Source organism: Camellia sinensis, chromosome 6 (assembly GCF_055761805.1).
Source record: "Camellia sinensis isolate YWXY chromosome 6, ASM5576180v1, whole genome shotgun sequence".
NCBI classification, from domain to species: Eukaryota; Viridiplantae; Streptophyta; class Magnoliopsida; order Ericales; family Theaceae; genus Camellia; species Camellia sinensis.
The window spans coordinates 11954859-12026947 of NC_138966.1; the positions used below are offsets into that span (position 1 = coordinate 11954859).

General features: G+C 37.4%; 1 protein-coding gene across 3 annotated transcripts; it reads left to right on the forward strand.

Moving 5' to 3' along the window:
- Positions 1-21446: 21446 nt before the first annotated feature.
- On the forward strand, positions 21447-40675 carry SWI3B (switch subunit 3). 3 transcript variants are annotated; one of them, XM_028256317.2, is made up of 7 exons: positions 21447-21584; positions 21985-22406; positions 22555-22982; positions 36013-36423; positions 38823-38961; positions 40028-40158; positions 40241-40675. In XM_028256317.2, the coding sequence occupies exons 2-7, from the start codon at positions 22136-22138 to the stop codon at positions 40421-40423; spliced, it is 1563 nt and encodes a 520-aa protein (XP_028112118.2). In that variant the 5' UTR covers positions 21447-21584; positions 21985-22135; the 3' UTR covers positions 40424-40675. The 3 variants fall into 3 exon arrangements, with proteins under 3 accessions (XP_028112118.2, XP_028112120.2, XP_028112119.2); XM_028256319.2 differs by having other exon boundaries at positions 21448-21588; XM_028256318.2 differs by having other exon boundaries at positions 21520-21794.
- The last annotated feature ends 31414 nt before the right edge of the window (positions 40676-72089 follow it).

Sequence of the window (72089 nt, forward strand, 5' to 3'; positions counted from 1 at the left end):
AATAACCAACTCAGAGGTTGGCTGGAAAAACCAACACCCCTCCTAAGCCCAAGATAAGGATCCAGGCTGCAGGACGTTTGGTCGGAATAACCAAGCACTTTACTCTAGGTTGGCAAGAATAACCAACTTAGAGGTTGACTGGAAAAACCAACACCCCTCCTAAGCCCAAGATAAGGATCCAGGCTGCAGGACGTTTGGTCAGAACAACCAAACACTTATTGTTCTTCAGCCGAGATAAGAATCTAGGCTGAAGAGGCTGACTGGAAAAATCAACACTTATTATTCTTCAACCAAGATAAGGATCTAAGTTGAAAGAAGTTGGCTGGAAAAACCAACACTTACTGTTCTTCAGCCGAGATAAGGATCTAGGCTGAAGAGGTTGGCAGATGTGGCTAGTTAGATAGCAAAGTTAAGACCGGGCTAAAATATCTCGGCCAAAGAATTTACTTCATTCAGATTATATCATACAAGTAAGCCGAACAGTTAGTTGAAGAAAACAAGAAACGATTTCATTGAGAATGCAAATCAAGAGTTACAAAAGGGTGGGATTTCAGCCCGGTTACAGTTTTCTTTCCAAAAGTAAAAAGAAGAAAATACAAAGTCAAGCAAACAGGTCATCAAGATCAGCATCCAGTTCAACTCGGAGCCCGGTTTCAGTTGGTAGCTCGATTGTTAGATCTTCCATAGGTGGGTCAACCCGACCTGACTGGATGGTAGGATCATTGATGACCGGGGCATTGTTAGGCACGGTCTCTTCTTCATCATCCTCAGATTCAAGGAATTTTTGTTGAATGGCGGCTGCATACTCCGCCATACAGCTCGGTATGAAGTGCGCTGGAGGGTTCAGGAAAACCTCAGTCTCTAGACCGTGACCGAGCTGTTCCACCGCCGCTTTCCACCCGCACTTGAAGAATAAGTCCTTCCCAGCTTCGCACTGCAGGATATAGGTAATAGTCCTTCAGCTCGGTCAAAGCTTTTTGTTTCTCCACTTCGGCTGAGTCAACTACACCAGTGAGGCGGGCGACCTCAGATTGAAGCTCGGCCATTTTTTGTTTGGCCACTTTTAGCTCGGCCGTCTTTTTGTCAGCGTCAACCATAGCCTGCCTTGTTGTCTTCTGCAGCTCCAGCACACGCTTATGTGCAATTTGGTTCTTTTGCATGGCCTACATAAGGGAGGTAAGCAATATTTTTAGTAAGAACCGAGCTAACAGATGCATAAAATGGGAAGATAAAGGAAAGAATACTCACTAGCACCATTGATTTGGTGGCTGAATGGATAGCTTTTAGCTTAGTAAGGTGGGCATGATGATCCATATCAGGGGGGAGACACACGCTCTTAGCCACGTTGAAGGCCAATATGTGATGTTTATCTGCCACCACTGAATCTGTTGGTCTGATGGCTCGGTTCTGATATGTTAATCTCGGTGCCCAATCAGAAGAGTTAGCTCGGTCTGGGCTCTCAGGTTGTGGGCTCGGTACTTCGGTTGGGGGAAGCACAGTTTCATCCTCATCAACAAGGCATGGTTCGGTAGTGGAAGACCGAACGCGTTTGCGAGTCCGAGACGATTTAGGTTGATGAGATGGTAAGGCTACCACGGTCTCCTGGGTTTGACCGGCTTGTGGTACCTCGGGCCGGTTTGTCTCGGTGAGGAGTGCTCTTACGGCTCTCTTCTTGGCCATTTCTTGTTCGGCAGTTAGTGGGATGAGATTGATCTGAGGCATGGTTAGATCCGGTTCAGGAGAGGCTTCCAACAAAAAGTCAGTTACCCTGGTCTTTCATCTGCTGCTATATCTATACGTCGATTCAAAATTCAGTAGCTCGGCCCAACTTCTATTAGGGTATCGAAGTGTGGCGCGAAGTGTGTTTAAGTTGGGGTAGCTGTACTGGGACTTAAGAAAGTTCAAATCTGCATGAAGAAAGCTGACAACAGTCAGTGCGGTTCAACATAAGAAAACCGAGGTAAAAGAAAGCATGGAATTTAGCTGAGGTAATCCTACCGGCTTCACCCTTGTTCTAATTTATTCTGTCGCCCGGGATCGGGGCTTATTAGTCCTCAAAGTTCCCAAATACCTAGAGGAAATCATCATCATTCACATCTTTATCCGGGGTATTTTTTGTTATCTTTTCACGACGACGTCTTACTCTTAAATAGTAAACCAGCCATCTTCTGCCGATCCTATGGAGTATTGATGGAAGAGCTCGGCTAGACCAAGATTAAGGCCAGCCCGGCGGTTTAGCTCGGCAATGTCGTTTATTATGCGGTAAGAATTGGTGGAAAGCTGGGTAGGGCAAAGGTTTGTTTGTCTGAGGAATTCACAAAGAAGGGATTGTATAGGGAATCTTAGGCCAGTTTCTACAATAGAAAGGAGGGTGAAAGGAACGAAGCCTGGATTTCCCCAGGGTATGGTATCTAGGTTGGCCAAGATAAGATGGACGTTATCAAGGATATGGCAGGCCCTTCGGAACTCGGCCATGGCCCCTGGTGAGTTTACTAAAAACCTATATTTATCCATTTGCTATTAAATTATGAATGAATTACCCTAAGTGTTAGCTCGGCGCTGAGAAGATGTTGCATATCTCGGTCAAACGTTCAAAGGGAGTGCCTGGGCAACCTAGTCAGAGTCTGCAAAGTAAAAAATAAAGATGTTAAGTACAAATCGTGGGACCGTGCTACAAGAAATATAGGCAAGATAAATGAAGTCCTAGCTCGGTTACATGGGATGCTATCCAGTCTTAGCTCGGTTTAAGCAAGGTACTTTAGCCCGGTCGAGCCATTGGGGCAGCATTCTTTGTTTGGTTTGAACTAAGGGAGCTGGCTTAGCCCCAAGATTTAGCTCAGTCGGTGGTTGAGGCTTTCTAGCGTGGTATTGCGCAAACCAAGTACGGTGCGATAGCTTGGTTAAAAGAAACAAAAGGTCCCTAACTTATGGAAACCACGAGTATGGCATAAGGTTTAGTGCGGTTGTTGGTTGTGGCTAGGCTTGCATCTAATACAAACAGTATCCTAGTTCGATTGATGTGTGATTTTGGATCAAATACATCGTTCTTCAGATTATTCGAGAGTACAAGTGGTTATGTTACATGGTTTTTCACAGAAAAATGGAAGCAAACATGGCATATATTTTGAAAAACATACAAACGAGCATGCTGTATATTGCAAAGCAGGTGCAAAATCAACAAAAAGGAAACAGATTTGAGCAAACATACTAGTCAAAAATGGAGGAACTGGAGATGAAAATGGCACCAGGAGCAAAACATGAGTTTTTGCAGAAGCAGTATTGAGGAAATTTCAGAAAGTAGAGAGAGAAGAAGATGAATAGTGGTGGTTTTTTGTGAAAAGAACGAATTTGGGCGGGATCGTTCAAATTTTGTGAAGTACGAAGATGGCGTGACAGCTACGCCAGACGAATGACAGCTCGCCATGTGTCCTCAGAATGGGAAGCGACTCAGTTTTAGTACGATTGAAGAGACGTTTTGTAACCGTACCAATCGGTAGCCTGGCGACATACTAGCTCGGTTGAAAGACTAAAGTTTTTTAGCTCGGCTGGAAAAAGATAACCCCTATCATGCTGCGCAGATGGAATTAATGGGCAATTGAAAGGGTAATTTATATGTAAATTGGGCCGAGCTGGGTGATGGGCCATTCTGTGGGCCACAGTAAAAAGGGCTGAGTAAAAGAGCTTTGTAGTTAGCTCAGTCCAAAAAAGCCTTGTAGTTAGCCCGGTCCAAAAGAGCCTTGTAGTTAGCTCGGTCCAGAGGAGCCTTGTAGATAGCCCGGTCCGAAAGAGCTTGGCGGTTAGCTCGGTCACCACGGTCGGTGCGATGATAGTTAGCTCGGTCAAACCATCTTGAGCTGAGGTATTTTTGGCTTCTACTCAGGACCTTGCTATTGAGTAGCTCGGTCCAAGTACGCTATGGTTAGCACGGTCTACAGGCGAAGCCGAGGTACATGTTACACATAAAGTGCCGGGATAAATGTAACATGAGTATTGTTAGCTTGGTTACATTGTCATTGTGCCATGGCAATGCTAGCTCGGTCGTTTGGACATATCACGGAGCTAGGACCATCTCACTTGGTTTAAGTAGTGAGGGGAGTGTTGAAGGATAAGCATTATTTTTCAGGAGTGTGATTCCTAGGAGGACTCTACATGGAGAAATAAGAGTCCTACTAAGATTGTGCCACACGGAACCTATAAAAGCTCGCAACATCACCTACGGAGAGGTAACACAACTTTGATTCTCAAATACACAGAGCTTTTGTCTATTTTGCTGACTTAGGCGTCGGAGAGGTATTCGGCACACACCCGTCGGCTAGCTCACGTTTGTGTTTTGAGGGAGTAAAGCGACGACGTTTGGAGGAGCGCGGACTTGATCAACAAGATTATACGAGAAGATTATTTCTTGCTCGTACAGAAGATAATGGCAAAGTTGACTAAAATAAAAATATATATATGTTTTTTTATGTACATAATCTATAATAAATAAATTTTAAAGGACTTTATGTATTAGAAAATATATATTTATCCTTTTAACACTACATAATTTTGTTAAGGGACTTTAGACTAAATTTTTCTTTAAAATAGAGACAAAAATATGACAAAAATGATTTATTTCATTAATAAATAAATCATACTTGCATAACGAATGATTCTTTTTTCTGAAAAAATAAATCATTAAGTCAATTAAAACAATTTAAGGATATAAAAAATATCTTTCAATTAACAACTTTGATAATTTTATTATTACATAAGAGAGTAGTTACAAATTTCATTTTTCCGTTTATTCGTTAAAATTCTAACAAGTGATAGTGTAATTTATAGAACTATAGGAGGCAATTCATATTTTAAATAAATTAAAGGAATGTATTTATGATTTACCAAAAAAATAAAAGATTCATATTTTATAACTGACCAAAACTCTTTGCATAATTACAAAAAAAAAAAAAAAAAGACCTTAATCCATGTCAATCCCACCAGCTAAAGTGATAAGGAAAAATATGAAAGAAAAATACAAGCTTTGAAAGATGGATTTTTCAAAATAGCGCTCAAAACAATCTCATTTTTTTGAGTAAAATTGATGATAAATTCAATTTAAAGAGGGTATAAGGCATTAGGTTTAATAAATATTTTTTATTGGTGAAAGATTCACCATTTGTGAAATAATTTGATTTTATTTTCAAGGATATTTTGTTTCTAATTTTAGCTCTTAATTTGTCTGTTTGACTTTTTTTTACATGTTTGAACTTTTTGACTAATTGTTCAAATTTATATCTATCTGTTCAAAATTTTGGACTATCTGTTCAAATTTTTCATCTATCTGTTCAATTTTTTTTAACCTATCTGTTCAATTTTTTTTATTTGTTGAATTTTCATAATCTATTTTTTCTATCTGTTCACATTCACACCATTTTCAAACTTTCTGTTTCTATCTGTTTATCTCTCCATCTCTCTTTTCTCTCTCTATTTGTTGAAAAATTTTCACTTTGTTTGTTTTATCTATTGAAATAACTCTATTTTCCTTCTCTCACTACCACCTATATGTATCTGTTCAAATATTTTATTTGTTTAAAGTTTTAACTTATCTGTTTAAAAGTTCAACATTAATGTAACGCCCAGAAATTATACAACAAACATAACCTGTAAGCAAAAAAATAATAAGAATAATATGCTTTCATTCATCGAGTTTGTATACAAAAGATAACACATGCGATATAGATTCACAAATATTCATCATGCATCTACAACATATGTTACAACGATAAGAGAATTAAAAACTAAACAAGTAATCATATGCCCTATAAGTTTATATCTTCCCAAGTCATCGCTTGGTTACAACAAAATGAGTTTAGCTTAGTATAGTTAAAGCTCTTGGCTATATAAAATAAATACACAAAAAAAAGAAGCCCTTGCTCCCAAATGTCCCTCCAATCTACTGCCTTGGCGGAGGCATATCATTAACACCTGAAAATGTTTTCCCCAAATAAGGTGAGTCAAAGCCCAGTCAGAATAATCTAGCACAATATATGAAATTTAACGAAGATATAAGTACAATGTGCATATACAATACCCATAACAAAACATTCACATTTTATATAATCATAAAATACCGAGTTCACATATAGCGATCCCGGTTTTCCCTCCATTGCTTATTGTATTCCGGACTTGGGATTCCGTCATGGTTGTTCTTGTCCTTATCTTGTTACCGTCTTTAAATTCTTTGTATTTGAGTTTTGGGATATATTGGACAGGTTTGAAACAGGTTGGATGTGATTTGAAATAAATAGTTGCTGCCCAGATTTTGGTTCCTTCATTCGAGCCAAGGTTCCTTCGCTCGAGCGAGCGTTGAGTAGAGTGTCTCTTGGCTCGAGCGAGCACTCTTGCGCTCGAGCGTGCGTCTGCGTCTCTTTTTGACCTGAAGGTTGTGTTTCTTCGCTCGAGCGAGCTTTCCTTCACTCGAGCGAGCGAGGTCTATGTTTTGAGTTTCTTCGCTCGACCGAGCACTCTTGCGCTCGAGCGTGCTTTTGGGTTGTAGACCTGAAGCTTCGCATTGTTCACTCGAGCGACGCTTCTTGCACTCGAGCAAGGTTTTGTTGTGTTTGGTCGCTCGAGCAACCACTCATTCGCTCGAGCGAGCCTCGAGTATATCAGTTCGCAGCTGCGTGTTTTTGCACACTTTTTCACTCTCTTCTTCCTTCAAACCCTAGATCCGGCACACTCTCTCTTTATATACGTCTTCTATCTACAATACACTTGGTTCTTGGGTGTCTCTACCCTAGTCTCTTTGAAGAAAAAGGTAGAGTTTGGTGTGGGCTTCGTATTGACCCGAAAAAGTTGGGCTTTGGAGCACTTCGAGTTTCTTCTCATCTTCTTCTTTGAGCTTCTATTTTGAGGTAAGGATATTCTTGAGTTATATATACTAGTTTTGCCCTATTTATGATGATTTAAGAGTTCTTTCTAGTTTTTGATGATATTAACTTTGTGATTTCAAAATGTAGAGGTTTTCCTCAAAAGAGGGTTTCTCTTTAAACTTTAAATTTGTGGTCAATCCTTGAGGGTTCACCTTGTTGACCTAAGAAAAGAAATGTTTTGGATAAGAGTTTTCACCATGAAATGGGAAGTGATTGTTTTGAGAAAAACCCTAGAAATTGGGGATTTTGGTAATATGGCAAATGTCTTTGAAATGTTTTATTTCCTTGTTTTAAAAGGATGAAGAGAGTGAGTTGCATCAATGTTTGGCAAAATGGAAAATTACTTGTTATATGAAAAGTAAGGTGTTAATGTTAAATTGTTGACAATACATGCATGAGCAAGGTTGTGGCGAGACTAATTTGTTATGTCTTATGATATAAAAATTGTGACTATGTGTTGATGAAACATATTAATTTTGTGGTTGAACATTGAAAGGAGAATATGAGAATGAGAATGTTGACATTGTAGTAGAGATAGTCATAAGTGCAGAAACGTCTTAAGATATGGAAATGATCATTTGCATTGCATGTTATTTCATTTATTATGGTGCATTGTGAATCTAAATCATGGAGATTTCCATCATGAAGAAAAGAAATAGTTATTGTATTGAGAACTATGAAAATTGTGTAAGGGGTAAATACGTTGGTAAGTCAAGATAGGAGGTGTAGATGAATTTGTTAAGTTGGCCTGAGTGTCCTTGGTGAAAGACTAGAAAACCGCGCGAATAGGTGTCGAGCCTTCCGATTAATACCGGTAAAAATGACAGTTTGGTAGTACTCGTAGAATCTACTTGCAGACATCGGCCTAGGGATTACCGGTGTCGTATTTACCGGCCCTATTGAATTAATAATAGAAGTTTGAAATTGATGAGATCACATGATGATATTGAGAACATGGTGATTTTGAAACAATGCATTGAAATGAATATTTTTCCTTATTGGTTAACCTTGGCATAGCTTTGCACTTCATTTACTTTTGTGTTGAGGAAAAAGCATAACTGTATATACTTTGTGAGAATTTCTCTACTGGGCTTTGTGCTCACCCCTATGGGTTTTAGTGCCGGTAAAGATGTGGTGATCCCGCTGAACTGAGGGAGTGGATATTTTTTGTGAAGAGTAGATGACTCTCCTTTTTGTTGCAATTTTTGTAAAGCCAAGGGCTAACATGTATGGGTCCGAAAGACCATCTTGGTGTAACCAGGCTATTGCCATGGAAGATGTAAGCCCTTAAGGGCATTTTGTTGCTTTGAGAATAGATGCTTCACATGCTGTAAATTCATGTGTTTTCTTATCATTGAATGTATATCCGCATGTGGAACTTTTGTAAAGACTCTTTTATTAATTATGCAACGATGGAAGAATTATTGTAATTGATGTGGGATTGCTAATTAGCGTGGGTAGTTCATGTTGAATTATTTCGAGGCATTACATCATATCTCATTCCATTTTCCTTCAATTCATTTCAATTCATGAACTAATTTCATTATCTTTCAAAAACCCAACTGAAACTACAACTCAGTGGTTATCTAATTAACACATTAACCACACAAACACTTCAATATGCCATTTTATAGAAATTTCGTCTGCGAGATCAGCACCCATGTATACGTGCGATTTTGGGACTTTCACCCGACACTTCGGCCAACTTAATTTCAATGGAGTCCATCCCCTATCTCCTCTCAAACATGGAGTACATCATTTTTCTCCTCGCAAACATCATGCATATACAATGTATTTAAGAGCATATTCATATTCAATGACAATCAACAAGAGATTAGTTTTAATTCACCTAATCCTCATGTAATTGTTACAACAATCATAGCTATCCTCTACCGATAGCCCAATACAGATATTTCTAAACAGATATTCAATCTCAAGACAGATAATTTATTCAAATTTTTCCAAATGTGAGAGGTATTACATATCCAACTCCACCATTTAGTTCAATATTCGCCCAATTTCATATTTACAACACCAATCTCATTTATTTATACAAAATAAATAATTAAATCATTTTAGGGCAAACTCCAATTTTCTAAGTATCAACCCAAGGCCAAAATCAACTATTTTGTAACCATATCATCTTATATTTAACTCTATAACCATTTCCATAACCTACACTTAGAAACCCCTCATTTGATTTTACAACCCAAACCCTAGGTTTGTCCATAATACACCCCGAAACCCACCATTGTTACACAATCGTTAAATATCTAAGTTAAAGGCCATATTAAGGTGTAGAAAATCCCTACCTTAAAAGAGAGAAGATGAGCAAGGCAAGGATAAAACTCCAAAGATGCTCAAACCCAACTTTGTGCGGATCAAAATGAAGATCTTGAGATGCACTACCTTTTTCTCAAAGGCACTAGGGTGAAGATCCCAATGGATCTAGGTGAAAAAGTAGAGAGAATGTGAATTTTAGAAAGAGAAACTCAAGATCAAGGTTTATGGAAAGTTTTAGAGAGAGAGGGGAATGAAAAAGTGATATAAAATGTCGTCTTCACGAACTGTTATACACGCAGTCCACTCGAGCATGAAAAGTGATGCTCGAGCGTCAGACACAATCTTCTGCTCGAGCGCAAGAAGTGACGCTCGAGCATAGAATACACACATCTAGAAGTTTTGCAGATGAAGGACATCGCTCAAGCTCAAGATTGGACGCTCGAGCGTCTGTGCCGCTCGAACATAGATTACACTCTTCTAGTATTTGCAGGTCTACAAAAATACTGAGAGTTTGCAAATCCCGCTGCTCGAGCGGAGGAGCAAAAATCTGGGCAACAAAGGTTTGAAAAAATAAGCAACCAACTTGTTCCAAACATACAACTACACTCCAGATAGCCAATCCAAGGAACAACAAAGGAAAAAAATAAATAAACAACATTAAATCATGAAATTCAAGTCCAGAATACAATAAGAGTCGGGTCAAAACCAGATTCGCTATAACCTCCCCCCCTTAAGGAATTTCATCCCTGAAATTTCAAATCAAGTTCAAAATCATTTTTAAACCATTCATAACAATGTTAATCCCACAAGTTCAACACCATGACCCACTCTCCGGTCATTCATTATCATCAGCTTGATACACAAGTCCCATATTGAAAGTGCAATTCACAATTTCCAAAAACATTCACAATGTTCAAAATTTACGCAACATATACAACGTTTTCAAAAGTGATACAACACACACGATATTCTATATTCTCAAAACATATACAATGCTTATATTGAATCCATGTTTTCAAGCACCCCATAACATATACAATGTTCCCGTGTTTTAAAACATATACAATGCTTATATATTTCATTAGCATAATTAAAATCTCAGTATATAATCAAACACCAACAAATAAGTCTAGATATTTCTCTCGGACTTCCAATTCACGCTCTCGAGTCGTTTCCTCAACTCCATGATATTTCCATAATACCTTAACCAAGGGAATCGTCTTGCCTCACAAAACTTGATCCCGAGTATCCAAGACTCTCACGGGTCTCTCCTCATACGAGACATCATCATCTACCTCTAAGTCGGTCCAATTCATACTTCTAAAGCATGCTAATATGAAACACATCATTGACCTCGAAAAGTTGTGGCGGTAACGCCAAACGGTAAGCAACCTTTCATACCCCTCCACCAAAACTAGCAATTAAGGTCGTGATACATCTTTGTGCCTCCCGGATGCACCGCAAGGCGTGAATGGTGAAACTCTCGGAGGACTTCCTCTCAGCAAGACTCCGGCACGAATAAACGGTCACGGTATCTCACACTCTGATTGGGATACATAGTCAAGCCTCTTTCTACCTTCTCACTGGAGATCTTCTCTCGGAGAGATTATACCTCAAGGTCACCCCTCTGTGCTTCTAATACTCGATTCACAAGTGTAGGTTGTGCAACTACTAAAAATAGGGCTACAAACTCAACAGACTCGCGCCAGGTGCAAGTCAAACTCACCAAGAGTACCCAACATCTCCCATTCCCAAATAACTATACAAGTCACACTGCTAATTGATTTCCTACTCAAGGCATCAGCCATGACATTGGCCTTTCCCGGATGATAATACAACTCGAAGTCATAATCCTTTATGAATTCCATCCACCTTCTTTGTCTCAAATTCAAGTCCTTCTGTGTAAACAGATACTTCAGACACTTATGATCAGAAAACACACAAATTTCTCCCTATACAAATAATGTCTCCAAATCTTCAAGGCAAAAATCACTGCTGCTAACTCTAGGTCATGGGTAGGATAATTTCTCTCATGTGTCTTTAACTGCCATGAGCCATAGGCTACTACATTATCCTCTTGCATCAATACATAACCCAAACCTTCCCGTGAGGCATCATAATATACCGAATAGCCCAAATCCCTCTCTGAAATAATCAGTACTTGAGCAGTGGTAAGTTTAACCGTAAGCTCTTAGAACAACTTCTCATAGGACTCACTCCATACAAACTTAACCCCCTTCCTCGTCAGCCTAGTTAACGGTGAAGCTAATCTAGAGAAATCTTTTACAAACCGACAGTAATACTTGGCCAACCCCAAGAAACTACGGATCTCGGAAGCATTCTTAGGTTATTGCCAATCTTGCATTGCCTCTATTTTGGATGAATCTACAGTCACCCTCTCCTCGGATACCACATGGCCTAAGAACTTAAATTCTCTTAGCCAGAATTCACACTTTCCAAACTTAACATATAGCTTATGGGTTTTAAGCAACTCAAGCACCACTCGTAAATGTTCCTCGTACTCCTCTTCAGAGGGTGAGTAAATCAAGATGTTGTCTACAAAGCCGACCACAAAATGGTCTAGGAACTCATGGAAGATCCGGTTCATCAAATCTATAAACATAGTTAGGGCATTGGTCAGTCCAAAAGGCATTACTAGAAACTCGTAATGGCCATACCGCGTACGGAATGCCGTTTTCGGGATATCCTCCTCTGTTATCCTCAACTGATGATAACTCGATCTCAGGTCTATTTTAGAGAAACAACAAGACCCCTTTCAACTGATCAAATAGATCATCTATACGAGGCATTGGGTACTTGTTCTTTACCGTTATCCAGTTTAACTTCTGGTAATTTATACAAAGTCACAACGCTCCATCTTTCTTTTTAGCAAAGAGAGCCGGTGCTCTCCAAAATGAAGTACTAAGGCGGATGAAACCCTTATCTAACAATTCCTGGAGTTGAATCTTCAACTCACTCAATTCAGCAGGTGCAAATCTATACAGTGCCATAGAAACCGGTGCCGTGCCAGGCACTAAATTAATAAAGAACTCGATCTCTCGGTGAGGTAGTAAACTAGTAAGATCCTCGGGAAAGACATCGGGGTATTCACAAACCACCCTTGGCAACTCAACCTAAACACCATCACATTCACCACCTAAAAAGGTTGCAAGAAGGCAACTATGTTCACTCTGCCCATGTGGATCATATACCGGTGATAAAACTCTATCTACCTGGTCCCCCAAGAAATAAAAGTGATCACCACTTAGGGAACATACAGTAACCCTCTGACGGTAACAATCTATAACAGGCCGGTATGACGATAGCCAGTCCATACCCCAAACAACATCAAAACTAGACATATCAAGCAATACGAATACAAAAGGTAATCAGCGACCGACAACCTCGACGTCACAACCCTGACATCCCTATTTCCAAATAACCTCACCCCCGATAGATGACTCTACACAGATAGGAGATGCTAACTGAGCCAACTCTAATCCCAAAATCGATGCAAATCCAGATGAGATAAAAGAATGGGATACATTTGTATGAATCAATACATTAGCCACTGAATTGTAAAACAAGAAGGTACCTCTCACTACAGAAGGACCAGGTACAAGATCTGGCATTGTAATAGTATACACACGCCCCGTAGGTCTCTGCCCTCTCTCCTGACCATGGCCTTAAGAACGAGCCGAAGACGATGCAGACCGTTGCCCTCCTCCCCTTTGCGGGCAAGCTGGAGACTTGTGGCCCAACTAACCACACTTAAAACAAGTAATGTCAACCTGACCACCCCTCCCAGAACCCAAACTCGGTACTGGAAAAGTGGACCTCGAATGAGCTCTCTGGGACGTTTAGGGGTTAGAACTCCTCTACTTCTTACTGTCTCCCTAATTATCTTGACTCATTCTAGAGCCCCTTATCCTCTCTTCTTCTGCCTGCATAATAGTTTCAAGATGGGCCGCCTCCTCCACAAGGCGCCCATAATCTGTAATCATGGACCCGGCCACTCGAAACATGAGCCCGGTTCTTAACCGCTTATTGAACTCCAAATAACGACGTTCTTTAGTTGCCACTAACTCAGGTGTAAATCTAGAGAGGCTAGGGAATGTGGCCTCAAACTCAGCCACTGGGGTGTTCAACTGCACCAGCTTGGAAAACTGATCTCTTAACTTCTCCCTAACCGTGGAAGGTAGAAACTTGTCCTGGAAGGCGCTGACAAAAGCCTCCCAAGTCACCCCAATGTGCCCATGCGCATACTTCCACCAATGACCCGCATCCCCCTTCAACTGGAAAGACGCCAAGGTCATCCTCAACTGGTCGTCCTCGATGCCAAGTATCTCGAACATCTTCATTATTTGCTCTAGTCACTCGTCCACCTTCAATGGCTCATTGGGATCATCCACAAACTCGTCCAGATTTGACCGGAAAAACTCTCTCTTCAGAAAAGATGGCCCTGCCTCAAATACTTGGGCCTGGACTTGATTATCAACCCTGAGAATGTCTATAGATTCTCGTAAAGCTCTAGCCATTTCGGGGGCTAAGCCGCCCATGGCCTGTTGACCCACTGGTTTAGCCACATTGGCTTGGCCAACCCTTTCTTCCTGTGTCGGAATATCATCCGGTATGGGCACCTTGTGCCTTCTAGGTTTACCACACCTACCACCTCCATGTCCTGACATCCAAATGAAGGTAATAAAGAGATTAGCATATTTACAAATGTGCCGAAGTTAACTCACTTGCGTCCTAATGTGTTAGACAATAGTAATTCACTCCATATAAGCACATAGTCACATAAACACATACGAATTTCATTTTCGGATAATGATTGTCCTGCGGCGTTGCTAGAGTTCCAATTAGAAACAGCAGTGATCAAGTGCCTTTCCAACAAGACTCTCAGAAACCCGTGGACCCAATCAATATCTTGGAAATTAAATCTCATACCCATATAATCACATAAGCATGTTATCACATAAGGATACAATACATACTAACATCTCAACTAAGCGAGACAAACCCATTGTGGTAATAATCATTTCCTACGTACCCAAAGTATTCAAACTTGGTACGCTTTGATACTAAGTTATAACACCTTGAAATTATACAATAAACATATCCCGTAAGTGGAAAAATAATAAGAAGAATATGCTTTCATTCATTAAGTTTTTATACAAAAGATAACACATGCGATTTAGATTCACAAATGTTCATCTTGAATCTACAGCATGTGTTACAATAATAAGAGAATTAAAAACTAAACAAGTAATCATATGCCCTATAGGCTTACATTTTTCCAAGTCATCGCTTGGTTACAACAAAATGAGCCTAGCTCAGTACAGTTAAAGCCCTTGGTTATACAAAATAAATATACAAAAGAAAAAGTGTTTGCTCCCAAATGTCCCTCCAATCTACTGCCTTGTCGGAGACATATCATCAACACTTGAAAATATTTTTCCTAAATAGGGTGAGTTAGAGCCCAATAGGAAAAATCTAACACAATATATGAGATTTAACGAAACTATAAGTACAATGTGCATATACAATGCCCATGACAAAACATTCACATTTTATTTAATCATAAAAAACCAAGTTCACATCTCATTTCATTTTCCTTCAATTCATTTCAATTCATAAACTAATTTCATTATCTTTCAACAGCCTAATTGAGACTACAACTCAGTGGTTATCTAATTAACACATTAACCACACAAACACTTCAATATGCCATTTTATAGAAATTTTGTCTGCGAGATTAGTGCCCATGTATATGCGCGGTTTCGGGGCTTTCCCCAAGGACATTCCGGCCAACTTAATTTCAATGGAGTCCATCCCTTATCTCCTTCCAAACATATAGTACATCCTCTTTCTCCTCACAAACATCATACATATACAATGTATTTAAGAGCATAGTCATATTCAATGACAATTAACAAGAGATTAGTTTCAATTCACCTAATCCTTATGTAATTTCTATAACAATCATAGCTATCCTCTACCAATAGGCCAATACAGATATTTCTAAACAGATATTCAATCTCAAGATAGATAATTTATTCAAATTTTTTCAACGGTGAGAGGTATTATATATCCAACTCCACTATCTAGTTCAATATTCGCCCAATTTCACATTTACAACACCAATCTCATTTGTTTATACAAAATAAATAATTAAATCATTTTAGGGCAAACACCCATTTTTCTAAGCATCAACCCAAGGCCAAAATCAACTATTTTGTAACCATATCATCTTATATTTAACTCTATAACCATTTCCATAACCTATACTTAGAAACCCCTCTTTTGATTTTACAACCCAAACCCTAGGTTTGTCCATAATACACCTGAAACCCACCATTGTTACACAATCGTTAAATAACTTAGTTAAAGGCCATATGAAGGTGTAGAAAATCCCTACCTCAAAGAGGAGAAGATGAGCAAGGTAAGGATGAAACTCCAAAGATGCTCAAACCTAACTTTGTTCGGATCAAAATGAAGATCTTGAGATACACTACCTTTTTCTCAAAGGCACTAGGGTGAAGATCCCAATGGATCTAGGTGAAAAAGTAGAGACAACGTGAATTTTAGAAAGAGAAACTCAAGATCAAGGTTTTTGGAAAGTTTTAGAGAGAGAGAGAGAGAGGAATGAAAAAGTGATGTAAAATATCGTCTTCACGAACTGCTATATACACAGTTTGCTTGAGTGTGAAAAGTGACGCTCGAGCATTAGATACAATGTTTCGCTCGAGCGCAAGAAGTGATGCTTGAGTGTAGAATACACACATCCAAAAGTTTTGCAGACGAAGGACATCGCTCGAGCGCAAGATTGGACGCTCAAACGTCCACCCGCTCGAGTGTAGGAAACGCTGCTCGAGCATAGATTACACTCTTCCAGTATTTGCAGGTCTACAAAAATACTAAGAGTTTGCAAATCCTGCTTGAGCACAAGAATGACCTCTCGAGCGGATGAGCAAAATCACAAAGCTCGCTCGAGCACAAGAATAGCTGCTTGAGTGGAGGTGCAAAAATCTGGGCAACAAAGGTTTGGAAAAACAAGCAACCAATCTGTTTCAAATACACAACTACATTCTAGATAACCAATCCAAGGAATGAAAAAGGAAAAAAAAAAAGAAGATAAACAACAACATTAAACCATGGAACCCGATTTCAGAATGCAACAAGAGTTAGGTCAAAACTGGAATCGCTATAATTAACAATATCATCAACAATAACAACAATAGATTTGAGCCAAGAAAAAAAAAAGACCTGAGCCAAGAAAAAGAAGAGAAAAAAGAAAAGAAAGAAAAGAAAGAAGAAGATGAACCTTTCAAAATTTCTAATCTACAGATGAAAATACAGATCTCACCTCACTCAAGAGCAAGGATCCTCTAGAGTGATTTTTTCCTAAAGTTTCTTAGAGTGCTACATTGTGTGGTTGAGATTTACTGGCAAGTCACATCAATTTTTCTGATGTGACTTGCCAGTAAATCTCAACCACACAATATAGTACTCTAGGAAACTTTAGAGAAATTTCACTCTAGAGGATCCTTGGTGCACTCAAAAGATCAACTCATTTTTTTTTATTTGTTTAAATCAAACGTAAACTCGAGTACAAATACAAACAGATCAACTCCATTGATTACAAATTTCAAAATCAAATATTTATCAAATTAAAACTATTTATTTATAATAAATTTTTAAAAAAAAACCTTCTAATATATATATAAATATATATATGAGTGTTGTAAAGCGATCATATTTTTAATATAAACATGTATCTAATAAGAAATAATAAATAAATAGAAGATCTTCTTGCTAACGAATATATATATGCTCTCGAACCAACAAATAATAAATAAATAAATAAAGTAATTCAACATATATATATATATATATCAGAGCCTCTTCTTGTTGATGGATATCTACTGGAAGTACAAGACCTTCATGCGAGTCCCATACTTGCAGTCCCTCAGAGCACCTCTACCATGAGAAGTAGTGCCGAGTAAGAACCTCCAAAAGTCCTCGGTAACATATCTACAACTGATGGTGTTGGTGGTGGTGGGATGGTGGTGATGAGAAAGTAGTGGTCTAATTGGTCTCGGATCTAGAAATGACGGTGGATTGTCGGCTAGGGAGTAGCGACGATGGAGGAAAAAGAAAGAGAGAGAGAGAGAAAGAGTTAGGGTTTGAAGAGAAAGATGATCAGAGAGAGTCGGCGATGAGAGAAGAATCAGAGAGATAGATGTGAAAATGAGGGTTTCAGGAGTGTATTTAAAATATATATATATATATATCTGGATATTTTGATCATTTTGTAAGAGCTTGTCTTTATAGCCAATATATTTTAGGACTTGGATCTTTGGCTAAACAAAATTCAACTTTGGACTTATGGACAGAGTCCTTTTTTTTTTTTTTTGGTGAAATGAGAAAAAAAAGAGAGAGTTTAATATCATCTTTAATATGATATTTTCCAGTCCATCTAATTGGGTAGATCTTAAAAGTATAAATTTATATTTTTTATTTTTCAAAAAAGTTTACTAATGAGAAAAAAATTTAATTAAAAAATTACTAAAAAAAGTCATTTCTAAACACATATAAGAGTTATATGAATTGATTTAAAAAAAAATATTAATATAATTATATTAAATTTGTGAAATGAAATATGTTTATTTCGAAATTTAAATAAAGTATGTTAGTATAATTTTAACACACTGTTTTTCTTTCAATTATTAAAAAGTAACTCCAAAATGCTTTTTAAATTGATTAAATTGAGATCCTTACACTGTGTTTAGTTAGGAAATCTGAGAAAGGATTTGAAAAAAAAAAAATGTGTGAAACTACGTGAAATATAGGCATATTTTACTTATCTTTTATTTCCCTTTCCAAATCCCTTCTCAAATCTCCCAACTAAACACAACGGTAGTAACAGATGAGACAAGTTTGAATGGTCTTATTTTTCATGTATTTATTGAGACTTTCTTTGTTATTTTAGAATTTTTTTATACTAAATTATATGTTATATTTGATTTTCATTATTATAATTATAATTTATTAAATTTCATTACAACACCCTATATGAAAAAATAAAATAAAAAATTTGAGACCATTAACGATTTTAACAATTTGGGTGTCTTAACAAACACTTAAAGTAATAAAAAAAATTAAAAAATTATTACAATCAATTCATCATTCTATTTTTCTCTGATTATTTCGGTACAAAATTAAAAAATTAATTAAAATAAAAACAATCACTTCCCAAAACAACATTTAATAATTCAAATTTTGGGCGCCAATCCAACAAGTTGGCTTAAAGCAGTAATTAGGGGAAATTCTATTAACACCCCAAAATTATTTAAGTGCGTGCAATTTTTCAATATGTACTATTAAATTATTTAGAGTTATAATTTATTTTCAGTACAATTTTTTTTTTCCTTTTCAAATTACCTTTTTGAGATATACCCAAACTAAACAAATTAAAAAATTCAAATTACATTTGCACAACTCTTTAAAAAATCTTTCTTTTGTTCACGTATATGGGGCTGTTTGGGAAGTGGTTTGGGCGGCTAATATAGCCCAAAAATAAAAATCAGTCCAAAAGCTTAACTGTAGCAAACTTTTGCTTGATTTTCAAAAAAAAAAAAAAAAAAAAAAAAAAACAAGATTTTCAGTCGGCAGCTGCAGCAGTGCAGCCTACACTGCCACCAACAGTGTAGGCTGCAGGTTTGCTAAATTACATTATTACCCCTATTCCTCAATCTTTTAAAAAAATAAAGTGAAGGGTAAATTTGTAATTTCAATTTAAACATCATTTCAAACACTTTTTTCAATACAACAATCAACCTAAAAATTTAACTCAACTTCCTAAACACAAAACTAAAATAACCTACTAAAATAGTCAAAAAGCCAAATAACCTACTAAAATAGCCACTTCCCAAACGAGGCCTATATAGGAAACACGACTAAGAAATTCAACACTAGCAAAGGCGACATCAGCGAAGGAGAGGGTGAATTTTATGTTCGGACTTTCAGAATCGAACAAATTTACTTTGTTCAATTATACACTGCCGAACAAATTTGAACAAAGTAAATTTGTTGGATTATGAAAATCTGAACAATAATGACGAAAAATAGGCTGAATACTCATTTTTATGTAAAAAAAACACAGAAATTAATAATTGTATTTTGATATTTAAATGAATAGTTAATCACTCTTTGATGGATTGTTTCAAAAAATTATTTCGATTATTACTCTTATCTATTGTTTGATTTTATTCAAATTTTCTTCTATTTGTAAGTGACAATATAATAAAAAACAATGATATTGATTATAATTGTGAGTTTTGGTCGAGTAGATTAGAGTTTTGGAGTGAGAAAAGAATAAGAAGAAAAAAAAAATTGAAATTCAAAGAAGAAGATTAAGAGATTTGAATAAGAAGAATACATATAACTGATTAAGGTGTACCATAAGAAAACAAAAATATTTTATTTTAAAATTTAATATATTATTTTTGTTGGTAAATTTACATTAAAATATAATAAAAATTTAAAATTAAAAATTAAAATAGAATTGGCCAGTAACTACGACATGAGTAGAGTACCGGTTAGGGACGTAAGAAAAATAAAAAAGATTGACTAAATTGATTGAATTGGATCAAACTAGTAATGTTTGGTCGGTTTTTTAATACGATTTGGTCTATTCGGTTTTGGAAATCATTTTTTTTTTTGATTTTCAGTTTGGTACCGATTTTAAAATATTATACACCGATTTCCACCGAAACCTTGTTTACATATAATAAAATTATTGTTTCAAGTTTTGGTTTTATTTTGATGTTAAGATTTTGGTTCTTAAATTATATTTGTTTCTAATTCTAATTCAGGAAAAGCTTTAAGTATTAGTATTTATTAATTTTTTGTTTGTATTTTTATGAATGGTTGGATTCGGTGGCGGAGGGAGCATGGGACCGGGGGGTCACGTGCCCGCCTAGATTTTGGGAATTTTTTTTTTTTGCAAACATAGAGAAAATATTTTAAATAAAAAATTACAAAAATATTATTAGAGTGAAATGTCAATGACATTTTAAAAATTATGAGAACAATAATAATTATTTTGTTTGAAAATGAAGAGACTACTATAAATAAATCATATTAGTTATGAATTTTTTTTTAATATAACGGCGATGTCATTATTAATGATATGCAAGTACAAACAATCTCACTATAAATATATGACATTTATTGAATTGTTAGTTACATTTGACATGTGAGGTTCACTCTCTATGTGTTTATTTGCCATTAGTGGGTGATATCACATATCAATGATGACGTGGTATTATCATTATATTGAATTTTTAATCAAATTTTGTATCAAAAAATAATTTATCATTACATAATTTATTTTAAGGCTTATATCCATATTTTTTTTTGTATTGTCCATGATACATTAGTTACAAATAATATTTAGCTTGTTTGTTTCTAGTTTTCAAAAAATTCTACTTTTTTATTTTTCGTATTTTAATGTTTTGAATGAATTTTTTTAATATTTTAAATAATTTTTATTTTTATTTTTAGACACACCTAACATAAATACACTTAAAAAGCATAACATTTGTGAAAAAAATATTTAAAAAATATATTAAATACCAAAAAATACAAAAAAAATGACAATTCAATATATTTTTTGTATTTTTGTGTATTTATTAATTTCTTAAAATATTTTTTCACAAATATTTAACTATTTAGATATATCTAAGTAAGATGCATCTAAAAAGGTAAAAAAATTACTTAAAATTCAAAAAATATTCACTAAAAAAAAATAAAAAAACTTAATTTTCAAAAAATTAGATTCAGAAAACTGAAACTAAACACACTGATTATTAATATTTTTTTTATTATGTTTCTTGAAACCAATCGTAAAAAATTGCGTGAAATATTTTTGTAAAAATTATTGCAATTAATAAGTGTCCCCTCTAATTTAATTTTCTGACTCCGCCACTGGTTGGATTGGATATAATTAAAATTATATATAAATGACTAATTTAATATTTTTATATAAGTTATTTATTATACTACAAATTTAAAAAATGATTCAATTTTAAAAATATTTAAACTAATTAAATTACATTGAGCCAAACTATTTGAATCAATATAATTTGATAAAAAATTGAATCCACGTCAATTTTTAATGTGATAAAACCGGCATTATTAATTCTATCTAAAATTTTACATAAATATCACCTGTATCAAACCGATTACCAAACCGATTACATCTATACGGGCCCGCAAGTCGCTAATAACTATTTTTGATACAGGCTTCAACAACTCCTTCGACTCCCTGTCCGTAGCAAGGCTGCAACGTCCTCCCGAGCCAGCCACGCTCACAACAACCGACAGGTATGTACGTACGGAAACTCTCTTCCTCTCTCTCTTTCTCTCTTTCTCTACCTCTCTCTCTCTGCAACTCACCACGCACACACACACACTCCTCTCAACATCTCCCTCTCTCTGCGAAACCCTAACCTCACCTCTTAACACTCAAAGCGCTCATCCTAAACAAAACCCTCCATCCCTAAATTGATGATTTGTCTTTTCATCTCGAGAAAGGTAGATTCTGTGTGTGCCCCCTTTTTATCTACTTTATATATATATAAATTCTAAAATTTTGGATTCGTTGAGTGGCTTTTTGATGTTTGTCCATGTGTTTGTAATTGAGATGATTTCATTCACAAGACTTGATTCTTAGAGTATCAAATTTGGGAGTTTGCTAATCAACCTGTTGAATTTTGATTTTAAGGGAAACGATGCTGCAAATTTTCTTTGACCGCTACTGCTGTTGTTTAAATTTGTGAATTGCTGCTTCTGTATGAATTTTGATGATATCCCCCTCATCCCTCTCTTCCTCCCTAGTGCTGCTGATTTTTGTTCTCCCTGTAACTACCAAATAAATGGGCACAAATTCACCGCCACCGCCACCACAACCACAACCACCTGTCCAGGTCCAAGAGGTCCCAAGACCCTCTTCGGAACCCACCACTCTTAAGCCGGACTCCTCCCCAGCAAATCCGACCACTACCATCCCCACCCCCACCATCAACCCCACCATCAACCCCACCATAGCTTCCAACGATTCAAAAGAAACCCCAGTCACCATCACTTCCAAGCCGCAGGAACCACCTTCCTCCGATGCTGACTTCATATACATCCCGGGCTATTCCAGTAAGTTCATTTCTTTCTTTAATTCATCTTTTTCCCCTTTAGTTAAAAATAGCCCTAAGGCTTCATTTTTCTTTGGGAAAGACAGAGAGAGAAGAGGACCAAAGAAACAATTTATGCATTTTCTTGCTCTTGAAACTTTTCTTTTCAGGGTGGTTTTCGTGGAATAACATTCATGAATGTGAGGCTCGGTTCCTCCCGGAGTTCTTCGATGGGAGGTCGCCTTCGAAGAACCCTAGGGTTTACAAGTACTACAGGAACTCTATTGTTAGGAGGTTCAGAGAAAACCCCACGAGGAAAATCACCTTCACGGAGGCCCGGAAGACTATCATTGGAGACGTTGGATCTGTTCGCAGGGTCTTTGATTTCTTGGAGGCTTGGGGTTTGATTAATTACTCTCCGCCTGCCACATCCAAACTGCCCTTGAAGTGGGAAGATAAGGAGAGCAAGTCTATCACAGCTTCGTTGCAGAGCACTGGTGAGCCCGCAGGTAGTGCGGCTGATTATATGGTTCCGAAGAAGAGATTGTGCAGTGGTTGCAAATCAGTTTGCAGCATTGCTTGCTTTGCTTCTGATAAGGTAATCAATCTCTCATTAGTCATTCTTGCATTAGGAAGTTGTATGGATGAAAAGATTGTCTCTTATATGCAATTTTATGTGTGATGTGTATAGGCTGTTCTATCCCTAATATCAGTAAATTAGTAATGTAACTTAGGTTTTGTCACTTGGAAGATTTGAAACCAGCACAATTTTTTGCTTCCAAAAGAAGACATGACAAAACTAGAACTCATGCCAGACACAATGCATGTGCATAATTTATTAAATAAGTGTAGAATGATAATTTTCTAAATTCTAATTTTATATTGTAAGAAACAATTTGAATTTTTCATTGAAAAATTTGAAGCTTGTGCTTGATTTTGGGGGAAAGACAGCTGAATTTCTCCATAATTTAGAACTTACGTAACTGCTCTTGACACAATTTCGGCAAAGAAAATCAGTTGAAAGTTTGAGGCTTGTCTAGCTTTTAGCTCCTCAATTTTCTAGGCAATGCAAACTTTGAAATTTTAATTTTAACCTGGGAAAAGTTGATCAATTGAACACTAACGTCAACATATATATATATATATATATCATTGCATCATCAATTTAACAACAAACTCAAAGAACAGGTTCAAATTCAATCAAACAAATATATACCAAAGTCACTAAATTCAAATTAACAATAAGGATTTATCAACAATTCGACATAACCCATTAGGAACAGCTCTATAGATGGTTGTATTAGTGACAAATGTGGAGGCGGAGGCGGAGGCGGAGGCGGAGGCGGAGGCCGAGAGTCAAGGGCCTTAAGGTCAGTTCCCATGAGAATATAATGTCCTTGTTGTAGCCTCCTTGTTTTTCATCATCAACTTAGGAAACCATTTTGATTTTGTGAGCAAGTTTCTGGAATGAACCTAAAATTGGAGTTACGTGATGATATTGGAGATAACTTCTTTAAGCTTCTATTGAGTAATTGCCTCGTGTGTCGTGATATTATAGGGAACTGCCACTTTTGGATGTGGAGTGGGTGTGTACAGTGGTTTTTTCCCCCTCATTTTCCCCCCATATAGTTAATGGAGGCAAAGTCAAATATGTTGTAAAACTGTTTGTTTCTGCTGGGCATTTTTGGAATTGAAAAAGCATGACAAAATGCGTTCATACAAAAATGGATGTTGCCATTCTGTATTAGTATTTAGTATAGATCTAGGAAGCAGGCATACGGATATGAGATATGGATATAATACGATACAGATATGGCGATACGACAAAACTTGAAAAAATAGGATACGGGTAAGGTTACGGTACATTTGTAACAAAACATAATTTTTATTAGTAGTGAATTACACGAGCTCAAAAATATTGAGTAATCACATATTGTAATTTTATAATGTAAAATACTTATATTTAAGAAAAGAGATGAGCATTTATAACCTTTAACAGTGGGTTAATTAAGAGCTAAATAGATTACTTTCTAGTAAGAAAAGTGGACCATCTAAAATGCAGCGACTGTAAGGTGATTCTTGGAGAGAATCTAACGTCTCAATATAAGATTTTGGTACTAGATTTATACTTTAAGGGCAAAACCAAGTTAGAAAGGATAGTGGGCGCCGTAGGACGAAATGGTGGGACCTAAAATGGGATAAATTAGAAATATTTAAGAATATAATGGATGAAGGTACTTGGGACTTGGAAGATGATGCTAACATTATGTGGAACTCAATAGCCAATTATATGAGGAGAATTTCAGGAGAAGTCCTTGGGGAGTTGAAAGGAAAGGGACCGAACTGTCACGCCCTCAAAAGAATACATATAAACCCAACATTCATTTCATCCATAGACATAAGAGAATAAAACATATTTCCATTTATCAGAGTATTCATTATAAAAGTATTACATGTTGACAACAAAAGTAAATCTCCTACGGGCTTTCAACTTTCCAAACCAACACTTAGTTGCAAAAAAGAGAGTACTAACTCAAAACACATTAAGCCCTTGGCTTGAATTTACATGTAATACCAAAAAGATAACAACAAAAGGATCTTTCAGCTTGTAAGTCTTCCAAGCTACGTCCTTGGAGGTGGCATATCATCTGAATCTGAAAATGATGTCCCATATATGGTGAGCCAAAGCCCTGTAGAGATATACTAAATCAGATATGAGCAATAACTAAAACATCAGCATTTGATAAATGTTTGACTCATATGAACAAACGTACATCTTTTTCATAGTCAATCCATATTTACAAATATGTTTCAATTTCTTTTTTTGTTTCATCATCCAAACCAATTCATAAATATGGTTCTCTATACATCCAGACAGTTTACAATGAGACTACAACTCATATTAACAATACTTCGACACTTCAATTTCAAATGAGATTACAACTCATTATCAACATTTCAATACTTCAATTCATCTACGTTATGCAACCGTAATTAAGATTTCGGGACTTTCACCCTGAACACTCCGGCCAACTTAGTTATCAGTGGAGTCCATCCCCTATCTCCTCCTAAACAGGTTTGAGAGTACATCTCTTATCTCCTCTCAAACCATGGAGTACATCCCGTATTTCCTCCCAAACAATATACCTATACAATGTATTTAAACACTTACCATATACAATGATCAATTTACACACATATTTGATGAGTTATTCCAACCATTCAATGACATATTCCAGGTGATTAGTTTTAGTTTTCCCTAATCAACATACAGTGTCTGCAACAATCAAGACTATCTTCCACCGATAGCCCAAAGCAGTTATATCTAAACAGATAATAAATTAATCAACCAGATAAAATATTAACATTTTCGGAGGTGAGTGATTTATTTATCCAACTACACCATTCAATCCTATAACTTTCCAATTTCATGATTTTCATCTCAATTTCATATTTTCATATTTTCCAAATTAATTCTACAAATTAATCAATCATAATAAATTGGGGCTTTTTCCCCATTTTCTCAAATATTGCACCCAAGGCCAAATTTCATCAACCATACACAATAACTTCATTTTAGGGACCACTCATACACTTGGAACCCCCAAAAAAGAAAACCCCTCTTATAAAATTTCAAATTTCAAAACCCTAACTTCCCAAAATTTTCATATCCCACCATTTATACAAAATTACTAAAATCTATGTCAAAACTCATAAGAAGGAGTAGGGTATCCCTACCTTAAATGTAGAAGACGAGCCTAGCAAGGGAAGAACCCCAAACACGCCAAAATCACTTTCCACTCGGATGAAAATGGAGGTCTTGAAGAGCCCAAGCTTTTTAATGAAGGAAGGGGGGTGAAGAGATCACTTGATCTAAACTAAAATGTAGAGAGAGAGGGTATTCTAGAGAGAGAAGCTCGCAAATTAAGGTTTTGGAATGTTTTAGAGAGGGATAGAACCGAAGAAGTGATTTAAAATGACACAGTTGCGATCTGATATACGTATAGTACGCTCGAGTAGATAGTAAGACGCTCGAGCGTAAGACACAAAAACTTTACCCGCTCGAGCGCCAAAAAGATTAGCTCGAGCGCCAAGGCACAACAGCAAAGCACTACCCGCTCGAGCGTAGAATACACTCCTCCAGTATTTTTACTGACTTCAAACACCCACTCGAGCGCAAATATACCCGCTCGAGCTCATGCCCGCTCGAGCGTGAAAAACACTTCTGCAGTACATCTGCAGATGCACAAAATGCTGAAAGGATGCAAACTCTGCTCAAGCGCAACAAGACCCGCTCGAGTGGATCATCAAAAATCTGGGCAACAAAATTAGAGACTAAAACTCAACCAACCTGTTCGAAACACGCCCAAGACATTTCTAAACTCAAATTTAAAGAGTTAAAGGGTGAAGACGAGATATAGACAACAACGACAACAACAACAAATAAACTCTTAAGGAAATTTGGTAGTGGAGGGATGAGGTTCAAACAATGGTTAAAATGAAAAAAGAGTACATTAAAAAATGACAGAATGATAGAACTAAGGAAAACTTTAAGAGTTACATATTGGCTAATAAGGAGGTCAAAAAAGTAGTAAGAGGCTAAGTTGAAAGCCTATGATGACCTATACACTAGCCTATATAGTAAGGAGGGAGAAAAGAATATATAAACTTGCTAAGATAAGAGAGAAGAAAACAAGAGATTTTATCAGGTTAAGTGCATCAAGAGTGAGGACTCTAAGGTGTTGGTGAAGGATGAAGAGATTATGGAGATGTGGAAGAATTATTTTGATAAGTTGTTAAATGAGGAGCACAGAGGAAGGTCAAAAGGGGAGGAAGTAGTCGGTAATAAGGAAAACCAAGACTACAGGTTCTATCTCAGTATTAGGAATTTTGAAGTGGAAATTGCACTTGAGAAGATGAAATCAAATAAGGCTTTAGGATCCGATGATATCCTTATTGAAGCTTGAAAATATTTGGGTAAGAGAGGGTTGTTTGGTTGACTAGGTTATTTAGCAAGATTTTGTTGACTAGGAAAATGCCAGATGAGTGGAAGAAGAGTATTTTTATGCCAATCTATAAGAATAAAGGAGATGTCCAAAATTGCAATAACTATAGAGGAATCAAACTGATATGCCATATAATGAAAGTGTGGGAAAGAGGGATGAAACGCCGATTGCGAGATATAATAGAGGTGTCAGAGAATCAATTTGGATTTATGCGCGATAAGTCAATAATGAAAGCAATTTATCTTTTGAGGAGAGTAATAGAAAAATATAGACAGAAGAAAACAGCCATTCATATAGTTTTTATAGATCTTGAGAAGGCATATGATAGAGTGTTTCGGGATATAATCTGGTGGGTATTAGAAAAGAAAGGAGTGACAAAAAACTACATTGATGTGATTAGGGACATGTATGAAGGTGTGGTGACCACTATTAGGTCGTTGGCTGGAGAGACGAGTGAATTTCCAATTACTGTGAGGTTACACCAAGAATCAACTTTAAATCCTTATCTTTTTGTTTTAGTTATGAGTTGACGAGGAATATTCAGGATGGTATGCCATGGCGTATGCTTTTTGCAAATGATATCGTGTTAGTAGATGAGACTAGAGAATGAGTCGACACGAAGTTGGAGACTTAGAGAGAAGAACTTGAATCTAAAAGATTTAGGATAAACAGAACTAAGATAGAGTACATGGAGTGTAATTTCATTAATAGTAACAATGGACATAGATGAGAAGTGAAGATTGAAGACCAAGAACTACCTAAGAGTGAAATTTTTCGTTATTTAGGATCGATTATCACAATGGCTGAGGAGATTAGGGCAAATGTGGTCCATGGGATTAAGGTAGGTGGCTCAAGTGAAGAAGTGCGTTTGGGATACTGTGCGATAAATGAGAACCCGCTAGATTGAAATAAAAGTTCTATAGCGATGTTGTATGGGACGGAATGTTGGGTAATTAAGAAATAGCATATAGACCACGTTACATGGACTCGGTGCGGGTATCGGATGCGGGTGCCTATATGGGGTTTGGACACTTCAAAACTAAAAATTGAGGATACGTGGATACAGATGCACATTTGGATACGGGTATGAGGATACATTAAATATTTAAAAAAAAATATATATATTTATTATATGAAGATGAGATAAATAGTTATTTTTAAAATATATTTATTATTTTTTATCTTTTATATTATTTTTATTGATAATATTTTTAATTTATTTATATATATATATTTATTTTTAATTGACATATATATTAATTAAATATCTTTTGAGAGAGAAAGAGAGAACAAATTATAAATTAGAGAGAAGAGAAGAGAAAAGAAAACAGAGAGAAGAGATATAGAGAGAGAAGAGAGATCGAAGATCATCGAAGACGAAGCCAGTGAAGATAGATTGAAGCTCGTCTACAGTAGTGCTTGTCGAAGGCGAAGTTGAAGTCAAAGTCGAAGGGGCCACGCCGCTCTCGTTGAATTCAAAGGGGAAGTCGAAGGGCATGAGATCAAAGTCGTCGAACAGAGAATTGAAGCCAGCGACCAAGTTCTCTTCTCGGCCTCTCTTTCGTTTCTTCTGCATTTAGGGCAAAATAGAGCCATATCCATTTGTAAAGGGCCGTATCCCTTTCGTATCTCGCACCCGTACCCGTGTTGTGTCGTGTCATGTTGTGTTGACACGGGTACCTCCCAAATTTCAAAGAGTCCGTGTAATGTAGCATATAAATAAGATGAGTATTGCTGAGATGAGGATGCTAAGATGGATGTGTGGTAAGACTAGAAAAGACAGAATTAGAAATGAGTATATTCGTGAATGGGTAGGAGTAGTACCGATAGAAGATAAGTTGAGAGAATAGATTGAGATGGTTTGGTCACATATAGTGGACACTAACAGAGACAGTAGTGAAGATATGCGATATAGTGACGAAGTGTTAGGTGAAGGGACATACCTAGATTGACGTAGGCTAGTGTAGTAAATAAAGATATGAATCTTCTTAATTTAACTAACCAAATGGTCTTTGATACTAGCTTGTCAGCCATACTACATACTTGTCGCGAGGGAGCGGAGAGGAAAAATTCATGTAGCTGCCCCATTTGATGGGAATTTAAGGCGTGGTTTGGTTTGGTAGATATTCATTTAAGCTAGTGGCTAGTTTAATTTTTAATTTTTAAATTTTGAATAGGTCTTGTAAATATTTCATTTCAATATCAAGTCTAATTTGTTTATATAACAAATTACAATAATAGAACAATTCACAAAGTTGTCTGTGTTTTTCCTTTTTGCACTAGTCAAAAATATTGTATGCAGGCTTGCTTATTTATTTATTGATATTTAATTTTACTATTGTTATATTCTCTTCTAAATCCTTACTTTCTGTGTAGGTGTAGAGAACATGTATGATACAATAAGGATACACTAATTTGACAAATTTTATTACTTTAATTCACTATGTTCTTCTGATCAAAGAACTAAACAAAGTATTAGAAAAGTATTATTGTATTTGTCTTCACAATTATATTACTATAATGCTATGCAAGAAATAGTATAATTATAATTTCATAAAAGAAGTAATTCGTGAATTTGAGATCCGATACTTCTAAATTAAGTATATGATACTTCACTATTAATGAAAAATTAATTAACAAGTAATTTATCAATAAAATAAATAAATAAATAATAATAATTAACAAGTATTTAAGTATCCAATATGTATCCGCGAGTATTCAAGGAGTATCGGTATCCGATGAATATGTCTCCCTTTTAGAAGTATATGTGCTTCATAGGTGTAGATGCTAATAAAACAATGTCCTAATTAGTACGATAATAGATTCTTCTAGTTCTTATTCTTTACCCGCACCCGTGCTTCATAGGTGTAGATGCTAATAAAACAATGTCCTAATTAGTACGATAATAGATTCTTCTAGTTCTTATTCTTTACTGAATTTATAGATTTAATTTTTCATTCAATTTTTTTTGGGGGGAGGGTGTGGAGCTATGAAGCACGGGTGCGGGTACGAGTGTGGGTATGCTGATACGGCAAAACTCAAAAAAAATATGATACGGGTACGGCTACGGTACATCGATATTTTTTTTAATATAATTATGGTTAAAGGATCCAACCTACAAATTAAAATTAAATATCAAAACTAAAAAGAGAACTAAAAAACTAAAAGACAAATATATTTCAATTCAACAATGCCGACACCAAAGGAAAAACAAATATCGCCTCTAACTCTAGAAAAGGAAAAACAAATATCGCCTCTAACAATGCCAATTCAGTCCATAATGCAAGCAAAGGAAAAACAAAAGAAAGCCCTATGTATCTAAACTTGACACTTCAAAGTTCACTTTCATCAACTTTATCATTGAATAAAACAGCTTCCATCTCTGGCTCATTAAGTGAAATATTTGCAATTTCAAGGAAATTAGAACCCTCCAATGAATCAAATGCATCTTTCCCAATGTCCCATATCTTGGTCTCTCCTTGTGTGTATTGTCGACGATTCCTTGATAAGAGGCGAATATTGGAGTGCGCAAAAGCCAAATCCTCATGTATCGTTGTGGTGTCATTTTATTCCTCCTCATAGAGTGAATGAAAGAGTAGGTGCTCCAATTCCTTTCACAACATGATGAGGAACATGGTTGGCCAAGTAATTTCACTGCCAATGATTAGAGCATAGGTGCAAAAGAGCCATGTGCCAACCACCAAACCACTAGTTCCATTACTTCTTTATCACATATTGAGTCAGAGTCTCTAAAACTTTCTAAACCACCTGAAAACTTAGCATACTCTGTATTAACAACCATTATCTCATCTGAATCAGGAAAGTATCTCTTAGAACACTTGATTCTCATCTCAGAAATTTCAACATCTTTGTGAGGAGCAACATGAATGGGATTTTCATGAAGCCACGTCGCACTATAATACCTAGATTTCATAATTGGAAAAAAATAATAAGTAAATTATGCAATGAAAAAAAATAAAAGTATAAACTATGAGTATAATGTGAATTATACCTTGGATTCAAAGAATAAGCAAGACAATGAAGAGGTGTGCTACTTTTTGTCCACCTTTTCACTAATATTTGATGCACTACAGAGTAAAAGGCTGACTCTTCATTTTTTGACTTCCCTTCACGCCTATAGATGAATGCCTTCACCCGTTAAATCATTGAATCCCACGTCTCATAAACCAAATGTAGACATGGCTTATCGGTGTCACAAAATGTGAGTATCTCATATATAGGCAATGTGAATGAGAGTACATATTCAATCTTGTCCCACCAAATATCATTCAACAACTTTTCCTTTATAACAGCCGCTTTCCGAACATCGTCTTCCCCGTAGGAAGCCCATTTCTCACTTATCACCGTTGCTTGGAGACCACGATATATAAGTTTAAACCTTTTTAGTGTAACAATTGTTGATGCAAAGCGTGTATCTGCAACAGAAAGTAGCTTCAAAGGTACAAACTCATTAAAAATAGCTAATCTCATAGAATGATTCATGATGAAATTTTTCACAAACATTACATCATCAATCACAGTAGTGATCCAATGGCATTCATCATAAGCATATGCAGTAACTCTAATTTCCTTCATAGCACAAATGTTCTGAAGAGCAAGATTAAGAGTGTGCACTACACAAGGTGTCCAAAAGATCTTCGGATAATTACTTTGAATGATTGATCCAGCTGCACTACAAACAGGAGCATTGTTAGTAAATTCTTGAATCACATTACGAGGGCCCACTTCATCAATCACTTCACTAATTAATTTGGCAATATGGTATTTGTCCTTGGTCTCACCCTCACAATTAACAACTCTTATAAACATAGCTCCGCCATCAGATGCTGCCATAAAATTAATAAGAGGCCTCCTTTGTGCATCAGTCCATCCATCAGATACTATACTCAATCCCTTCTCATCCCATGACTTTTTAGTTGGTTCCAATAACCTTTCAATATTTGCCCTTTCTTTTTGAAGTAAGGTAGTCCGCAACAAATTATATCTAGGAGGGACATGCCCAATAATTTGATTCTTAGCAGCATGTTGAAAAGCACCCACAAAGTATGGATTCCTAGCCAGATGGAAAGGCAAACCAGCTGAATAGAACATACGAGCAATTAAAGAATGTAAATGTTCTCTGGTACTTTGCTGGAATGCCTTATCCAAAGGGCTACTCCCAATTGCCTTTCTCTTTCTTGGTTCATAACCTAAGAAGCACGGACACCTCTCCGAGGGCTCCGTACCAGTGTCGGACATGTGTCGGACACAGACATGTGTCGGACATAGACACGCGTCGGACATGCGGCGGACACGTGTCCGACAAGCAACAGAGTGTCCCAATTTTTTTTGCAACCGGACACGTTCCGGACACTTTCGAGATACGTTTAGGGTCAATTTCATCATTTATGAAACTTCTGTGGGTCGATTTGTAAAAAAATAAAAACAGAATCTGCCCTAAATCAAACAGAAGAGAACAAAAGAGAAAGAGAGAACAGAACAGAAGAGAAAGAGAGAAGACTGGTCCCCCACCGCTCGTCATCGCTCGTCGACATACACCTTCGTTGCTCATCTTTCATGACCTTCGCTGCTCCTTTCATTCTTCTTCTTCGTTCTTCGACCTTCTTCTTCTTCTTCTTCTCCGATCGTCTCTCTGTCTCAGTCGCTCTCTCTTTCTCTCTCTTTATCGCAGTCGCTCTCTGTCTCTCTTCTCCTTTGATTTCAACTTTGATTTCATTTTTTCTTTTATTTTATTTTTTCTTTTATATCACTGGTCAGTCAGTTTATCTCTCTCTCTTTCTCTCTCTCTCTCTCTCTCTCTCCTAATTTTTTGTTTCTAATTTCATTTTATATTTTCTTTTTTCCCTCTGTGCCTGTATTATTTAAGTATATAATTTTTTTTGTTGATTAGTTTTGGTAATTTCAATAATATGTGTTTATTATTTGTATTTTTTATAACCTTTTAATATATATTTTTATAATTTTATGACATATAATAAATAAAATTAATTAATTATATATATTGAACGTGTCCCCAGCGTGTCGTATCTCTCATTTTTTGAAAATTTGCTTGTCTCCGCATCCGCGTCGTGTCATGTCGTGTCGCGTGTCGGTGTCTGTGCTTCATAGTTCATAACCTTCCATTCTAAATGTTCCAACATCTCCTATGCTGCCGTGGCTAGTACTAATTTGAGAAGATAGAGGTGGTAAAAGAACATTTTTAGGCTTTGTCATCTTTTTTCGATTCTTAGCTTCTTGATCTGCTGTTCGAATTTCAAAAAGATCACTCTTGTCCTTCACAATTGCGCGCACTCTAATTTCATGGCCAATAAGTAGCAACAAATGGGCTCTAACTCTAGAATATGACCCTTGGTACTCAATGTTACAAAAATTATACTTAAATTTTGTATTACCACTTCCTTCTTCCCCCTTTTTGACTAATTTTGTAACATAGCCCGAAAGAGGAGCATTTTCATCTCCAGATTGATCAATGGAAGGAGCAGAAGAAGCACTTGCAGATGAACCTAAACTGCTTGATGAACTCATTTTCCTATAATATAAAACCATTAAGCATTAAAAATAATATTTGTGAAATCTCTCACTTTGACATGTTATGATGTTATGCACTGTGATCATAACTTATTTTAAAAATTTTTCTTTTTGCTCATCAATTTGTTATTTTTATAGGGTGAGACCAAAGAAAGATTTCATAAAGACAGCAGATGAAGAACAACAGCAATTAACATTACACAAAAAAGCACTTGAATTAAGTCAAAATCAAGATAATACTCTACTACATTTACACAGATTAATCATCTCATTCATCAAAATTGCTGATTTGCAAGGGCACAAAATAAAATAAAATAAAATAAAGAGATGAAAAACACTCACCGAAGGGAAGACAAAGAAAGGAACAAAGAAGACGAAGACCAGTTGCTGATCTACAGGAAAAAACGAAGGAACGAAGATGAAGACGAAGAAACGAAGAAGAAGAAGAAGATGAAGAACACTCACTTGAGGGCTTCATCTCGTTGCGTCGCCGTCGCCGGAGGGCTTCGAAGTGAAGAGATGTTGCTGTTGCTGAAGAAGAAGACGAAAAAGATTGCGCCGTTATCTTTGCTGTTGCTGAAGTGAATAGATGCAAGAAGGGACAAAACCTAGGTGTATATATTCTTAATATTACAAAATAACACTGTATTTTTTGTTTTTTTAATAAAGAACATAAATAAATTGCTCTGGCACCCCTAATTCTCTTACAAATTTGATTTTTTGCCTCGGTGTACCTGAAACGTACCATACGTGTACCTAGGGCTGCAAACGAACCGAGCGGAGCCGAGCTTTGCTGAGCTCGAGCTCGGCTCGTTTACTTATCGAGCTCGTTTATTGAGCTCGAGCTCGGCTCGATAAGGAGCTGGGCTCGAGCTCGGCTCGGCTCGGCTCGGCTCGGCTCGGCTCGTTAATTTTAATGAAACTCGAGCTCAGCTCGGCTCAGCTCGATAAATTTTTTTTAATATTATTTATATTATTTAAATATAAATATTTAAATAAAAAATATTATTTATATTATTTAATATATAAAAAATGTATTTATATTATTATTTATATATTATTTAATTTAATATATAAATAATATATTTATTATATAATTTAAATAAAGATAAATGAGCCAAGCTTATGTGAGCTCGAGCTCGGCTTGTTTACTAAACGAGCCTAATATTCGAGCTGGAAACGAGCCGAGCCGAGCCGAGCCGAGCCGAGCTTGTTCATGAACAACTCGGTTCATTTGCAGCCCTACGTGTACCCATGCCGTACCCGCAATGTACTTGATTGAAACAAACGTACTGGATCCCCTTTTGCTGTACCCACTACGTGTGCAGCCATACCGGTATGCGTACCCGCACCCGGGAAGTACCCGGTACTCGCACGGCACTATTTTTGGAACACCCCGTGCTTCATAGGTGTGGAGCAATTGTATTAAACTTGAAAACATCTAAAAAATTGAAGACAAAAGTATCTTCATAAACATATAAGCATGTGTATACAATAATGGTTGGTTCTTTGACCTATATTAGCTATATTACATCGGTCATTCCTGATGGACATGTCTAAATTTATCCAACTCGTAACATTGATTTTTCTTTGCATTATGTTGGAGAGATGATATTGTGCTAGCCTTTGCTTCTACTGACATTGTAGAGGCATTCCTATGTATTAAAATTGGTCCTTTTTATTTTATTTTCTTTTGGACCTGTTATTTTTATTTCTAGCGGTAGCATTGCATGCCTCTTCTAATTTTTATGTTCCACTTAGTCTTGTTTAGAAGTTTGCATCTCAGGAATTGCAATGATCTATTTTCCTTTTCCTACTTCCTACATTTTCCTTAGCATGACTCATTGTTATGGTAAATCCAAAACCATAAGTTCCAAAACTAACATGAGGAAGTTATTAGCCTGTAAGAATGGTTTTTTTCTCACTGTTCCTGTGTAAAGTACTGATTAATGTCTATCTAATTTCTTCTGAAATATGCATTTCTTACTGCAGCAGGAACCTTGCATTGGTACAAGATAGTACAGCAACACAGTTGTTGCAATTGATCCTTACATAATTTCCGTTTTTGTGCAGTATGATTTGACTCTTTGCGCAAGGTGCTATGTTCGCGGAAATTATAGGGTTGGTGTCAGTTCTTCTGATTTCAGACGAGTTGAGATCAATGAAGAGATAAAGACAGATTGGACTGACAAAGAAACTTTGCAACTTTTAGAAGCTGTTATGCATTTTGGTGATGACTGGAAGAAGGTTGCGGAGTATGTTGGCGGTAGAAGTGAGAGAGAATGTGTCACTTGCTTTATCAAGCTTCCTTTTGCAGAGCAATTTGTAGAAGATCCGGAGTCTACTAAGGCTGACAACAAGTTTTGTCAAACGAATGGCCAGAATGATACTGAAATTGGATCACAAAGTTTTGGAACAGCATTCCCAAACAAAAAAATGCGTCTCAGCCCACTTGCTGATGCAAGCAACCCAATTATGGCTCAGGTAAAGACTTACTTGTTAGAAAAATATACTAAAAGCCATGTTTTTATGTAATGGGATTTAGTATTTGTTTTTAATAGTATCAGTTATTCCTGTTTTAATGAGGCGCTGTTTGGGAAGCATAGGTTGGGGCTATTATAGCCTCAAAATGGAAATAAGCCAAAAAGCCTATTGTAGCAACCCTTTTTATTAAAAAAAAAAAAAAAAAATAGCCTCAGCTGCTGTGACAGTGTAGGGCCAGCCTACACTGTCAAAGTGTCAAATTTCTACATCACTTGGGAAATTACATTTTTGCCCCTCCACATCAATTTAAAAAATTATAATCTTAGGGACAAATTTGTCATTTTAACTTCAAATATCATTTCGACACACTTTTCAATACAACAACTCAAATAAAAATCCATCTCATCTTCCCAAACACAAAAACGAAAATAGCCTACTAAAATAGCCAAAAAGCCTCTAAAATAGCCACTTCCCAAACGAGGCCTGAGAATCATTGTGAGTAATATTTGCATTATATTATTTGTCTAATGTTCTACATGTGTGTCTTTTATTCTATGGAGTAAGTGATCTGGTGTGTAGAGTTCGGCTTACATACGGAAGAGCAGATCATTAGTTCCTGTAGAATATAAGTAGTTCACAGTCTAATATGGATTTGGACACACCATTGGTATGACTGTAGCATGGTGTTTGAGTAGGTCTGTCTTGACTACAGGAAAGGTAAAGTTTCAACTCATTGTGCCAGTACACTTTGTGTGTATTGAACAACACCGTCTTGGGATAATTGTTCATGTATTGATTAGATGAGATGATTTACATCCCATACTTATTATGAGTGCTTATGCTCTTAATCTGAAAATAATTAATAATCACGTGCATTTAGTGTTGGTCATTTTGATTCTTAGAAGAGTGAGATCCTTTATGGGTCAATAAGCTTGATGAGTTAGGTGATCACTTTATGTGTATGGCGGATATTGATTATTGATAGAATCCATGTCTTGGTTAAGGATTGATAATACTCCCTTGAAGAAGATTATAAGTTTTGATTATGTCAAACCTTGCAGGTGGATTTTGTATCCGACATATCAAATAAGTTAAGTGGAAGGTCTTAAGGAAATATTAGGAAGTCAATTAATTGTTAGTAATTTATTTAATTGACGGGTATTAGTAATCTTAATGTGGGGAGATAAATAAGCATTTAATAATGTGGAGCTCAAAACATAATTTAGAGATTAAGATGGAAGTGCAATTATAATTCTTTAGTGGTATGAATTATAATTTATGAAATTAGGAATTATAATTCAGGTTGAATTAAGTTTTCCTAATTCCATAGAGTCCTAATTCTAATCTACTCCTAATGTTCCCTGTCGTAGCCTATATGTGCGTCCTCGCAGCTCTCTAAAAATATAAACAATTTTTCGGGTTTAGAGAGAGACCAAGGTAGTTCATGTTTTTGAGTCCACACTTAGTTTCTGATTACGCATAAGGAAGGAATACGGTAGAAGATCATAAGGTGCAACCGAATTCGGAGTTCATCAACTACAATCTTCTGTTTGTGATTTAAACGAGATCAAACTAGATAGATCTCAAAGGTTTAAACCCTAATTCCACCTTGTAGGGTTTTATAGATCATTATATATTTTTTTGGTCTAATTTGTTCGCGATATCACTGGGTTCTGGTATTTGGTCCCAACAATTACTGTCTTTTGGTTGCTTTTGAAATAATTTAAATGTAGCAGAAGGAATAGAATAGAAAAAAAAGATGGTCTGATATCAGCAATGCATTACAGAAATGGGGTAGGTATGTTGGGTTCTGAAGGCCCCCACGATGGGCATTCAGTTATCTGAATACCAATCATGTGAAATGCATCAAGCAGCTGCACATATTTTAATTATTGAAAGAAAGATAAAAATAATATTTTTTCGATTTTTGCAACAATTTGGGCGAAATAGGAAGAATTTCTGATAGATTGGAACCAATGGCTGAAATTTCTCATGCATTTCTAGTTCATAGGAGTATGTGATCCCCCAATTCTATGATAACACCTGGCTATGGTTAAGTATGACTCCTCTTGTTTTCTTATTGGATGCTGTGACTACATATATTTTTCTTATTGCTGCTCTCGTTATTTACAACTCGACCATTTTTCTTATTGGATGCTGTAGACTACATATAATTCAAGTCCTTAGATGAGAGTAAATTGAGACATTGGCTAATCCTTGCATATTGTCATGGTGAATAACTGGTTTATCCTTGGCTAGTCAACCTAGATTGACATGGCCAATGATGCTTGTTTTCTTTTGACTTGCCAACTAGTTTATTTTGGCAATTTTTGTATTGTTGTTGTGTCCCATTCGAGGATAATTTACCTTTTACTTTTGTGTTTGAATTTTTTTCACAGGCTGCTTTTTTGTCAGCTCTGGGGGGCGTAGAGGTTGCAGAAATAGCTGCGCATGCTGCTGTGAGAGCTCTCTCTGAGTTGAGATATAGAACAATTAAAGATAGTCCAGAATCTCTCTCTGGTCATGGAAGACAGCAAGGTATGAATGAGTTCTTGTTAAGAGTTCTCTTGAGCATTTAGTATTTTCTTACTGCACATAGCTGTCCCGGTTGTTAATTTTTTTTTGTTCATTAACAGAATCCTAGTAAGATACCATTGGAAGTTAGATGATGTTTGGTCACTATTGGTTATAATTCACCAACAGAAAATAACATGATGTTGAGTTTTAAAGATTTTGTCTACCTCATCTGGATTTTGTTAAAAATGAACACTATCTGATACAAACAGAAGTTAGGATGCTGTTTGCTTGCAAGTGATTGTAATTCAATGTTACTTTGTATTTTTCAATTTGTGCCTTTTCAGAGGTACACATTTGGGTTGTGGGTCTTGTTTACTTCACCTTGATATTGTTCTCAGTTGAAGCCTCAAAAATATAATAGGAACTCTTGTAGTCCTAAGATCATCTGCAGCCAGTTGATTTGAACTATGGGACTTAGACACAACCACTTCTTAGAAAGCCAAGGCATGCTCTTCTAGAATTATTTCAACTGCATACCTGGTCATCAACTAGAATGTTGCAAATTATGTTGACTTTTTTGGGACACTATTATCATGTAACCAATTAGGCACAAACTACATTTAAATGGAATGATGACAACCCAAAACTGGTTGCTTTTTTGGTGAAACGATGGAAACCCTTCATCAGCATATCAATACAATACAGGGAAATGACTTTCTTGATAAGTCGAAACCTCAAGAGCTATCTTCCCAAAATGAAACAAAATTTTCAAAAATCTCATTACTGTGATTTGTGGCTGCTATCAAAAGGGAAAGAAGGGAGGATGGATAGGAAGTGTATTCCCTTTCCAAATTCTGAAATTGCTCTTTTAAGTTTTGCGAGCACTGGAAGCCTGATAGTTCATGGGCTTGTTTTGGGTATTAAGTGTGTTGGAACAAGTAGGTCTCTTCACTCAGGAGAAGGGGCCAACTTTTTTGTGTGCAGACTATGGATAAATTAACAAAAAAGGAGTTGATGTGGACTCCTGTTTAATTAATTATACACATTCTTTCTATGATAATAATAATATTTTTTCTTTCGCATGCAGAACCTGATGCTACATCTAATGGTGACACCACTTTAAAAACATTAGAAGGAGCTCATGTAGATGCGCAATCCCATGTTGAGAAGGAGGAGCAGGACTTGGAGAAAGCAATCTCTCGCATTGCTGATGTGCAGGTGCGCAAGATACAGTAGATTTAATGATCTGTCTTGGAAAGAATAAGAATGAACCCCTCTGATTGTCAAATGTGTTTTGCAGATGAAGGAGATCCAAGACAAAATTTCATATTTCGAGGAGTTTGAATTACAAATGGATAGGGAGTGGCAACAACTGCGGCAAATGAAGAACCTGCTGTTTGTTGATCAGCTCACTCTTCATTTTCATCAAAGTGCTGCACCGAAAATTGCAGAGAGCATACAGCAGAACATTAAAACAGAATGATTCTGTTTTGTGATTCTTACTCTCATTTTTATTTAATTGATTTCATTCAAAAAGTAAACGTTATTTTTGCCATCAATTTTCTTTCTCCTGAGGATTATCCCAACCAGTGAAAAAGAATGTATATTACTGGTCGATTTCCAGTCTTCAATGGCTGCCTTCCTTCTTTTATGAAAAACAACCGGCAGCACTCAGCAAGCTAATGTGACTGTTTCTGACTGTAAACTTTGAAGTTAAAGTCTTCATTTTTGTTCATAGAACTATTTCTTGCTCCATCGATAGCCTGCTCAAAGAATATGGCCTATCCACCGAACTATTGTGCCCCACTTTACAAAAGTAACAAAGTCACTTTTTATATAACAAAAGCTTTTATGTAATTTCATCGATTTAATTCCAACCAACTAATAGTGTTGCTTGGTGCAGTTTGTTGTAAATAAAAAGTTGATAATTTAAAAGTAAAAGTCAAAAGCACATTTACCCAGTTTTTAAAAATTTGTTTGTTTGCTTTTCAATTTATTTACGGTATTTATACTTTAATAAGCTATAAATAAAAGTTGTACTAAACAATCTTTCACACTCTCAGAATAAATATATATAAAAAAATTATGGAGTTATTTGGTGTAGCCTCTTTGAGTTACTTATAGCTTTTTTACTTAAAATAAAAAAAATAAAAAGAAAAAAAAACAAAAAAAAAAAACCTTCAAATCAATTGATTGATTTTATTTTTTTAGATAGATCGATATCAATTGATTGTACTTAAGTTAAATAGAATTCAAATGAAAATTAAAAATATTAGGTAAAATTTAAAATAATTGTATCAATTATTTAATATTTTTATTAACTAATTGAATATCCAACTAAAATTTTAAATCTCACACTAAAATCCCAACAAAAGATAATTAACTTTTGTCAAACTACAATTATAGTGAAAATAGAAAAAAATAAAATAAATTTATTCTAAATAAGTATATATATATATATATATTTTAATTTTGTGTAGCACGCATACCTTGTTAGTATTAATAAACAAAAAATACTTTTAGAAGAGGATCAATTTCACATCCACCATCTACGTATGGAACATTCAAAGGAGCAAAAATTGCAAATCAACTAGAATTTTGATTTGCCATGATTCAATAATATATCTCAAAATTATGATATCAACCAAAGGCACTAAAACAGAAATGCAAATCCATTGTAGTTGCCTGGGAAATCCCACATCGGTATGTGAGGGACTACTTTTCCACCTTATAAGCAGGCTGGCTCCTCTTACCTTGCATAGGTCTTTTCCCTCAGTGAGGGAGGAACAAAACTGTGCGGTCGGAATGTCGCCTTATAAGCAAGCTGGCTTCTCTTACCTTGCATAGACCTTTTCCCTCAGTGGGGGAGAAACAAAACCGTGTGATCAGAATGCCAAATGCAAGGTAAGAGGAGCCAGCCTACTTATAAGTTGCATAGACCTTTTCCCTCAGTGGGGGAGGAACAAAACCGTGCGGTCGGAATGCCAAATGCATGGTAAGAGGAGCCAGCCAAGGTGGGAAAGTAATCCCTCACAGACCGATGTGGGATTTCCCGCATAGTAATAATTTTTGAATTTTCATGATTTCATACCTATATCAAAGACCCTAAATATTTTCTAATTCATTCACCATCTCCATATGGGAACATTATGTGTCACATTGACATTGGCTCAATCATAAACTTAAATTTTTTTTAATGCATTCATAAGTTGTAAATATTTATTTAAATTCCTAGGTTAGCTCTTTTTTAATTTTGAAAAGTTTTACTTCAATTTCAAAATCATTAAATTTCTTATCAAATTTTTGTTAGTTTCTTTTTGTAATTTTTTTTAACTTAAATTTATTAATTATTGAGCTTTTTAGTTCAACTTCCATTATTTTCTTCTAATTTTTTTTAAAAAAAGTTTTTTTTTCCATCCTATATTAACGTAAAGTAACGTTTTGTTTAAGAGGTTTCAAAAATTTTAAATTTTTAACAAATTCAAATATTTTAAAAAATGTAAAAAACAAAAGAAATAGAGATAAGAATTTTTAGAAATCCAACTACCCTCCCAATCCAAAATTTTTAATAAATATTTAAAATTTTTTGTTAGTATTTCATTTCTAAATAAAATTTTAAATCTTTCGTGCATAGCACGAGTTTTATGCTAATGTACGTATATATACATTTTAACCTTGTATAACATGTGTGTTCTACTCATATTAATAAAAAAAAATTACTTTTGGAAGATAATCAATTTCACATCCCCATCTATGTATAGAAACATTCCAAGGAGCAAAAACTGCAAATCAATTAAAATTTTGACTATATCTCAAAATTATGATAACAACCAAAGGCACTAAAAAAGAAATGTGAATCCATTTTAGTAATTTTTGAATTTTCATGATTTCACACCTATATCAAGAGGTGGAAGATTTTATAGGATTTGAAGCAACAAAAATTCTGCATTGCTCTCACTATAAATAAGCAAATGTGGATCATTTTGTTCATAATTTCATAGTCTCATGGCTAAGATAATAATTGCTTCAACAGGATTGGCTTCTATTCTCATTCTCTCTCTTGTCCTCTTTGCTCAATTCATTTGTAACACCTCTCTCTCTCTCTCTCTAGTTTTATTATTAAAAATTAATAATAAGTAACAGAACCAAGTATAAAGTTATTTGTAATTTTTAGTTACTAGCATTTTAGGTTTTCTAATGAGATGTCACAATTTTTTTTCTGTGTTGGAAATTATAGATGGACAAAGTAGTGATTGTGTTTTTGCCAAAAGTAGTTGCAATGCAACAATCAAATCTCATCTCCAGTTGCATCTCTGTGTGCCCCTAATTCACTTGGTGGGACTCATTGTTGTTGTATTGGTGCTGATTCAAGTGTACACTAGATGTAACCAAAACCTAATATAAAATGAAAGCCTACTATATTTTGTTTCTCTTTTGAATAATTTCTAAGCAATACGAGTGTTTTGGCCTCTTGAAGGGCAGGTCTCATAGTTATCATTATTTATTGTGGTCGATTTTGTTTTAATCAGTATGAGATTACAAAACTCAATAATAAAATAGGGTTACATTTGTGATTTCCAATGTTATTTCTCCAATAACTTAAATTAATTGTCTTTGGGACAACGGATAATTTCTCTTTGTACTTTTTACCTTTCAAAAATCGTTTGCTTTTTTTGCTTATGCGAATAGTACTTGACAACAAAATAATATTAGATTGGTATGGTACAATTCATTATGTTTTGAACTTGAAAAGGATATTTATGTAATGACATTTTTGGTTTTTTATGTAATTTTTCTATTTTTTTTTTTGTTTTTTTAGAAGAATTACATTGACATTGCGTCAATGAAATTTATTTATCAAAAAGTAAAAAATATTATAAAAAATTAATTTTATAATTTTTTTATTGATTTGTAATTTTTTTTTTCCCCCACAAATTCAACTGTCAAGTAATTGTCCTTTGTTTCTGGGGGTATATTTTCTTATATACTCATGAAAATAAATTTTTTGTAAACCTGATTTTTTTTAAAAAAAAAAAAAAAACTCGAACCTGATTGTCAATTGTCTGATGCAATTTTTATGACTATCTGCAAATTTTTTTTTTTGGGAGAAAATTACTTGTCAGTATGGGTAAAAAAAAATTCAAATTCTTTACAAACATGAATATGTAAAATTAAACTTTTGAAAAAAAAAGAACAAATCATTAGTGGTGACAGCAAAATTTATTTATAAAAAAATTAAAAATTTTATAATTGTAATTATAAATATTTATAATATTTTTCATAGTTTCAGTGTAATTTCCTTTTTGAAAAAAAAGAAAACTACATCCCAATGAGATAATTTTTTTTTTAATAAAAATATGGAGTGACACACATGTTTTTGTAATTTTTTTTTTCTTCTATATCCGCTGCACTGTAATTTTCCCTTGAAAAAAATCACTGACAAATGAATATATATATTTTTGGGTGGGTTCTAAATGAAGGTGGTCTGAGAGCTAGTTAAGGTTTTTGTTTACAACCACAAGATTTTGTTGGAAATGGTTATAAAATTCTGGATAAAATCAGAATTTTTTCTTAAGTTCGATCTATTTTTTAGGTAGGTCCTGAGTGTCGATTTACTCGGGTCAAAGTGGTAACGCGTTCTATGCCGCGTTGTGATTCACGTGGTATATTTGGTTGCTTAAAACCATTACCGAGTGAATGAAAAATTGAAGCCAAAGTGTGCTCCATGGAAATGGAGTTTTGATGGAAATTACTGAAGGTGGTAAATTGGCTTGTCCCACATTGATTTGGTGGGAAGTTTTGAAAAAGTTTATAAGGCTTAGGGTGAGATACTTGGGGTGTGCCCCAAGGGGTACCCAAGTGTTTTAGAGGGAGAGGTTATGGGCAAAATGGGTTAGACGATCCAAAAATCACCACACGCGCGCCGCCGGTCGGCGGGCTGGGCGCGGGTGCGTGGTGTGGGCTTCTAATCTTTTTGGGCCAAAAACATTTGAATTTAATTTTAGAATTAAACTGTTTTGGATTTATTGCTCATCCAAACAGAGCCCTTCCCGTTTCTATCTGTTTGAATAAACAGATTCAAATCTGTTTAAATTTGAATCTAACAGGTTTCATACATGTTCAATTCAAAACCAAAAGCCACCTTTACATCTATAAATAGACTAGCCTCCCATTTGGATTTCATTCCAATTTTCGTACTCCATCCTCTGCAAATTATATTCTTCATCTTGCTGCATTTTATTTCCGAAAGAAAGAGTGTAAACACTTAGTGTGTTCGTAAGGCAAATAATTGGACCCAAAAATCACCACACACGCGCCGCCGTCCGTCCGTCCGTCCGGTCGGGCGGGCTGGGCTGGGCTGGGCGCGGGTGCGTGGTGTGTGGTTGGGTTGGGCTTCTAATCTTTTTGGGCCAAAAACATTTGAATTTAATTTTAGAATTAAACTGTTTTGGATTTATTGTTCATCCAAACAGAGCCCTTCCTGTTTCTATCTGTTTAAATAAACAGATTCAAATCTGTTTAAATTTGAATCTAACAGGTTTCATACCTGTTCAATTCAAAACCAAAAGTTACCTTTACATCTATAAATAGACTAGCCTCCCATTTGGATTTCATTCCAATTTTCGTACTTCATCCTCTGCAAATTATATTCTTCATCTTACTGCATTTTATTTCCGAAAGAAAGAGTGTAAACACTTAGTGTGTTCGTAAGGCAAACAATTGGACCCAAAAATCACCACACGCGCGCCGCCGTCCGTCCGGTCGGGCGGGCTGGGCTGGGCGCGGGTGCGTGGTGTATGGTTGGGTTGGGCTTCTAATCTTTTTGGGCCAAAAACATTTGAATTTAATTTTAGAATTAAACTGTTTTGGATTTATTGCTCATCCAAACAGAGCCCTTCCCGTTTCTATCTGTTTGAATAAACAGATTCAAATCTGTTTAAATTTGAATCTAACAGGTTTCATACCTGTTCAATTCAAAACCAAAAGCCACCTTTACATCTATAAATAGACTAGCCTCCCATTTGGATTTCATTCCAATTTTCATACTTCATCCTCTGCAAATTATATTCTTCATCTTGCTGCATTTTATTTCCGAAAGAAAGAGTGTAAACACTTAGTGTGTTCGTAAGGCAAACAATTGGTAGTGCTGCTATTGTTTGTGGTAAGATCATTTCATCGTGGGAGATAGACGTCCAAATTCTGAAAGCACCGTGGAGAGGACGAATCTGTCTTAAGGACACAGTGTTAAACACTGGACTTGATCAGAAAAGTTATTCAAATAAATTAACCAAGTAAGTTGTTTAATTTTATTCTATTTTTTATTATGTTTATTTAATCAGATTTTATTTTTGTTTTTGTAACAAAATAAAATCTGTGGTTTTATTTATTTATTTATTATTTCGAGTTTGATTTTTGTAATAAAACAAATTCTCTCCTTTTTCTTTATTTCTTTAAATGCTTATTGTTGTTGTGTACACAATAGAATTAAATCTTTTAAATACAGTGAAGATTGTCCAACAATCTTAAGACAGACTCGTCCTTTTTTGGGTATCTTCATTGTATTTAATTTTCTGTGTTTTCAAATTAATATTCTGGTTGGAAAAACAAATAGTGATTTATGCTATTTGACAGATAGTAGTAATATACTGTCTCCTTTCTTTGACAACAACTAGTAGTACGATACTGGTGTCATTAACAATTCAGAATATTATTTGGTATTACAGAAAATTCTTGTGATATTTTATTTTTCTAGTTTTAGTAACCAGGAAAATAAAATTATTTTGTTGTTATAATTTATTTTCTGGTTTTAGTAACTAGGAAATTAATTTGTGTTTTAATATTTTCTGATTTTTGTAATCAGAGATTATGGCTACTACAACTGAAACTGCATCTGGCAGTGGTACTCCTATTGTTACACCTACATCGGTCCCTATCCAGAACCATGTTCATGTACCAATCAATAATGGAGAAAAACCGAAAAAATTTAACGGTACCAAGTTTAAGAGATGGCAGCAGAAGATGCGGTTCTATCTTACAACTCTTAATTTGGCCCGGTTTCTCCATGAAGAGGCTCCAGCACTTAAAGAGGGTGAAAGTGATCGGCAAGTTGTTGCCGCTGTAGATGCTTGGAAACATTCAGATTTCCTGTGCAGAAACTACATCCTAAATGGCCTTGACAATATGCTGTATAATGTATACAGTCCTCTGAAAACAGCAAAAGAATTGTGGGATTCTTTGGAGAAGAAATACAAGACAGAAGATGCCGGCACGAAGAAATTTGTCGTCGGTAAATTTCTGGACTTTGTTATGATAGACTCTCAAACGGTAATATCTCAAGTTCAAAGTTTTCAAATAATTTTGCTTGATATTCATTCATAAGGTATGTCTCTTAGCGAGTCATTCCAAGTCGCTGCTTTAGTGGAAAAGTTACCACCGGCTTGGAAAGATTTCAAAAATTATTTAAAACATAAACGCAAAGAGATGACTATGGATGAATTGATTGTAAGATTAAGAATTGAAGAAGATAACCGAAAGGCTGAAAAGAGGAATGGGAAAAATCTCATTGAGTCCAAGGCTAATGTGGTTGAACAAGTTCATAAACCACATAACAAAAAGAGGAAGTTTACTGGAGATGGTCCTAAACAAGGCGATAGTAGCAAGAAGTTCAAAGGAAAATGCTATAACTGTGGCAAAACTGGACATCGAGCTTCTGACTGCCGCCGCCCTAAGAAGGATCATGGAAGTACAAGTAAGAAGACTACCAATCAAGCCAATGTAACAGAATTGGATTACATCTCTGACGGAGTGAATGACATCAACCTCTCAGCTGTGGTGTCTGAGGCTAACTTGGTTGGAAATCCCAAAGAGTGGTGGGTTGACACTGGAGCAACTCGTCACATTTGTGCGGACAAGAAGATGTTCACTACCTACAATGAGGCTGCAAATGGTGAACAACTTTTCATGGGAAATTCTTCTACTTCTACTGTGGCTGGACAAGGGAAAGTGATCTTGAAGATGACATCAGGGAAAGAATTGACCCTCAACAACGTACTGCATGTACCTGACATCCGGAAGAATTTAGTTTATGGGTCTTTGTTAAGTAAAAATGGTTTTAGGCTTGTATTTGAGTCTAATAAATTTGTATTAACAAAGAGTGGTATGTATGTTGGTAAGGGATACATGAGTGATGGTCTCTTTAAGTTGAATGTAATGACAGCTGTACCGAAAGTTGCTATGAATCAGAATAACACATCTTTTGTTTATATTCTTGAGTCAAATTTATGACATGGTAGATTAGGACATGCGAATTTTGATGCTTTGCGTAGATTAATTGGTTTAGATCATATACCAAAGTTTGAAATTAATCCTAATCATAAATGTGAAATTTGTGTAGAAGCGAAACTAACTAAGGCTCCATTTAAATCGGTTGAAAGAAAAACCGAACCTCTAGAATTAATTCATACTGATGTATGTGATTTAAAATTTATTCAAACTAGAGGTGGCAAAAAGTATTTCATAACATTTATCGATGATTGCACAAGATATTGTTATGTTTATTTACTTAGAAGTAAAGATAAAGCTTTAGAAATGTTTAAACTCTACAAAACAGAAGTTGAAAATCAACTTGGTAAAACCATTAAAATGGTTAGAAGTGATAGGGGTGGTGAATATGATGCACCATTAAATGAATTTTGTGCACAACATGGCATTATTCACCAAACTACAGCCCCTTATTCTCCACAGCAAAATGGAATTGCTGAAAGGAAGAATAGAACTCTCAAAGAAATGATGAATGGCATGTTACTAAGTTCAGGCTTACCACAGAACTTGTGGGGGGAAGCAATATTGTCTGCTAATTATGTTCTTAATAGAATACCCCACAAGAAAACCAACAGCACTCCTTATGAATTGTGGAAAGGTCGACCGCCTTCCTACAAATACTTAAAAGTGTGGGGGTGTTTGGCAAAAGTTGAAGTTTCTATTCCTAAAAAGACTAAGATTGGACAAAAAACAATAGACTGTGTGTTTATTGGTTATGCTCAGAATAGTAGTGCATATCGGTTTCTGACTTATAAATCAGAAATACCTGATATAAATGTGAACACTATTATAGAGTCAAGGAATGCTGTGTTTTTTGAACATGTCTTTCCTTACAAGAAAGGACAGGAATTAAGTTCACAGAAAAGAACTTATGATTGTACACAAAGTCAAGAGACTAATGACAATCAAACACAAGAGACTAGTAATAGTCTCGACCAACAGGATTTAACTAATGATGAACCAAGACGAAGTAAGAGAGCAAAAACATCAAAATCCTTTGGTCCAGATTTTCTGACATACTTGTTAGAAAATGAACCTCAAAGCTTTAAGGCAGCAATGACAGGTCCTGAAGCACCTTTGTGGAAAGAGGCTGTTAATAATGAAATTGAATCCATTATGCAAAATCATACTTGGGAATTGGTGGATCTTCCACCAGGTTCTAAACCTCTTGGATATAAATGGATATTCAAGAGAAAAATGAAAGCAGATGGTTCAATTGACAAGTATAAAGCAAGACTTGTTGTTAAAGGTTACAGACAAAAGGAAGGTCTGGACTATTTTGACACATATTCCCCTGTGACAAGAATAACGTCCATTCGTATGCTTATTTCTATAGCAGCGTTGTTTAATTTAGAAATACATCAAATGGATGTTAAGACAGCTTTCTTAAACGGTGATCTAAATGAAGAGATCTATATGGAACAACCCGAAGGGTTTGTAGTATCAGGGCAAGAAAAGAAAGTTTGTCGACTTGTAAAATCTCTTTATGGATTAAAACAAGCACCTAAGCAATGGCATGAAAAATTTGATCATGCAATGCTTACTAATGGGTTTAAGATAAACGAATGTGACAAATGCGTCTATATTAAAAGCACTGACCAAGGATATGTCATAGTTTGTCTTTATGTGGATGACATGCTTATCATCGGAAGCAGTCAAAACATGATCAAATCAACTAAGCAGATACTTAACAAAAGATTTGATATGAAAGATATGGGGGTCGCAGATGTTATATTAAAACATCTGACAGATATGCATTATCTCAATCTCATTATATTGAGAAAATTCTTGATAAATTTATCAAGGATGATTTAAATTTAGCTAGAACACCTGTAGACATCAGTCTTTATTTATCGAAAAATAAAGGTGATGCAGTGTCTCAGTTAAAATACTCCCAAATCATTGGAAGCCTAATGTACCTAATGAATTGTACTCGTCCTAATATAGCTTATGCTATCAGTAAATTGAGTAGGTACACTAGTAATCCTGGAGAAGACCATTGGAAAGCGATCATTCGGGTTCTTAGATATCTAAGATTTACTCGTGATCATGGTTTGAACTTTACTCGATATCCTGCAGTATTCGAAGGTTATTGTGATGCCAATTGGATATCGGATACTAAAGATTCAAAATCCACTAGTGGATATGTCTTTACTCTAGGAGGCACTTCTGTTTCTTGGAAGTCCAGGAAACAAACTTGCATCGCACGATCCACAATGGAATCCGAGTTCATTGCTTTGGACAAAGCAGGAGAAGAAGCAGAATGGCTTCGTCACTTCTTAGAAGACATTCCAATGTGGCCAAAACCTGTGCCAGCTATTTGCATTCATTGTGATAGTCAATCTGCAATAGGCAGGGCATAGAATCATATGTATAATGGTAAGTCACGACATATTCGTCGTCGACATAATACCGTAAGGCAATTGTTGTCAAATGGAATAATCTCAATAGATTATATAAAATCTAAAGAGAATATTGCGGATCCGTTAACAAAAGGTTTGACAAAAGAGCTAGTGTATAGTTCATCGAAGGGGATGGGATTAAAGCCTATTACATAAGAGTCGTCATAATGGTAACCCTACTTATATGACTGGAGATCCCAAGAACTAAGTTCAAAGGGACAACTAAGTTATGTATGGCTCACCAGAAACCACCAAGGGATTAAAAATTCCCTACCCATTCATATGGTGAGAGTGATATCTGCAACATATGTTGTATGCAGGGGTATAAGGATAAGCTTTGCTTTTAATGATTACTTATATCTTGGTTAAGGCATAAAATCAAGACGAGTATAAAGAGATACTCACAATAAGAATCACCTATATGAGTGTTGTACTGGGGCCGGTTCTATGAGAATGAAGAGGCTAAATTCTCTAGAAACACTAATGAAAACCAGCCGCGTTCAAGGCCAAAATGAACACAACAGTGAGAACCACGATGTGTTAGAAGATATTTTGTGTGAAATCTATTGTCTTGGCTTACACAGACGGCTGAACAATTCAAGGCATCGCGTCCATTGGTTAGCCAGTAAGTCCGATAGGTTATCACTAGGGAAGGTTCAAGGCCGAAAACTACCTATCCTGATGCAAGATATTTTCGACTTATACTCTTTCGTTAAAGTCTGCATATTGTTGCATTTCCGTTGTCATCAAATTCCATTCATGTGGGGGATTGTTGGAAATGGTTATAAAATTCTGGATAAAACCAGAATTTTTTCCTAAGTTCGGTCTATTTTTTAGGTGGGCCCCGAGTGTCGATTTACTCGGGTCAAAGTGGTAACGCGTTCTATGCCGCGTTGTGATTTACGTGGTATATTTGGTTGCTTAAAACCATTACCAAGTGAATGGGAAATTGAAGCCAAAGTGTGCTCCATGGAAATGGAGTTTTGGTGGAAATTACTTAAGGTGGTAAATTGGCTTGTCCCACATTGATTTGGTGGGAAGTTTTGAAAGGGTTTATAAGGCTTAGGGTGAGATACTTGGGGTGTGCCCCAAGGGGTACCCAAGTGTATTAAAGGGAGAGGTTATGGGCAAAATGGGTTAGACCCATTGGACCCAAAAATCACCACACACGCGCGTGCGCGCCGCCGCCGCCGCCGCCGTCCGTCCGGTCGGGCGCGGGTGCGTGGTGTGTCGTTGGGCTTCTAATCTTTTTGGGCCAAAAACATTTGAATTTAATTTTATTTTTTATTAAAATAAAATCCAGAATTCAAATTAAACTGGTTTGGATTTATTGTTCATCCAAACAGGGCCCTTCCCGTTTTCAAACAGAATTAAACGGTTTTGGATTTATTGCTCATCCAAACAGAGCCCTTCCCGTTTTCAAACAGAATTAAACTGTTTTGGATTTATTGCTCATCCAAACAGAGCCCTTCCCGTTTCTATCTGTTTGAATAAACAGATTCAAGTCTGTTTAAATTTGAATCTAACAGGTTTCATATCTGTTCAATTCAAAACCAAAAGCCACCTTTACATCTATAAATAGACTAGCCTCCCATTTGGATTTCATTCCAATTTTCGTACTTCATCCTCTGCAAATTATATTCTTCATCTTGCTGCATTTTATTTTCGAAAGAAAGAGTGTAAACACTTAGTATGTTCGTAAGGCAAACAATTGGTAGTGCTGCTATTGTTTGTGGTAAGATCATTTCATCCTGGGAGATAGACGTCCAAATTCTGAAAGCACCGTGGAGAGGACGAATCTGTTTTAAGGACACAGTGTTAAACACTGGACTTGATCAGAAAAGTTATTCAAATAAATTAACCAAGTAAGTTGTTTAATTTTATTCTGTTTTTATTATGTTTATTTAATCAGATTTTATTTTTGTTTTTGTAACAAAATAAAATCTGTGGTTTTATTTATTTATTTATTATTTCGAGTTTGATTTTTGTAATCAAACAAATTCTCTCCTTTTTCTTTATTTCTTTAAATTCTTATTGTTGTTGTGTACACAATAGAATTAAATCTTTTAAATACAGTGAAGATTGTCCAACAGATTTGAGGCAAAATTTGGCATTGAAGCTTAATTTTGAGAGAACATAGCTTAGATTTGGGTTTTAATCTCCAGTTATTTCGGTGACTCTGTTTTTCTGGTTCTAGTGAAGTTCCCGAGCGAGTGAAGTTGTGTAGTTGTAAAAAATGTATACCTCTCAGTTGACTGTTGTTGAAGAAGTCATTTATTTGTCAGGGTTTCGGAGAGTTGGTTGATGAGGTACTATTATTCATTGAAATGTTATTAGATGAGAGCGAACAAAAATAACTGCAGGAATTATGTGGGTCCTAATATTACCGTGTAACGTAATTATAAATTATCATTTGTATGACAGTTATCAAATTATTGCATTAGTGTTTTATGTTGTGCAAAACTTATCAGGATATGAAATCTTATCGATATAGAAGTCCTCAACAATCAGAGATTGTTTGGGATAGGACTTCTGAAACATTCAAACTACTTGCTAAGTAAGTCATTGGATATTATACATAGGCAACACTCTCATGGGTTGAGGTACGCAATTTCTCTCTGTGAATTAGTCCATTAAATATTTTGATAATATTGGAGGACTGACTTGGGCGTCGGAGAACCCCCGACTACGTTGAGGGTGTTTTGTCTTGCAGATAGCGATCGTGTAGTGATGCTGACCATCTTCTTCGTTGGATTTCTTTATCGTTAAATAAGGTATTTTTTTATGTTCGTACAATTGGCGCCGTCTGTGAGAATCGACTAAATCTTACAAAGAAGATGAATTCACAATTATCAACACGAAGATACATCAACATTGATTTTAAACTGCAGCCAGAGATATATTAGAACAGGTTATGGCAGAAACCTTTTTAAATTCAAGTTGAAAATATGGTATTATTTGTTTGGATGTATCTAGTGTTAACCATCCAACGAATCAGGAAAGAGTGTTAAATTGGCTAAGGGACATATTCCCAAGCCATGTAAAGCAATATGTCCATAATGATGTTGCAGCAGCTTTGCTAGTGGGACAATGCGTAAGCTTCGTGGATGCGATTTGATTGCCCCTGAATTTAATTTGGGTCACATCGAGTAGGACTATAGGCTAACATCACTAATTTTATTTGAGCGCCAAACCTGATTCAATGAGAGAATAAAGCAGTTCTGTGGAGTAAGATTTTTATATTATTATTTTGGACATGGAGGCATGATTATCAGTTATTATGCTGCGGAGCATAAATTTTATGCATTATATCGGATTTTTATTATCTACGACGTATGGGTTTTATGCATTATCATGCTGGACATGGAGGTATTATTATCAATTATTATTCTACGAAGCATAGATTTGATACATAATGCCGAATTTTGATTATCTATGGAGCATAGAGTTTATGCATTATTATTCAAACCACAAATACATGGAAGATCAAATTATTATATCAGATTTTTATTATCTGAAAAATATGATTTTTTATACCAAACATGGATGAAGACTATTATTTGGGTCAAATATGCTGAGATGGAGTTCGCGCTTTATGGATCATGGGGGCAATATGAATTACGCTACCCTTTGGTTACAAATTTTATCTCTTTGCCAAGTTGGTTTGGGCAAGAGATAAGTTGGCAGGTTTGACCAACTTGAAAAATCTTTATCTAACGGGTTTTGTTTGGTGAAGTAGATTGGTAGGTTTGACCAATTTTAAAAATCTTTGTCGAACAAAGTAGGTTGGCAGTTTTGACTTGTCGAGCGGGTTTTGCTTGGTGAAGTAGATTGGCAGGTTAGACCAATTTTGAAAATCTTTGTCGAGCAAAGTAGGTTGGCAGGTTTGATCAACTTGAAAAATCTTTATCGAGCGGGTTTTGCTTGGTGAAGTATGTTGGCAGATTTGACCAACTTTGAAAATCTTTGTAGAGCGGGTTTTGCTTAGCAAAGTAGGTTGGCAGACTTGAAAAATCTTTGTCGAGCGGGTTTTGCTTGGTGAAGTAGGTTGGCAGGTTTGACCAACTTGAAAAATCTTTGTCGAGCAGGTTTTTCTCGGCAAAGTGGGTTGGCAGGTTTGACCAACTTTGAAAATTTTTGTAGAGTAAGTTGGTGGTTTGTCCAACAGTGGGATTCTTCGCCGAGCGGGTTTTGCTTGCCAATAAGCAAGTTGGTGTTTTGGTAGTTCCTACCAAGATTAGGCGTTCTTGGAATAAGCCCTAATGAGATTAGGTATTTTCGGAATAAGCCCTAATGAGGTTAGGTATTCTTGGAATAAGTCCTAGCAAGACTAGGCATTTTCAGAATAAGTCCTAACGAGGTTAGGTATTCTTGGAATAAGTCCTAATAAGGCATTTTCAGAATAAGTCCTAATAAGATTAGGCATTCTTGGAATAAGTTTTAACAAGGTTAGGCATTTTCGAAATAAGTCCTAACAAGGTTAGGCATTTTGGAATAAGCCTTAGCACCCATGTGTGGTTCTAGCTAAGCAATATAACACAACTATTTTTTTATCAAAACAACAGAAAGCTTCCACTCTTTCACTGGGTTCAAAGAGAATGAAAGCTTTGGGGCAATTGAGAGGGAACAAAAATAACTGCAGGAATTATGTGGGTCCCAACACTGCCGCATGGCGTAAATATAAATTATCATTTGTATGACAGTTATCAAATTCTTATCAAACACTGCATTAGTGTTTTATGTTGTGCAAAACTTATCAGGATATGAAATCTTATCGATATAGAAGTCCTCAACAATCAGAAATTGTTTGGGATAGGACTTTTGAAACATTCAAACTACTTGCTAAGTAAGTCACTGGATATTATAAATAGGCAACACCCTCATGGGTTGAGGTACGCAATTTCTCTCTGTGAATTAGTCCATTAAATATTTTGATAATATTAGAGGACTGACTTGGGCGTCGGAGGACCCCCGGCTACGGCTGGGGGTGTTTTGTCTTGCAGATAGCGATCGTGTAGTGATGCTGACCATCTTCTTCATTGGATTTCTTTATCATCAAATACCGTATTTTTTTATGTTCGTACGATTTTAGCTCTTCTTCAGCTGAGATAAGGATCTAGGCTAAAAAAGGTTGGCAAGAATAACCAACATGTAGCTCTCCTTCAGTCGAGATAAGGATCTAGGCTGAAGAAGGTTGGCAGGAATAACCAAACATTAAATTCTCTTCAGCCGAGGTAAGGATCTAGGCTGAAGAAAGGTTAGCAGGAATAACTAATGATTTTAGTTCTTCTTCAGCCGAGATAAGGATCTAGGCTGAAGAAGGTTGTGAGGAATAACCAACATATAGCGCTCCTTCAGCCGAGATAAGGATCTAGGCTGAAAAAGGTTGGCAGGAATAACCAACGATTTTAGCTCTTCTTCAGCCGAGATAATGATCTAGGCTGAAGAAGGTTGGCAGGAATAACCAACATGTAGCTCTCCTTCAGCCGAGATAAGGATCTAGGCTGAAGAAGGTTGGTAGGAATAACCAACATTTATCTCTCTTCAGCCGAGATAAGGATCTAGGCTGAAGAAGGTTGGCAGGAATAACCAACGATTTTAGCTCTTCTTTAGCCGAGATAAGGATCTAGACTGAAGAAGGTTGGTAGAAATAACCAACATTTAGCTCTCTTTAGCTGAGATAAAGATGTTGGCTGGAGAAAGTTGGCTGGTATAACATGTAGTAAACAGATCACAGTGCTCGTGGACCGAAATATGTATCTCGGCCATGAAAAATTAAAAACTTAGCAACTGAGCAAAAAGTTCAAGACATGCCAATTAAAGGTGAAAGACAAATACAAACAGGTTGTGAACTGAACAAACAATCGAAGAAAAAGCACATTTCATTCCATTTCAAGTGATCATTACATTGGAGGGGCGGAAGCCCGGTTACAAATTCTTCTAAAAAGTTCAAAAGAAGAAAAACAAGATCAAGCCAAGAGGTTATCCAAATCTGTATCCAGATTAACCCGAGCTTCGCCACTTGATAGCCCGGTTTCAACAAGTACGTCGGTCAAAGGCACATCATCAACCGTGCTTGGCACCAGTGGCTCCACTCGAGCTGTTTGAACGGTTGGAAGACTGCGATCATTGTTAGTATTTGGGGCGTTGCTTGAATCAGGTGATCCTTCCTCCTCCCCCTTTTGGAGAAGCTTCTATTGGATGGCGTTGGCATAATCCGCCATATAAGTTGGGATAAAGTGAGGGGGCGGGTTCTGAAAGACCTCGGTTTCTGGGCCAAGATCGAGCTTCGAAACAGTAGCCTTCCAGCCACATTTGAAAAAGATGTCTTTTGCAGCCTCGCATTGCAAGACATATGTGGCCTCACCCTCTTTGTAGCCGCGGTCCTCAGCATCATCTGTGCTCTTTTTCATCTTGGCGATCTCGGCATCTTTTTTCTTCTCAAGCTTGGCCAACTCATGCAGATGGCATTCTTTCTTTTCGGCTAATGCCTTATGTTTGTCCGTTTCTGCTGAGTTAACCAGGTCGGTAAGCCGAGCGACTTCAGATTCGAGCTCGATCATTTTTTGTTTGGCCTCGTTCAGCTCGATCGTCTTGGTGTTGGCTTCTGCTACGGCTAGTCGTGTTGTCTTACGTAGCTCCAACACGCACTTGTGAGCAATATGGTTCTTCTGCACGGCCTGCAAAATGAGAGATAGCGATGATGACAAAAACCGAGCGAACAGAAGTAAATTGGAAATCAAACAAAGAGAGTGCTAACCAGAACCATTGATTTGGTGGCCGAATGGATGGCCGTCAGCTCGATCAAATGATCATGGTGTTCCATGTCTGGTGGCAGACACACACTTTTAGCGAGGTTGAAGGCTAGTGTGTGGTCTTTGTCTGCCACCAATGAGCCTCTGTTCGTTATGGCTTGGTTCTTATAGGTTATTTTTAGAGCCCACTCTGAAGGGCTAGCTCAGTTTGATTGCCTTGGCTCAGGGCTTGGCTGCGTTGTTTTCGGAAGCACGCGGTCATCTTCATCAATCAGTCGTTGCAGCTTGATCGAAGCAAAGCGCGCACACTTGTTTGATCGAGATAATGAGGCTCGGGAAGTTGGGAGGGCCACCACTGCCTCGATAGTTTGACCAGCTTTTGTTGTCTCGGTCTGGATCCCGCCGTCTGGAGTTGATGTTGTCTTGGTGATCAGTGCTTCGAACAGCTCGGCGCTTGGCCATCTCTTGTTCCTCGGTTAAGGGAATGAGGTTGATTTGAGGAAGAGTTAGATCCGGTACTGGTGATGGTTCGAGGAGGAAGTCAGTTACCCTGGTCTTCCTCCTACCACTATAGCTATATGTTGGTTCAAAGTTCAAAAGCTTGGTCCAACCTCGGTGGCGGTATCGAAGCGCGATGCGGAGAGCGTCTAGGTTGGAGTATTGGTATTGTGACTTTAGCTGGTTCAAGTCTGCATAAGGACAACGGCAACGATTAGCGTGGTGTAAAAGTTATAAACAACCAGAATAAGAAATAGACAAACTAAGTCGAGGTATTCATACCGGTTGTTCCTTTATTCCAGTTAATACTGTAGCCCAGCATCTGGGCTTCCTAGTCTTCAAAATTGCCAGAAACCCAGAAGAAGTCGTTGTCATTCACGTCCTTGTCCGGTGTATTTTTAATTATTTTCTCTCAGCATCTTCTTATTCTTAAATAATACACCCAACCGTTTTCATTTTGGCCGAGTGAGTACTGATGGAATAGCTCGGCTAAACCGAGGTTGAGGCCAAGCCGACGGTTTAGCTCTGCGATGCCTTATTATTCTACATGAATTTGTGGAGAGTTGAGTGGGGCAGAGCCTTGTCTGCCTAAGGAATTCACAGAGGAGTGGTTGAATGGGAAATCGAAGACCGGCTTCTACAATGGATATTACGGTAAAAGAAACAAAACCCGATTTTTTCCAGGGCGTGGTATCTAGTTCGGCTAGTGAGAGATGGACATCGTCAGGAATGTTGTAGTCCTTGCGGAATTCGGCGATGGCCCCTGGGGAGTTTACAAAGAATCAGTATTTACCCATTTAACTTAATTTGTTTATAAGTTAGCGCGGTAGCCTATCTCGGTGGTGAGATGATGTTGAATATCTCGGTTGAGCGTGCAACAGTGTGCCTGGACAACCTAGTCAAAGTCTGCAAATGGGAGATAAAAAGTGTTATGCCCAAACAACTGAACCGGGCTAAAGAAAAAAGGATAAATAAATATAAACTCTAGATCGGCTAAGTGGGTTGTAACCCTTAGCTCGGTCATAGCGCGAGTTTTTAGCCCGGTTACTGAGCATTAAGGATCTTAGCTCGGTCAAAACACAAGTTTTTAGCTTGGTTATTGGGTAAGGTTTTCTAGTTTGGTCGGGCATGCACCTATCACAAACTGGCTCCTAGTTCGATTATGGTGTTATTTTCGATCAAAAGGATCGCATTCCAGATTGATTGAGGATTCAGCTATATTGATTATGGTTTGGGGATGTGGTTTTCAAGTTTTCGTGGTTCTTACCCATTTGTGCAAAACTACAGAAGTGTGTTTTGGAAAATATATGTATATATACATATCTATGTTATACATACTGATGAAATAAACAGAAAAAGTGAAGGAGTGAGTCACTTACATTTTTGAGCTAAGAGGATGAAGATCAAAACAGTGAAGATGCTAGGCTAGAGCATGAGCTTTTCAGGCACTATGGACGTGAAAATGAAGGTTCAGAAGGCAAATGAGAGAAGATGAGCAGTGGAGTGTTTGATTTGGAAAAAGTAGGGTTTTTGTATAATGTACTAAAATGGGCGGGACTGTTCAAAATCTCGGAGTACGAAGGCAGCAGTGACGGTTGTACTAGACTAGTGGGAGCTTGCCACGTGTCCAAGAGAATAGAAAAAGATTCAGACGTGTAGAGCAATTGAAAAGATATTTATGGACCGGACTCATCGGTAGCTCGGTGGAATGTGAGCACGATTGGCTTAAATGTTTCTAGCTCGGCTGGAGAAGAATAATCCCAAATCATGCGTTGCAGATGGCATTAAGGGGCAATTGAGAGCGTAAAATGTGTAAATCTGGGCCGAGCTAAGACCGGGTAGAAGTGAGCCGAGCTGTGGGCTGAGTAGAATGGGCTTCGCCATTGGGCCTAGTTTAGCTCGGTCATAAATGACTGAGATAGCTTGGTTGGAGTAACCTAAACTGAGGTACAGGAAGATTGAATTAGAAGAGCAAGGTGGGACCGAGCTAGGTGAAGCTTGGCTAAATTTGCCGAGCTTAAGCATGGTAGTGTTAGCTCAGTCGTTTTGTCATACTACCGAGGTAAAACCCATTTCACTTGGTTAAATCAGTGATAAAGGTGTTAAGGGATAATCATTATCTCTTAGAGATATGATTCCTAGGAGGACTCTATATTGAGGAATAAACAGTCCTACTAGGATTGTGCCACGCAGAATCTATAAAAGCTCATAATAGGACCTATGTACAGGTATCACAACTTTAATTCTCGAATACACAGAGCTTTTGTCTATTTTGCTGACTTAGGCATCGGAGAGGTATCCGACACACACCCGCCGGCTAGCTCACGTTTGTGCTTTCAGGGACTAAAGTGACGACGTTTGGAGGAGCGCAGACTTGATTAACAGGATTATACGGGAACATTATTTCGTGCTCGTACACTAGATTAAACAGATGCTTTCATTACTAGATTAAACAGATGCTTTACTCTACATTCTTCACTTTTATTATTTGAAGGATTATATTTTGGGAGAAATTGCTTTAAATAGTTTCAAAATTAAGATTTTTTCTTGACTATCTTAAATATATTTTTGATGTTCTCGTAATTTGGAGCAGTATAAGATTATTTTCATTCCTGCAAGTGGTTCACTATGACAAGTATTAAATATTTGTTGTGTCAGATGTATATTATTTTTTTATACTTATCTATCTGTGTTGTAGATATATCTCATTTCATTTTCTATACTTATCTTTGATGTATCTCTATCTCATTTTCTATACTTATCAGGTGTCTTCTCAGGCTTCTTATATTTCATTATTCAATTCAATACAGAGTTTCTCTTTCCTCTTCTCTCTCTACTTTCATAACATGATAGGGTTCTCTCTTACCCCTCTTGTCATCTTCATCACATTTTTGTTCTATCTGACAGCTTGCTTCTGTTTCATGTTGGTTTTTGCTGGTTTCTGCATATCCAGTCTATCCCTGATTCAACGTTTGGACTATCCCAGCCTTTTTGTCTCTTCAAGACGGAGCCAACGCCACCAGAATCACCTCCATATGACTCCGCACGCGCCTCCACGTGCCACTCAAACATCGGTCACGCACTGTGACACTTCCTATGCGCCCCATGCACCTTTTTGACTGTTTTTGGCCTCCTGAATCTGCTGGTGTGTTTTGTGTTAGCAAATTCAGACTCTACACAGTCCCTTCTTCTTCTTTTTTTTTTGCCTTTTTTGAGTATCATGGATCTGTAGACACCTCATTTTTGACCGTCCTCAAGACTTGGACGTCATCGTTTGAACACTTGATGATCATCTGTGTTCGTGTTCGTCTTGAGTTCTCGGAGGTTTCGGCCGCGCGCCTTGCCTCAAGACCTCTCGACTTGTTTGTTTTGTGTTTGGTTTCACACCAAACACTTGTTGTTTTGCTTCTGAGGGTGGGAAATAGCTTGTTGGCCATCCCTACACCTCACTGGCCATGGCTTGAGGCCACCGGTCCTGTTTTCTTGTTATCGGCCAAAGGTGTTGGCCGGTCGACATTGTGTTTGGTCGGCCAGCCACTGATTTTGGTCAATCGGCCACTTTTTCGGGCCGAGACCTTTTCTTGAGGGGGTTTGAACCTTTTGAACCCTTGTTTTAGCTTCTTGAGGAAGCTTGAACCTTTTGAACGCTTGTTTTAGCTTCTTGAGGAAGCTTGAACCTTTCGAACCCTTGGTTTTAGCTTCTTGAGGAAGCTTGAACCTTTGAAACCCTTGGTTTTAGCTTCTTGAGAAAACTTGAACCTTTTGAACCCTTGGTTTTAGTTTCTTGGGGAAGCTTGAACCTTTTGAACCTTTGTTTTAAGCTTCTCCAAGAAGCTTGAACCCTTGTCTAGCTTCTCCAAGAAGCTAGACCCTTTGCTCTAGCTTCTCCAAGAAGCTTGAACCCTTTGCTCCGAGCTTCTTTTTTAGCTTCTTGAAGAAGCATTGACCCCTTTGCTATAGCTTCTAAGAGAAGCTTGGCCCTTTAGCTCCAAGCTTCTAAGAGAAGCTTAGCCCCTTTACTCCAAGCTTCTAAGAGAAGCTTGGATCCTTTCTTCCTCTATAAAAGAAGAGCTCCTCTTCCATCGCAAGGGTTCCAAGAAATTTGTCTAAGGCAAAAAAACAAAAATCTCTCCCTATATCTCTACATTTTAGCTTCAAAGTGCTTAGTTCTTGGCTCCATTACACACCACCTCCTATCCTAACACCTCCACCATCACTCTAAGCATCTTGGAGGCCATTTTCAGAGGCTAAGGGACTGATTTTCTGGACCAAGAAGCTGCTGTCCCTTTTGGTTACAAGGGTAACACACTTTACCCTCTTTTGGTCTTTATTTTGCTTCATCTTTTAGCCATACTTAGAAGCATTTTCGAGCTTTGTCATAAACTGAAAATGTCTTCTTTTGAGCTCCTTTTTAAGCTTGTTTCAGATCACTTTTGTGTTTGGGGTTGTTTACCCCGCCCCCCCTTAGGCCTTGTTTGGCCCCATTTTGTACTATTTTTGGTGAGCTTCGGGACCACCTTGTTTGGGCCTCCTCACCACCACTGAAATCTTGAGTGATTTCAGTGGTGAGGATGGTGTCTTAAGGTCCTAAGAAGGAGAGGGCCATCCCTTCTCCTTGTTGTCTTCAAAAAGTGCCATTTTAGCCTCATGTGTGAGCACCATTTTTAAGTTCATGTTGGCCATGTCTTAAGTGTTATTTGTGCTTATTTTTCCATGATATAGCACTGCTTTTACTTGGTTTAGACACACCATGCATGCCTTGCATACTTGTCTTGTAATGCCATGAAATTGCCTTAACATGCTTTGTGCTTTGAGCCTTGTTTCTAGCATGATTTTAGCTTAGCTTTGTGAAGCATTTATGCATGTTTTAGTGTGTTTGAGGTCTGTTTTTGGTTCTTTAGGGCATCCATGGCTTGCTTTATATAGCTACCATGCAACCTAGCTTGTAGGCTTTGAGTGTTGGACCTTCTAGCATGCTCTATTTGCATCGTTTCAATGGTTTGGCACCATTAGTTATGTCATTTCAGTCCTTATAGCATGCTTGTATGCTTGCATTTGATGCCCCTTTAGTGCTTTAAAAGGCTTGTGTCTTATGCTCCTTGTTTGTACTATTGTGCATGCCTCTAAGATTAGGTCATTTAGATGCCATCTAAGTGGGTTTTGGGGCTCACTTTGGCATGATTTGGGACTGTTTTGGTCCACTTTGGTCATTTTCTTCATGTGTCACTTGACCATAGTTTAAGTCCTTGGGCTTGGTTGCATGCCTTGCTTGCATTGGTAGGTTGATTTGGCATCATCTTCTACATGTTTTCAAAGCTTATCGTGTATGTTATTTGTCCATGTTAAGTGTGCTTAAAAGCTGCCTTTTTATGCTCAAGTATTGGACCATGTGTGCATGAATGTTTGTGTGTACATTAGCCTTGCATGTTGTCACATACTTGGCCCATAAACATCTTGTTATCATGCTTAAGTGGTAGTGCATTTGGCATGCACTCTTGTGGCTTTAGGTTGCTTAACATGTTGTTACATGTTTGCCCCATGTGTTGTTGCATGCTTGTCATTAGCATAGTTGTTCCATGCCTTGCATGTTTGTTTGCTTAGGTTGTGTGCCTAGTACATATTGCATGCTTGCATACTTGCCTCCATGCTCATGTTGCATACTTAGCTCACATGCTTAGGTTGCATTTGGCATGCATGCCTTGCCTCTTGATTAACCATGATTGAGGTTGGGCCTCTTGTTTGTTTGTATGCATTTCATTTCATATTGGGTGGCACACTTGGTTTCTTGGGCCATCACGCATTGAAATGCGCGATTGGTGGTCCGAGAATGAAGGACCATTCTCCTTTGAGTCATGAACATGATAAGGAGGGTGTTTGTGCAAACATTTGCTTTGAAATGCATTGCCATGCCTTGTTTGTCCTCTGTTGCTGTCAAAACAGGTTTCTGCAGGAAGCTTTGGCCGGTCGACTACATAAAGTGCCGATCGACCAATGATGGATGGTCGATATCTCCATAGATGGTCGATGACCACTTTCCTTTGGCCGGTGACCATTCCTCATGGCTGGTGGCATTCCCCAGTGTTCATAAGGTGTACCTTGGGACTTGTACAGTCCTTAGAGGAGCAGAGCAGGGTAAACAAAGGCAACTTGTGCATGGCATTGGATTTCCAGGCGAAGTCAATCTGAGCATGCGTGCATCCCTCTTCCCGAGGCCTTTTACCGCTTTCCTTAGCTTAATTGATTTGTTAATTAATTAGGTGGTCTGTAAATTATTTAATTAGCTTGTAGGTTAATTAAATTGTATTATTCTTTTGGTCCCTCCGAGCGAGGGCGAATTTGTAATAAGCGTGCGTGTGTATGATGCATGTCTTCCAACCCCACGTCTTTCTCCCTTTTATTTACCAGCTTATGATGGTTAGATTAGGGCATGTTTCAATTAGCATACTTGTGCTCCCATGTTTGCATCATTCATCTGTATTGCATGCACTGGGCTCGGCGCATCATACTAACTGCATTGTATTTCAATTCCAAGTTGAATACGTGTTAGTTGTAGCATCTCATATGCCATTCTTAGGATAGCCGAGCCTATTTCTAGTCGCATTTTGCATGTGTTGCATTAGCCATCTTGACATGAACTAGGATCATGCATCGATTATTAATTAGTTTCTGTTTTGGCTCGGAGTACTCGGTAAGTGTTTATGTTTTAGCATCTTTGCATGTGTGTGAGTGACTGCCATGATAGCATGCTTACCATGAGGCTATGTGCTTATGTGATATATCTGTCTGAGTGCCTGTGGGTGAAGGTTGGATTATCTAAATTGGAACAATGCATTAACTATGAGTTTTAAGCCCACTAGATAGTGGCAAAACCATCTATTCTAAGCCCACTCGAGGGTGGCAAAACCTGCATTTTAGCCTACTTGCGAGTGGCAAACCATTTTCAAAACAAACATGAAATGTTTTGTTCCAATTCAGGCGATCCAGTCTATACTTGTATGCTGTGTGCATCACATAGTAATTCTAGGCTAATAAACCAGAATAAGAACACATAACGTTTTCAAAACTCAATATCATGGTTAGTAGAGGCCGATCTTTGATCGGGCGAGTGGGGGTGCTCATAGCTGACCTTCCCCAATCGTACCCAAGTTCTCGAGCCAAGGCAACTTTGGTGATGACGGACACGTGGCCTTAGGCAACGAGTCAGGGTTTCCTAAATTTTTCCAAAATAAATATTTAGGTGGCGACTCTGTATCTGGCAAAGCAGTCCATGTTTAACACTTCTTTCAAAAAAATCTGTTTTCCAGAAACGATTTGCCGGATTTAGACTCTTTGGTTCAAGATTTAGAACCGTGACAATTTGAGTCCGAACTGTTGTGAACCCAAATGAACAGAACAAGGATTTCCTCCTGGGACGTTCGGGGACGTCTACAGTTTCTGGCGACTCTGCTGGGGATTTAGAGAACTTGACTCAAACTCATGATATCTTGTTTTGACTACACTTATGTGTTTCTTTGCATTGTATTTGCATCGGTGCGCCTAGGACACCGTGTTTTCCGTCTATTATTCCTGAACGGTTTGCCGGAGGCTCGCTTTGAGAAGCATGCCATAAGGCTGACCGGTTACGGGCTCTGCCACGATGGGAACACAAACCCCGGTTTTCATCGGGGCACCCTTTTGACCATTCGACCTAGTGCATATTCGGAATCCATAGTGACCATTCCAAACGAGGACAGGTTGCTTACCCGATTATAGGTTGTTTGAAACCGCTGTGTGCATAGTGAAACCCTAGCTCCAGACAAAATAGGACAGGGAAATCCTATCCCAACATAGGGGTGTTTTGGCTCTTACTTGCTTATTATGTGCTGTTAGAGTGTGCCTCTACAGGTTGCATGTATCAGTTTGCAAGTCTGGGTATCAGGCTTGCGGGCATCAGTATGTGAAGAATCAATTTTACCTGAGGGTATCGATTTATAGGCAGAATTTTGGGGCAGAATTCAGTAGAGGGCACAGTCATCCTACTACGCTCATATCTATTTTAGTGAAATCAGGCTGAGGTGCTGTCTGTTTTCTCTTTTGCTAGGTAGTCTGGGAACCATAGCGTCAGAAGGCTCCAATATCCCCCGGGTTCATCGGACTTGTGCGGATAGACTTTGTCAGGTCAGAGATTCAGTTCAAGGGCAATCAGTGTTCCTTTGCCAGAGGCAGGGTAAAAGGGCCAGTCAGGCACAGATCATCAGTTTAGCAGTTACCAGATCAGTGGCCCTTATCCACCCCACCAGTAAACAGTTAGGCCGAGGTCTCAGTTTTCACCACAGGGATAGATATACCAGTCAGTTAGCCGGAACAGCAGAACATGGCAGGGATGGAGGAAATGATGCGTCAACTCCAAGAAAGTATGAAACTCATGCAGCAAGACGCTGCCCGTCAAGCAGCATTTGCCAAACAGCAGGCTGCTGTCATGGCCCAACAGGCAAAGCTAATCACCAAGTTGCAACAGCAAACAGGAGCATCTGCTTCACATCAAGCTCCTCCACCACCAGGGGTTCTGACACCCGGGGAAACACCAAATGTCCAGGAAGGTACGGACATTCCGACAGGGTCGGCTTCGCCCCCAATCTTACCCCAGCTGTCTAAAGCACCAATCAACCTACCGGACTCTCCCTTTAAGTTCGAGGTGGACCCTACAGCATTGAAATTGAGCAAGCTTGAAAAGTTGTTCAAAAAATCCTAGGGGGTAAAATCCATTCCAGATATTGAGGACGGGTATACCGACGTGGCTGTGACACTGCCGGACCGCTTCAAGATGCCACAAATTGACCGTTTTGACGGATCCGGGGATCCCATGGTGCATTTATGATTGTTCTCAGATATACTACGGCTGATGGGCCTCACCAGACTATAAAAGATTTCATTATTCGGCTGGACCCTATCGGGTGTGGCGGCCATCTGGTACGCAAAATTGGAAGACGATGTCAAGCAGAACTGGGATGAGATGGCCGAGGCGTTCATTGCACAGTATTCTTATAACACACAAATTGAGATTACGACCCGTGATCTTGAGACGACAAGGCAGGAGCCTAAGGAGAGCTTTTCTGAATTCGTAGCCCGTTGGAAGGCCAGGGCCTCAATGATGACCATTAGGCCCACTGACAAGGATCAAATACGGATGGTTGTACGTAACCTCCAACCCAAACTGATGCAAAAAATGATTGTGCTCCCCTTCCCTACCTTTTTAGAGTTGCATGAGATGGGGGTACAGATCGAGGATGCCATGAAGTAGGGCCTTATTGACCAGGAGAAGGAGCAGCCTAGGCGGGCGTTTTCCCGCAGTTCGAATGCAACCACCAGCGGTGATGCAGCTGCAAGATCTTCTGAAGTGGGTATGGTTACCGCCACCACATTAAAAAAAGCTACCCCGTTCACCGGTGCGTCTGAAAGTAGCTCACAGAAAACCAAATATCCACCTCGAGTCAAGAGGGTTTTTATCCCACTTTATATGCCTTTGTCAAAGGCTCTAGAGGTCTTAATCCGGAAAGAACATTTGAAACCATTGAAACAACGGCCTTTACCTGATCCTCTTCCTTCAAAGCATGACTAGACTAAGTACTGTGCATACCATCAACAAACTGGTCATGAGACCGATAATTGCTTTCGTCTGCGCCATGATGTACAAGATTTGTTTGACAACAAGGTCATTGCCGCACCAGTCTAGCAAAGTCTATCGTCATTGGATCAGTGAACTTGTAGGGGATAATGTGATTATGTGATTAGGGGATGAACCACCTGCGGATGGCGCTCAGTTTACTCCGGATATAGCGTTTGGCACGCACTGTTTTGAGCATTTGCGAAAGCTAGTTTTGTAGTTTCTGACTTGGGTGTTGAGTCAGTTCTGTTGTTTTGTTTTGAGTCTGTCTTTTTGTCCTGAGTCAGTTGGGTTTGTCCTATTGTACTGAGTCAGTCCTGTTCTATTGGAGTCGGGTGATTTCGGGGGTGTTACCTCGGACATCACTTGCTTTGTTTTGTGTTTGTCTTTTCGTTTTCTTTTGAGTCCGTTTCTGCCTTGGAGCCAGTTACACCAGAAGATTTGAATGAACAGCAGTGATTTTCACACTCTTGTGTTCGCTTCTGCCTTGTGCTAGTTGTACCAGAAATTCTGAATGAGACGACAGTATCTGACTAAAAATTATGTCTTTTCTGTGCTTTGAAATCATTACATTGACCTGAGTTTTTCAAAACTTTTTTTGAACACTGTGGTAAAAACGAAGAGGAAGGAATTCCTCGGGTTTTGTAAAACTTGATCAATTGAGAGAAACACAGGCGTGCTAAGCGCTTAATGAATGAGATCATACTTGTTAATGTGAGTACTGAGAAGGATCCTAGCTTGATCTAGATTGGTTCTACACTGTCTTCAGCGCGAGCGATTTGTTTTCTTAAAAAATTTCAAAAAACTATTTTGAGCGGTCCTGCGAAGACTTGTGCGGAATCGCTCTTGAGATTGTGCAGCCTAGGATCGCTCTTAGCCTCAAGATTCAACCCCTTTGCTCTCAAAACCTTGAACTTGGGATTAGAATGATCAATGGGCAACCATCAATGTGAGGCCTGTGTGGCCAGATTTAAAGCAGTCCTCGAACAAGAGGCACCAAAGTCAGATCAAGAAGATCGGTTGTGATCAAAGGAAGCTTGCAAAGCTCAATCAAAATCACCTCTCGAACTAGGGGCAAAAGAATTTCAAATGTGCTCGAAAAGTCAAAGATGAAGAACGGCAAGAATGCCAAATCCCAGAAGGGAGGAAAGAAGAAAGCATTGCTGAAGAACAGCTGAGTTCCTATCCACAACACTAGGGGCAAAATCAGCCCCCCGTTGGATGGACTCCTGCATCGTCAGCAAACAACAGCCATTCTCCTGGATTCAGATGACTTCAAGATCCTAAAACCATTTGGCATGGACAAAGCTACACTTTTACCCTTGAGAGACTCGCCGGGCCGAAAACTCGGAAGGGCAACCCAGGCAAAAGTTAGAGCAAGAAAAATAAAATGAAAAAAAAAACAAAATAAAAAAAAATACAAAGACCAAAAAGGAAATTGAAAAGAAAAGAAAAACAAAGCTCGCAAGGTTGAAAACCCAGAAGGGTGGCTTTGGCAAAAGTTAGAGCGTAAAATGTGAGGGTTAATACCCGAGTGTACCTTACCTGAACTACGTATGGCTTGATTCCCATGTTTGGGATACGTAGGCACCTTCAACTTGAAGTCCAGCCACAAACACTTCGAATTCGACTATGTCCATGTGATGGTTCTGGTCATCTTTGTCTTCTCTGTATCCGAGAATTTGGTTGTGTTCGTCACTCTGAGGACTGACTACAATGCGCTGCGGTGCCATTCAAACAAGGGGCAACTTTCGTTGCCATTCAATACGTTGCGGTGCTGTTCAAACAAGGGGCAACTTTCCGTTGCCATGCAGCTCTTTTCAAGCACGGGGCAGTTTTCCTTTGGATCTGAGGTTGTGCATCTCAAGAGTAGGTTCCATGCTCGTTCAGCAGTGGCCGTTTGCAAAAACAGTTTTTGAGAATTTTTACTGAGGTTGACTAATTTTCTCAAAAATTGTTCCATTTTTCCAAAACCAGACCATTTCTTGGATCTAAAAAAGGAAAATTTTCAGTGCTCATAACCTAACTTGCATGATTTTGAATCAGAAAATCGAACAAGCATGTTAATCTAACTCTCATGTTGGTCAAAATTGTTTTAGTAGAAAACCAAAACAAAAAAATGGTCAAAATGATGAACTAGGGGCACAGTTGAGTCAGGCTTCCTGTCTTTTCCCCGTTGTCAATGCATTTGCCAGAAATGGCACCATACTTGCCAAGAAGGGCACAGCTGAAGCTGTCAGAAAAGGGCAGAAAGCTCTCACATCCTCCGAGCAACGAGGTATCAAGTCAAGTGCGAAGCACGAACTGGAATGGATCAAGATATTCCACTCTCTCATCTGGACAGATCTGATCACGTCCAAACTCCCTGACAGAGCATCGTCAACCAATGTCAGCTGCAGATTTGCTACACATCCAATTGTAGCGCAGCCCCTCTGTGGGAGAAACTCACTGTTGTGAACAAGAATAAGAATCTGGTAGAATACCAGGGGCAAGAGCCCACAACTTCTTGTTTATCCACCAACCACCCAGGAGAGGGATAAAAAATGAGAGATTGAAGAATAGAGAGATGTGCGCTGAGAGAAAAAGTAAGAAAAGGGCTTTTTCAGAAAAACAGAGCCTGAAGGCCGAGTAATGTGAGAATCACAAATGAGAAAGGGTGGGAAACACTACCCGGAGAAACTGGCTCCTCGCGAACTGAGAGGTCTCTCAACTTTGTAACACGTCTATGTATCGTGTCTTTTCTATTGTCTCGATTCTTGTTTTGAGTCTGTTTCGAGCGTGTCTCGTTGTGTTTAGGTAGTCTACCTTTTGTTTTGTGTTGTTGAGTCCTTTTTCACTGTTCAGTCATAGGCTCAATACCAGGTTGAAAACCCTCTCCTCAAATCGTTTTGTGCTCAGGGTGCTGTGCCATTCTCCACATTTGTGCAAAACAGAATTTGTTCTTTCATAAAACCGCAGGGTTCAAACCAGGACCCATTTGAAGCTATAATGGTTCCGGACTGCAAAGCAAAAGCAAAAGAGGAAAATGTCGGGCATTTGAGTTTGTTCCAACTTCAGTAAGCTCCGAGATTGCATTCCGTATGCACCTCGTCAGACCTTTTCAATGCTTCAAAGTATGAGTGTGCCTCTACCTCAAGCTCAAGATCAAGTCTGCTTCAAGCCAGAATGGCGATCAAAAGTGCTCTCCCTGAGTACCATTCCCTGCCAGACGTATCTCGGCTGTGTTCGCAATGAGTTCCTATGAGACCAACTGCGACGGTGGAAACTAGAGTTCGAATGGCTGTTGCCTAGAACGCAAAGGTTCGGGATTTCCGAGACTAAAGTCTGGTTTAAATACCCAGGGGTGTATCCTCGGCTTGAAATTTGTATGGAAGCCCCATAGGTTGAGATAGCGTGTATGCACCTCAATTCTGGATACTGAACCAACCTAGTCTGTCACCCCGTTGGAGAATAGGGAAAGTTATGAATATGATCAGAAAGAAAGGCAACGTCCAAAGTGTACTACGTGAAGAACCCTTGTTAGCATTTCAGAACCTTTGTACTGTAAGTTGAAGGTAAGTGTTCGAAGAGCACAAGGGGTGATCCCCGTCGGGAAGAGCGGTTCACCGCCACTCACCTCATGAGGTGTTTTCTAAAGCGCCGCTTTGTCCATTTATTGCTTTCCTTAAGCATCATGCATTGTAATGCATTGTACCTATCAAATTTCTTTCTCATTCAGGCATAATATTGTCTGTACGGTTCATTCAAAGAAGTTCCGTTTAAGATCATTTATTTAGTGTATGAATCACACTTCATTCAGTGTATCAATTACATTCTCATTTATCTAGTGTATCAATCACACTTCATTCAGTGTATCAATTACACTCTCATTTATTTAGTGTATCAATCACACTTCATTCACTTTGTGTATCTGTTACACTCTCACTCATTTAGTGTATCAATCACGCTTCATTCATTTTGTGTATCTATTACATACATTCTCATTTTGTGTATCTATCACGCACATATTCACTTTTGTGTATCTATCACACACCTTCTGATTTTCTGTATCTATCACAGTTCATTCATTTAGTGTATCAATCACACTTTATTTATTTAGTATATCCATCATACTTGTTTACTAAGTGCATCTATCACACTTCATGTTCACATTTAGTATATCAATCATACTCTGTTCACTAAGTGCATCTATCACACTTCGTGTTCACATTTAGTATATCCATCATACTTGTTCACTAAGTGCATCTATCACACTTCGTGTTCACATTTAGTATATCAATCATACTCTGTTCACTAAGTGCATTTATCACACTTCGTGTTCACATTTAGTATATCAATCATACTTGTTCAGTAAGTGCATCTATCACACTTCTTGTTCGCATTTAGTATATCAATCATACTTGTTCACTAAGTGCATCTATCACACTTCGTGTTCACGTTTAGTATATTCATCATACTTGTTCACTAAGTGCATCTATCACACTTCGTGTTCACATTTAGTATATCAATCATACTTGTTCACTAAGTGCA

Coding starts and splice junctions, on each gene's coding strand:
- SWI3B (XM_028256317.2), top strand. CDS start 22,136: ATGGGCACAAATTCACCGCCACCGCCACCACAACCACAACCACCTGTC. Junction 36,424..38,822: donor GCAACCCAATTATGGCTCAG/GTAAAGACTTAC, acceptor TTTTTTTCACAG/GCTGCTTTTTTGTCAGCTCT. Junction 38,962..40,027: donor TGGTCATGGAAGACAGCAAG/GTATGAATGAGT, acceptor TTTCGCATGCAG/AACCTGATGCTACATCTAAT.